The following is a 70,808-nucleotide window of genomic DNA, read 5'->3' as shown; positions in this document are numbered from 1 at the left end:
TGTGTCCAGATTGGCCACAACCTCCAGGGAAGGCAATGAGGGTGTGATAAGGGGCTAGCCAGGTGGCTGTTTCTGCCTGTAAGCCATGCTTGGTGAGCTGAGAGGGACCCAATCCCGTCTATGGCCAAACTGGGGGTGGTCAGCAGTATTTAAGGCTCCTCCTATGGGCTCACTATTTGGCAGCGATGGCCAGAAGATGCTAACAGCTATGTCAGGAAAGCAGCTCTTTGTCAGATCTCAGGGTGGCAGAGACAGGGAGAGAGACTCCATAGTGAGGGAGGAGGGGACAGGTAGGGTGTGTACCATAGCTATGTATCAATGGTGAGGGACAAGAAGGTGACCATGGTAGGGAAAGAAGAAAGCTATGGGAACAGGTAGGGTGAGCTGGGTGGTGTTGGGGACAGGTGCAAGCTTCTGAGCCTTTGGTAGAGGGGCCATGACCACACAAACGTGTCCCCTTGAGACTGGAACCAAGGGCTGACCCTTCCCCCCACTAGCGGTGGGACAACAAGGAAAACCTAGTGGCACACTCATTCATTCCTTCATGTGTGCGTGTGACACACTGCAACCAAGGGAGGCGATAAGTGGCCAGGCAGGGGTGGTGACCATCAAGACTCAAACTCAGGGCTATAGTCTCTTCCTACAGGAGGTTTGGTGTTAGCAGGTGTAGGGTACCTGCCCTTGGTCAGTCATTGCCATTCTGTAGAGTCTTACCTGCTGGGCCCCTCCTGTGTGTCCTGGTTGTCTTGAGGTCCTTCAACTACTGAGGCAGACCTAGCTACGAACCTGGTGTGGGCCACCCGGAGCAGAGTGATTACCCTCCCATCTCAGCCCATGAATGTGGCCAGAGGCTGCACAGACATTACAACTCCCTGGCTGGAAGTCAAGATGATATGTGAGTTGTGCACAGCGGCTCCTACATAGCCAGGGTGTGGTCCCACAGTGTCCATCCTCTAGCCTTGTTTCTGTGGCAGTTTGTTTTGGTGGGAGATTTACGAGGAAGAACAGGCAAAGCAGTACCAAGTCTAATCTGTGTCAGAGAGTGTGCTTAGCTTGAGCTAGTGGTGGTCGCTACCCTAGCAGGGTTGCTCGTGTTCATGGTGGCCCCTGGTTAGACACGGAAGTGCTGAGCGGAAGAAGCAAAGGGCACCAGAAGGATGCGGCCTGAAGCAGCTGCTAGGAGATGTAGCTTTGGGTCCTGGAGAAGAGAACTCGTGGCTACTCAAACCAGGAGCCAGGCTATATGGGGGGGGGTGGTGGAACTGAGGCTGTTCAGGTACACCCCATCTTTGCATGAGCCCCGCTCACCACCCCTGGGCTCTGAGCTCTGATGTCTGTAAATGGGCAGAATGTGTGTATGTGTGTGTGTGTGTGTGTGTGTGTGTGTGTGAGAGAGAGAGAGAGAGAGAGAGAGAGAGAGAGAGAGAGAGAACCATTCCCACACTGAGTCTGCCCATTATCTCTTACTTCTTCATCCACCAAAACAACATGGCTTAGACATCAGGGCAGGTGGGCTCTTCTTCCTTCTGCCCCCTTCTTGCTGTTGTGTGTGTGACAATAGATCATGTGTCCCAGGTTGGCCTTGAACTACATATATACATATATTGGAGGATGCCTTTACCTCTTGAGTGTCAGGCATCTAGCCATGTACTACCACGCCTGGTTTATGTGACTCAGGGGATGGATCTCAGGGCTTTGTGTACACTAGGCAACCCCTTTACCACCTGAGCTACATCCCTGCCATCCTTGCGGCTTTGTGAGTGAGGGTTGTGTCCAGGTGCTTTTCTGGGACCCCAAGCTCTCCTTTCAGGAAAGCTAAGGCTCCTTTTAAAAGACGCTCTTGTCTCAGCTTTGTTTCAGTCTCGGTGGAGGGTGGCCCCCAGGACTGGCCACTTACCGACAGCCTCTGGACTGAGATGGCCACAGTCATGCCTGGTGGGCTCAGTGCAGGGAAATGGGCTGAGCTTGCAGATGGGCTGGGCTGGGAGGCCCAGAGGCTGAGCAAACAAAGCACAAACTGTAAATATGCCTGTTTGTTCTGCTAATGGCTTAGCCTCTCCCACCTAGGATCTGCAGGCCTGGGAACAGCAGGGGCTGCTGGGCCTGGGTTTGGAGTCAACCAACCCAGAGAGGGGTGTATCCAGCACAGAAAGCATGGGGAGCCCCCTGTACTGCAGCTGGGTCGTCCAGGAGCTTTTCTCCTGGGTCCAGTTGAATTCCACAGCGACTGCTCTGATGATTCTAGGGTGAGCTGGGGACTGGGGATTCCTTGACTTGACTCTGCTTTTTCCCCCTGCCTGTCTTCCACAGACTATCTGTCCCTGTCTTCCTGCCCTTGCCCACTAAAAGTTCTGCTTCTCAGAGGTCTCTGGCCTTGCACAAGGAGAGGCTGAGCTGACCTGGCTCAGGAGGAGACCCCTAAGGCTGAGCCTCTGCCAACTTGGACCCAGCAGGCTCATGCCTCCTGTGAGAAAGCCTGGTCCAGTGACCTTCTAGGGTCACATGAACTGACAGCCAGCAATGCCAGCCATCAAGCGGGCTGTGACTGAAGCTCTGAGACATCTGTGAGAGAGCACTGCCTATAGCTCCACCGACTCCCTTCTCTGTCTGCAGGCACCACACCCTCCTAAGCTGCCTGTAAGGCTCGTGGGGATTGGCCATGGACAGGCTTCACCTGCCTGGATTGTGCTCCCTGCACACTCGGGCAGCTCCCGGAGTCTGTGAAGGTCTGCAGGTCCCTCCCTTGGATGATCAGAGAAGCTTACCCAACAAGCTCCTTGGTCTGGCTTCTGGTGTTGGGGGTCTTAGGGATCACTCTTAGTTCTGGGTACTCAGTTTTCCCAGCTAGAGGCCAGAGATTGGCAGAGGTATCTCCAGAGATGAGTTTTTGGAGGGCCCACCTCTCATCCCCCATCTGTATCAGTTCCCTGACCGTCTGGATGCTTGGCCTGGATATCTCCACGAAGCCACTCCTAATGAGGTTGCCTCTGTACGTTTCCAAGCGTGTGGAAATCTCAGGGATGTTTCCTGTGGGAGACATTGCCAGCTTCTGCTGATTAATATCTGTCTTCCCATTTGCTCCCAGCCCAAGCTTCTGTACCCTGACCCTGGAACCACACTTGCAATCTTTCTAGCTTGTCATCCTCCTGCACCAGCACTGGGCTTTGTCCTCCATGACTCCCATCCCAAGTCTACCTGGAACCCCAGTAAGGGAGCTGCTGAGGGCGCGGCTCCATGGGGCCCAGTGCCTGCAGCGCTGAGTGGGGAGGCAGCAGAGCAGACACTGTTCTAGGAGGCGGCTCACGGGTCTTCCAGGTGATACAGTATCATGGGGTGTAGAGAGACCCATAGTGGTGGTTACGGTCAGCGCTGTAACCTGACCTGCAGGAGGAGGCATTTGGCAGTAGCTGCAGGCAGGACGTGGCCTCTGGATGTCAGTGCAAATGAGAAACAGAACGCGCGAGACTGCATGAGAGTGAGAATTGTAGGTGTGCATATGTGAGCAAGTATGTGTGAATATTAGTCCTGGCACACATGTGAGTGTGTGAGAAGGCGGGGTGGTCGTGTGAAAGACCGTCGATGAATGTGAGTAGCCATGAGTGTGCATGTGAGCGAGCAGTGTGTGGACATTCATGTGTGTTGTGAGTGGACCTGGGTGCATCCACAGGGATGCCTACGAGAGTGTTAGGAGATAAGTGTTTATGATGAACACATAAGTGTATGTGATCGCACAACTGCCCGGGCATATGTTGAATGCTTGTGTACATGTATGTGCATGTATCTGAGTGTACATATAAATGTGCAGATATATGAATGCACAGGTGTGTGTGAAGGTGTGTGAATGCGCATGTGTGTGAAGGTATGTGAATGTGCATGTGTGTGAAGGTGTGTGAATGTGCATGTGTGTACAGGTGTGTGAATGTGCATGTGTGTACAGGTGTGTGAATGTGCATGTGTGTAAAGGTGTGTGAATGTGCATGTGTGTGACAGTATGTGAATGTGCATGTGTGTGAAGGTGTGTGAATGTGCATGTGTGTGAAGGTGTGTGAATGTGCATGTGTGTGAAGGTGTGTGAATGTGCATGTGTGTGAAGGTATGTGAATGTGCATGTGTGTGAAGGTGTGTGAATGTACATGTGTGTGCAGGTGTGTGAATGTGCATGTGTGTGACAGTATGTGAATGTGCATGTGTGTACAGGTGTGTGAATGTGCATGTGTGCAAAGGTGTGTGAATGTGCATGTGTGTGAAGGTGTGTGAATGTGCATGTGTGTGTGAAGGTGTGTGAATGTGCATGTGTGTGCAGGTGTGTGAATGTGCATGTGTGTGCAGGTGTGTGAAGGTGTGTGAATCTGCAGGTGTGTGAATGTGCATGTGTGTGCAGGTGTGTGAAGGTGTGTGAATCTGCAGGTGTGTGAATGTGCATGTGTGTGCAGGTGTGTGAATGTGCATGTGTGTGCAGGTGTGTGAATGTGCATGTGTGTGAAGGTGTGTGAATGTGCATGTGTGTGAAGGCATGTAAATGCACACATGTGTGAAGGTGTGTGAATGTGCATGTGTGTGAAGGCATGTAAATGTGTGTAAAGGTATGTGGATTCAGTTCAGAAGCTCTGACATCAGCTCAGTGGCAGCCAAGGTGGAAATGCTTGCTGATGCCAGAACAATTCTTTTTAATTTTTGAAATTATGATATAATTGCATAATTTTCCCCTTCCCTCTCTCCCTTCAACTTCTCCCGTGTACTCCACCTTCTCAAATCCACAGCCTCTTTTTCTTTGCTGTGACATGTATATCCTCTATCCAAGGCAGTCTTAAGGAGGAGCCCCAGCCTGCTCCCACAGCCTGGAAAGCCACCAAGGTCGCTGGACTGGAATCTTGGACATCTGAAAAGGTCATGATAAGCTCAGGAACTCGACCAGAGCTCTGAGGGTAGAGGAGAAGCTCAGCCCTTTCGCCAGCCGTACGGTAGACTACAGCCTCACTGAGGCAACAACCAGGGGGGAAATTTCGTGTCTCTTATGAAATTGGAATGCAGCCCACAGAACTTGCCACCATAAGTCTCCTGCCTCTGCAGCCCCTGACCTCTGCTGGCCAACGTCCACTGTTAGCCACCATATGTGGGCGCTGTGCTGTGTCCTTGCAAACCTGGAGGTGAGAACAGCTCAGAGGGTGCAGGTGTTTCACATGCACAGCACGTGTTCCGCAGAGCTGTTTGCAGTTCCATGAAGATTTTAGAGCTGATGCACTGAGCTGAGGCTGAGCAGTGCCTAGGGAGCCCTGAGCAGGAGGGTCCCAGCCAGGAAAACAGGGCAACTTTGTTTCTAGCTGGGGTGGGCAGTCCTGGACTGGCTTAATTGCTGGGAGGGAGGCGGACTACATATCAAGGTCCCGTGTGCATGTGGTTTGGATGCTCGTTCATGAACCATCTCCTATGGCAGCCTGGAAGAACACAGTGTATGTGGGGGAATGGTAGGGGGCAGGAGAGAGTTGCTGCTTGCCCTAGAGATACATCTTACCCTGCCTGACAGCAGAAGTCTAGACCCACCTTGCCATGCCCCTGGAGCCTTTCCATTGAGGAGAGCTGTTGTCTCTCTCCGATTTAGTTAGCCCCCAGCACTGCACCCCAGTCCCACCCCCCTCACAGCTATTCCAGCATCTCTGGGTGGGAGTGGGAAGCCGGATGCAGCCGGCTCTGTTGCTGTTTTAAGAAAAGAGGGGATCAAGGCAGGGAGGGCCTAGCCCGTGTTCCAGTGGGGTTGTCTGGCTGAGGGACTGCACCTCGCCCCTGCACACCCCCCTACTGAGGTTCTTGGCTCCCTGCCTCGTTCATGAGGTCCTCTTTTCCTGGCAGGCCCAGCACCCCAGCCACCTCCCGCCCTGCTGTGGGTGTGATTTCACAGTGGCGTTCTCCTCGCCAGCTTGTGTCTCACATAGGGGATGTTTCCATTTTTACAGCAGAAAGAAGACGGTTCCAGGCGCCTTAGCTGCAGCCAGAGCACAGTGCTACCCCCCCCCCCCCCCGAGCTGTGCAATGTCAGGTGCTTTGGGGGGCGGGCAGGTTCTGCGTTGCCAGCCATGGCCCTAATTGCTGTCACTCAGAGAGCTGCCTCTAGCCTAGGATGGGCAAGAGCAGGGTCTCAAGGGAAGATATCAGCCCCCAGGGGTACTGGAACCCCTGTCAGCCTCCTGACAACCCCCTCCCAGATCCACGCAGCACCTTTGCGCCCCGGGTGGGTCAATGACTACGGGACAGGGGCTTTGCTGGGGGGACACTGAAAACACGTGCATTGGAGTATCAAGGCCAGGCATTAACCAAGGTAAGTCTTCCTTCTGTGTGCCTCTGGCTACGATGCCTACCTGTGGTGGCCTGTCCCTAGGGCTGGAATGAAGACACGTAATATCTCCACTTCTGGCATGGGGCATGTGCATGATGATTCTGCTGCCAGGCCCCTCACTCTATTCTGTTGCCAAGTGTACTCAAATGACATCCCAAGGGTGTGGGGGAGATGACAGTGTTCATTGTTACCTAATTTTGCTCTCAGGACTGGCCTGCAGAATGTGTAAGTCAGGCTTCCTTGAAAAGTAATATATGCTCTACAGGGTGCAGTGAAGGCCCATGAGTTTGACATCCAAAGTGTTCATAAACCAGCGTGCACTCAGCTCCACTCCCGAATCTCGGGCGAAGGAACAGGAAGGACGGCAAGCAGCACACGCGACAATCTATAAAGAAAGCAATAGCCATGCTCAGGGAAACAAGACAGAGATTCAGTTTCACTTGTCATCAGACTTGTACATCTTGGAGAAACAGGATGCTGTTGACACTGGGGGCACACTGCTCTTGGGGATGATAGTGCAACAGCCACAGCCTTCTGGGCAGGGCAGGTCAAGGGTAAACCTGAAAGGGGTCCTGATTCTTGAGCAAATTCTGGATTGTATCTTGTCCTATGGGTTAACCACACAATTTTTTTCATAGGTTCTAAGAGGTAGAGAGGGTAAACTGAGGCACGTAGTGCCTAGGGTACACACGGACTATGAGCTCAGCCTGAGGAGGATAATTTGACCTGATCCCCGGCAGGCTCCGTGACCCATGCCTGGGGCCCAGACTCCGGGTGGATAGCCTGGCTCTTTTCTGGCTAGGACAGTACAGAGGTGACCACAGCAAGAGCTGTGGACACTGACACACGGCAACTCACAGAGGAGCCTGAAGCTTGGGTGGGCTCTGCCATCCTCCTAAAAACCAGGCTGGTGGGAACTGGGCACAGGTTCCATCTTCTCAGAGCAGCTGTGCACCTGGTACGTGTGCCCTCTCTATTTCCCCCTTGCCCCAACTGTGCTAGGGGAACCACGCTCCTCACTCCTGCAGCCTCCATGACTGCCGAGGCTTCTGCTTCGGTGGACCCCGCCTTACTCACATGACCTGTCTCTACTAGAAGGATATTTTTTCTCCACGGTGAGCCCCAACAGTGCAAGGCGAACAAAAGACAAGGCAGGAGTCAAGGGACTGGCAGCTTTTCCCTTCCCATGTGGGCCTAGGTGACAAGGACCTGTCTCTTCATCACACGAGGCATGTAAAGAGGCAGGGACAGAGATGGAGACAGGCTTCACAGGACCTCCCACACAGACTGACTCTGACCGAAGCTCACATGTCGGAGCAATGATGAGCAATGTATCCTTGAGGACCCTGCCAGAGCCACACCGCACGCCATACTTGGATTTCTTCTCATAAAACCCCTTCAGCCACGCCCCTCCACGCCCTGTCCTCTTCACGGGGAACCAGCACCAAGCTCAAAGCACTGCTGTTGGCCACACTTCTCTCCAGCACCCACTGGAGAGTCTGCCTGGTCTGGCCGAGGCCACACAGTGTATCCTCCAGAGCCAAGCTGAAATTCTTTTTTTTTTTTTTCCAAGCTGAAATTCTTGAAGTCTTGGTCACAGCCTATGTTTCTCCTTGTTAAATGGTGTGTAGCCTCCAGCGGGGGCAAGAGACGCCACCTCTTTCCCAACCCCAGGCTTTTTTTTTTCTTTTTGGTTTTTCAAGACCGTGTTTCTCTGTGTAGTCCTGGCTGTCCTGGAACTCACTCTGTAGACCTGGTTGGTCTCAAACTCACAAAGATCCTCCTGCCTCTGCCTCCTGAGTGTTGGGAGTTGAGGTGTGCACACCACTACCCAGCTTTGCCTACTATCTTAATCCTCAGCAGGTATGGGCTTCTCTGGCTAAGCTTCCATGGTGGGCTGCAGCTCGAAGCTCAGATCCTGTCCTGGAGGCTCTTGGTTCTCACTGTTACTCATAAAACAGTGGCTACTTCCTATGCACTAAACTTGGGCACTGCCTGGCGTAGGCCTTCCTGAAAGCCGCTCTAGGCATAGGTGCGGGGTGTGTGTGGGGGTCAGGTTTGGTCTTACACAATTGGGGATCAGTTATCATGATGTTCCCAGCATAAGATGGGGCAAGAGCTTTGAGCAGCGTCCTTCCTTGGGGAAACCGCCACTTAACGCAGACCTGCATGTATACAAACATGTTTCATACACACACATCAAACAAAGATGTTTAATGCATATACACACATGCATGACAGCGGCACCGAGGGTGGGAAGGACCAGTGGAAAACTAGCCAGCTAGGTCCGAGGCCCTCCAGCACCCACAATTGCTTTCTGGAGGCATGGGACCTAGAATCAGAATTGGGGGGTCTGAATGCCATCTGGTGTCACTACCTGGGCTTCAGGGATCATGGAGAAGGTGTACCAACCTATTGAAACCAGCTTGGAGTCCTGGTCTGGGCTACTGGCCGTACAACTGCAGGGGACTGACCTAGAGTGCATGTGTGTTATTAGGTAAGCTTGTTCTGTGGTGAGGACATCCGTGGCATCTGATGCCCATAATCAGAGCCCCCAAGGTGTGTCTGAACACAGTGATGATGTAAGAGTTCAGGCCTCAGACTCTAGGCCTCTCTAGGGGTTGGTCCTGCTTTGGGATTCTAGGCTAGGACTACTTCCCATCTGTGTCCCCAAGGTACCCTGATTGCCCGAGGATCCCTGTCTCCACCTTCCTGGCTGGGCCCCTCCCACACTGTGGGGCCAGTTCAAATGCACTATCTTCTGGAAACGGTCAGTCTCTTCACCAGGGATTGAACACCCCAAATCCTTTGAGCACCACTGCCCAGCTTGCCCACTCCCAAACTTCAATGGCTCCATCTGCCCCATCCCCACCTTGTCCTTAGTCTAAGTCCCCTTTGGATTTGGAACCACTGGTACAGCACACACCTACCTTGCCCATACTTAGCCCTGTCCTAACCCAGTCCTGTGTATCTCATCTCCCTGGACCACCGTTTGCTGCTCACTGCAACCCATCCTCCTGGCTCTCTGCACATCCAGGCTAAAGGCTGCCCCTCACACCCACAGGCTTATAGCCAGTCTACGGCTTTCTCTGAGGTGACTTTCACATTGGTACATGCTGGCTGTTGCTACCTTTCTGTCTTTTGTCAACTCAGAGACAGATTCTCCCATCTGTTGAGCCCATGTTGGGGTGATCCCTGGGGAAATTGAGGCTGTATCTATTGGTCACTCTTTTTAGCCTATTGACATGCTTGGCCTCGAACACAGCACTGTCACCTGGACTGATGTGCCCAGGAAGGGGTACTAGTGACCTACAGTACTTCTGGGGCTGTAGTTACAGCAGCCCTGGGCCCAGTGTCACAGCACAGCCTAGGAGGCCCTCAGGAGGCCCCAACAGCCTGAAGCAGAAACCTGAGCCCTGACCCTGGTCTGAGGCCTTTCTCTCTATGACCACACCTATAGATGATGAAGGAACTGGGGACCAGGGCGCAAAAGATGGGGGCTTCCATGCCCCTGCCCAGCCCTTGGAGTTGCCTCATGCCATGTCACCCCATTTGCTGCCCTGTGGTGTCATCTAGTCACTTCTTGGAGCTGGTGATGAGGCTGCTTGTTTTAAAATAGATTTTATTGTTACTCAGGTGGTGGGGGCAGGCACAGATCAGAAGACAACTGCCCTTGAAAAAAATCATTTATCCCTCACAGTCACCAAGAGGAACGCGCGTATCACAGGCACACGGACAATGCAAGAGCCAGTCTGGAGGCAGCGGGGACAAGAGGAACACCTGCACAAGAGCCTTTAACATTGCGTGTGCTGCAGCAATGAGGAAGACATCAGGCTTGAGGCCCAGTTGCTAAGTGCCTGGTTCTGACCGGATCAAGCAGAGGCTGGTAGTCTGGGGTGTGAGAACCTGGTAAAGAAAGAGGGTTGCATGTGGGTGCAGGGTCAGGTGATTCGCATATGCAGGAAGAACTGCCAGGTGAGCCCTTCACTGTCAAACCCAAGTGCTTGGCATGGCCCCCAGATGGCAGAGCATCAGAAATAGACAAGGAAAGGCCTGCTCTTTTGCTTGCTGCTCCTTAGAGAAGGGGATGGGGGTACCAGACCCAGCAGTCCTGACTGCCCATGGGATGGGGCACCAGACCCAGCAGTCCCAACTGCCCACGGGATGGGGCATCAGACCCAGCAGTCCCGACTGCCCACGGGATGGGGCACCAGACCCAGCAGACCCAACTGCCCACGGGTTGGGGCACTAGACCCAGCAGTCCCGACTGCCCATAGGAAGGGGTACCACACACAGCAGTCCTGACTGCCCAGCCTCCAGATGGCAGGGCAGCTCTATGGACTGCCCTCAGAGGCCCACTACCAGTTGAAGTCCCTGAGGTACTGAGAATTACCTGGGAGAGGGATGGGCAGATCCCCAGCAGCTCCTGCCCCTACTCTAGACCTGGTCCCTTATGGCTGCTGTCTTCATGTGGCTTCTGATTCTTGTGTCTTTTCTTTACCACGCTTGTCTGGAGAACTTCACAGGAAGAGGCATCCACAGCTCTACCACCACAGATATACGGGCTAGCAATGCCTGATCCCTGAGCCCCAGGACCCCTATCTGCTGTGACCCCTAGCTGAACCTGACTGTGTGCAGCACCCAGCTCTTCAGTGGACCAGGGGCAGACCGTCCCAGGGGAGATGGAATTCCCTTCAGGACGGGCTTCTTGAACACCAGCCTTTTCTTTGTGCCTCTTGCTTTTTGCTGCATGGCTATGGCCTTTGGAGAACATCCAGTCCTTCCCAGTAGCCCCAGAACAAGCCCAGCCTATAGAGCCTCCTCAGGACTGTAAAGAAATGCCCATGCCACTGCCTGCCTCCCTGTGGGCCTCACTTGGTACTGAGGGAAGCCTCTTGGAGGGCATGCCACTGCTTTGACTGGTCCGTGGCATCTACCTCCTAGAGAAGGACTGGAAACCTTTTATCACAACGGGACTGAATCCGAGTCCTGCTTTGGTCTTTTGGTTTTGTGTGTCCCATTTTATGATCATTTCCTTCTTTTTGTGTGTTTCCCCCCTTTTAACTAAAATGATCCATTTACTGCGCTAAAGGCTGTGTATTCGGGACACTCACCCGGCAGGTGAGCCTGCATCATAAGCAATAACGTGAAACAAAGACACCCATTCCTTTATATTCTAGACTATTTAATGGCACACAGACCGTGATGAACTTTGGGGTTATTCACTCTTTAGTCGTGGTAACGTGGCCTTAATGCGAAACTCATCATTTTAACCACTTTACAGTGTGCCGTGCAGTGGCGTCGTGTGTCTTTGCATTATTGTGCAGCCGTCCCTACCACCCATCTGCGGAACTTTTCATCTTCTCTGACCGAAACTCTGTGCCCTTTAAACATCTGCTTCAGCCTCTGGCAACTGCCACTCTGCTTTCTGTCCCCATGAATGCGATGGCTGTGGAAGGGTGAGATCACACAGCCTTTTGTCCTTTTGTGACTGGCCTACTTCACCCCTCTGTTTCCACCTTTCTGCTGCACGACGTTTGGGCTCTCTGTGTTCTGGAGCTGTGGGAAGTACAGTAGATGTCCTGCTTTTGGTTCTCAGGGCTCACTTCTCAGTTTTCAAAAACATGCTTTAATCTCTGGTTCCCCACTTATCAAGCGTTTGGTAGGAAATCACACTGGTGGTCCCCAGTATTGTAGACCCCGTCAGAGTTTAGTCAAATCTGTGGCCCTGAATTCTTTCCATACTCCTGTTACTCAGAACAGTAATACTAGGGCTGGAAAGATGGCTCAGTGGGTAAGAACACTTGCTGCCTGGCACAGGACCTGGTTCAGCTCCCAGAACCCACATGGTAGCTCACAATTACCTATAACTCCAGTCATGACCGTCTCTTCTGATCTCCAAGGCTCTGCACATACACGATGCACGGGCAAAACACCCATACATATAAATTTTTTTTTTTTAAAAAAAGGCTATGCTGAGCTATTAGTATATTTGTATTAATTACATCCCATGAGTTTCCCTGCCCCTGAAAGCACCTATACCCTGCACTAAATGTTCAGATTTGGATGGAGACGTGTTCCAGGGCTGAGTGGTTTTTCAAGACAGGATTTTTCTGTTTAGCAGCTCTGGCTGTCCTGGAACTCACTTTGTAGACCAGGCTGCCCTCAGACTCACAGAGAGACTCACTGGCCTCTGCTTCCCAGTGCTGGGATTACAGGCGTGCACCACCACCGCCCAACTGAAGATCACAGGTTCCTGTATGCTCTGCTAGGGTTGTGAGCAGGGGCTGTGCCTCCAGGACTCCTCCTGCCTTGGTTTAAAAAATTCAAAAGAAGCGTTTTCATTGGTTTACTTTGGATCATGTGACTCCTCCCGTCTAATCAATGTGGGCAGGAATTAAGGCATCGTGACTGGCTAAGTGTAGCCTATAAGGCTGACCCTGGTTGTCTACTGCAGGGCCAGGCTCCTGAGTTTAGCCATCCTAGTAGCATTGCCACCCTGCAGAGCTGGCAGGCCTACTTTGTGGAGGAAACTGGTGTCCCCCGTGAAGTGGCCTAGGAGACACCTTCATGGTGACTCTCTCTTACTTTTATGTAGCTGTGACCTAAATCCTTGAGAGAGCAAAAGTTCTTATTGGCTTACTTCTAGAGGCTTCAACTCGGTTCATGGCCCCATGGGCTTGGGCAGAGCACTACAGGAGTGGGAGAGCAGGACATTTCATGAGCAGTTAGGAAGAAGAGAAAGGGTGGAGACCAGGCCAGGACATGGCCTCAAGGACACACCTCCTCTACTACTTTCTCTGAGTAGACATCTACCCTTCCACTCATACCATCATCGAACCCCTCAAGGCTTCTACCCATGCCCTCTCAGAGATACCCAGAGCTGGGCTTCACGTCCATAGATGGTCCTTAGCTCAATCAAAACCAATTATCACACACGGTGATTCCAGAGTAGGTGCAGATTCACTGGATCCTACTGTGAGTCATCATGAATGGGCGCTAACATGGCGGTACTGGTCCACTTAGCGTCAACTCTTTCAGGAAGCCTTCCTGGCTTTGCCAAACCAGGCCCAGGTTTGGTAGTGACTTCTCCACATCACATGGGAGAGTGAGACGATGTCCTTGTCTCTGGCCTCAGTCAGGTGCTTGGTAAATAGGTACTGGATTCAGCTGGTAGGCTATGCTGCCAGGACCAGACTGGCCCCTTCACCTGTCACCCTCATGTGGACGCTTCTGGCCAAGTCTTTGCCTTATGTTCTAGTCTTCTAGACCCTTCGCCCACAGGACAAGGCTGGGACTACCCCTCTTGCCTGAGGAAGGGCTGGGTTGGCGCTGCCTCGTCAAAGTCAACACAGCACCAGTGTAAATCACCAAGTTTAGTTGTTTATGGAGCCCTGGAGTGACTGTGGTGTGCGTGGCTGTGAATCAGGGCCGTGTGAGGAAAAGACAGGCTTATGTGTGAGAACTCACCGAAATGCCCATTACAGAGATTTATGCCCATCCTTAAATATTGGAGATTAATTTTTTGAAAACATCTATAAAATAAGAGATTTATACCTAAAACGATACCATACATGGTGACAGAAAGGGATTAGAGTCAATTTATTCATGTATTAGTCAAAAACTCAATTTCATATATTGTGTAGAAAAATTAAAATCCTTTCTGCATTTTATTACAAATTATGTATTCTCCATATATGGAGATAAATAATTGATAGCATTACAAATACTTAATCTAGAAAATATTTATTAGGAACAGACAACTCATTTTTTAATGTGTTTTGTTGAGGACGATATTGCACACTTTAAAAAATTAATGACAATTTTTTTTTGCAAGAAAAATAATAGACACCCTAATTCTTTTGTTTAGCCTCTTGTCCGGGCCCAGGCAATACGCCGGGTAGAAGGACATGCACACTGTTGGCCTCAGATGAGCTGAAGCGCTCTGGGACCTGGCTCTCTGCCAGCCCCTTGGCTGCAGCCTGGGAGAGGCCTTGGAGAGCACCAACATATTGTGTTCTCCAAACTCTCTGTGGCTTGCAATTTTCGAATAAGTGTTTCCGACTTAATCTTTGAGAAAGCACCAAGCAACCTGATTTGTGACTGTGCTAGAAGGGCCAAGAAATCAGCGTCCGACAGCTCCCAGACTGGAGTGACACGCAGCCACGGATGGTCGGGCTGGGCTCAATCTGCACCTTCTGAGGCAGGTAGCCCCGCCACTATTTGCCTTTCGTGGCCTTGGGAGGGGGCTCTCAGCCTCCTCCTAAAACTTGTCCATGTCCCAGAGTCACCCACGCCTCCCACCGCAGGCCTGGCATGAAGGAGAGAGGCTCTCTGCACCTGTCCCTTTACCATGCCAGGCTCTGGAGTGGGCCTTTGCCTGCTCCATGCGCTCTGTGCTTGCTGCATGTCTTGACGCCAGGGCCGGCAGTTAGCAGGGCCCAGTGGCAGTGCCTCATTGCCCCATACCAGCCCATCCAGGGACACACCTGGGATTGAAGAAATAATTGTCATGTTTATTAAAATATAAATTTTGTGCCTAACGGAAGTGTTGCTTCTATACATAGAAAAATGTTTAAAACAAAAACCAAAACAGTTTTCAAAGGCACCATAGCATTAATTATTCATCTTTCCCTAATGAAAACATGCCTTTGCAGGCGACAGGCTCCCCCGTCTCCACATGGGGGCCTCCGGGCTCCTAGGAAGGCTGCCTCAGGGAAGGGTAGATTTGGAGCTTGGGTGAGGGGGTCTCTGTATATCAGGATCCAGGACATAGGTGACTTTGAGTTCCAGTGTCCCTTGAATGAGGTGGGAGCAGCCACATTCCCCTCCTTGTGTCTACTCAAGGAGTGTGGGTGTTGGGCCTGTGGCGTGTGCATCCAGAACCCTGGATCCAGAGAGGTGAAGGAGATAGCCTGACCTGCAAGAGTACCAATGGACACTGGTCACCAGATAGGCCAGGGAGGAAGGATTATGAAAGGATGGGTCAGGGAAGGGACAAAGGCCTTTTTTCTGACCAGACCTTTCAGTACAGGGGGCAGCTCAACGGTCCATGTCTGGGAAGGCCATTCCCTCACAAGCATATGGCCCACAGTTCTTCCCTGTCCTGAGGGCTTGCTGACCTGTACCAAGTGGTTACTTCTCAGGCTCAGATTTATGAGGTTTCAGTCTGCAGACACTGATTGCCCCGGCTCAGACAGGCTTTCTGCCTAGCATCCCCGGGGCAGCTCAGTTCCTTCCTCTGGCTCCATTTGTGTGTTCAGTGACATCACTTGTGTTAGTCGGGACGAGACACCTCCAAATCAGGGCTTTCAAGGAGTAGAGAAAGATCCCAGACTAACTCAGGCTTGTCTGCTCTAAGTCACTGGATCCCTAGACATCCTAGAATCTACTAGGTTCTGAGTGGAAGAAGCAGGACTTGAAAGTTCGTTCATGGCGTGTACCACACCTACCCAACCCTATGACCCAAACCACACACATAGGATGCTGGCCTTTAGGGGTTGATGGGGCCGGTCTTAAAGTGGAGAGCAGCAGCAGGTGCTTCTGTGATCCTCTGTGTCTCCTCCCCTCAGACCTTACAGTGCCCCTGGCACACCATAAGCAGATGTAGTGCTGTCTTTGGCGTCTGGCTACAGACATCCTGGCCTGGTGCTCTATCGTCCAGTCTATGAAGCCAGGGTTAGGGCTGCATAGCTCCTATCTACAAGATGCTAGACCTCGGCCTCCCATGCTTGGGGCAGTTCCAGGTTGTGGGCAGGCTTGGGGTATTTGTTCTCATTCATTCATTCATTCATTCATTTCCTCACTCACTCATTCCTACAGCCATTCATTCACAAACACTCCCAACACCTCAGACATGCTCTGGCAAGCAGGTCTTCTGGGGAGGAAAGATGCTGAGCCCATCAGTCATCCTCAGCTCAGGAACCTGGGGAGCCAGAGGGAGCCTCTCTGATCTGCACTGACAGCCAAGGGTGGGGGTGCAGGTGGTATCCAGGGCAACGGATCCCCTGGGAAGAAGATGAGCTGTGCCCTTAGGCAGCAGCAACAAGAAGGGCCCTAGTGAGGGTCTTTGAAGCCCTGTCTGCCTGTGGGGTGAGAGGCAGAGAAGGACCACTTTGGGTAGGGGCCAAAGGGGGAGGCTCTCCTGGGTTAGCAAAGTGTCCCCTGTCATGGCCTCCTGGGCTAGTGCCTGCCAGGATGTGGATAGAGCCTGAATCTCTACCAGCTCCTGTCAGGGCCTGAACTCATGGCCCTGTGCCAGGTGTATCCTGGGAGTGAAAGGAGCCAGGAGGGGCCTGGTCATGTGATGGCCCAGTGTAGCTCATTCAGAAGACATGTGGGGTGAGGCTCGACAAGACACGGCTGTTCCAGCTCCCCTTGTTTCCCCCGCCCACTGGCCAGTAGGTCTGACCTCGCTGGAAGCATCCCTCAACCTGCTATGGATTTCCTGTCTTGCTGAGGCTGCTGCACCAGCCAGGCGAAGGAGCTGAGACACTGGTGAGGCCCAGGTGAGAGTGGAGGCTGCATGGACCCACCCTCCTGACTTCTGTCGATGGTGTGCTGTATGTGGTCTGCTCTACTGCATGGGCATCTGTCTAGGCCAGACCCCACCCTTCACCACAGGCTAGGGTCCTCTACTCATCTGCAGGACAGGAGATCAGAGGGCCAGCATCACCTCAGAGCCTTTTTCAAGGCTAGAATGACAAGGATGTAATCTCTGAGCTGAACTGGTGTGTTAGGCCTGAGTGTCCTCTTTTGGCAGACAGTAGGACATTGAACGCTGGTCATACAGCCAAGTGAGAGGTACACACATTGCTGCTATGTCTTCTCCCGGTATTAAATCAGATGAAGACAGCTGTGTGACTCTCTGGGCGGGAAAGGGGAAGATGCTGGACAGAGAGGGAACATTGGGACCAGAGACCAATATGGAGACGAAGGTGCTTATGTGAGCTCAGAAGGGTGGACACACGTCATGGCAGGCAGTTATGTACACACGTGCTCACATGCACACACACTTACACATTTGCATACAAGGGCAGCATGCTCGTGGACACATAAGCAACAAAGCGGTATACATAGCTACGTGTATGCATACACATACATAAAAGCACTTGTTCACAGATACCGTGTATATATGTAAAGTCAAAGCACATTCACGCATGCTATAGTCAGTACACTCACAGACACATACATGCTTAGAACATGCTGTGGCGCCCACAGCAAGGATGGCAGAGCTTTTAGGTGGGTAGCGCTGGCTGTGGAATACTAACGAACTGGTCCCTGGTAGATGGCCTGACTCACCTTGTCTAGAGTCTAAGGGTGGCTGTTAGTTCCTGGCTCTGGGAAGGGGTCTGTGAGGTGCCGTACCCACGGTGTAGTGGCAGGACCTGTAAGACACAGTGAGGCTCTGTAGCCTGGACCTCAAGGCAGAGCTTGGCAGGATGAACCCAGATTCTGAAAGCACCCCCACATCCTATAGTGCTGAGACATGGGGCCAGATCCTTGAACCACAAATAGAAGATAGGCTTAAGCGCCCCAGGCCTGGCTGGGGTTCCAGTAAGGGATTGGGTGGGACCTGTCATGTCCTGGAGGAAATGTGACTCTCTATTTTAAGACTATTACTTCTATAGTCTGGGATGTCTGCAGCTGTCCAGGCTGGCACAGCTTAGGGCCTTCCAGCATGGTGTGGGATCTCCTGGGGTGCAGCCTCTAGCTGTACTGAGAAGGAAACTGCTCTGCTGTTAAAACAATTTATTTTACTCTTCACGAAACTACTAGCTGTTTACAGTCAGCATGGGGGAGCTGCCTCTTGGGTGATGAATGCATCCAGCCCTCGGTTGCCAATGAGAAAGGGTTGTATTGGGCCAGTGTAGGGCAGGCAGAGCAGGCTACCGAGGCAGGGCCACAACCCTCCTAAGCCCCCTCCGTGTCCCATCAGCCTCTATGGCTTGCACTCTGGGAGAGAGCAGTAGTCTTTAGCAGCATTTGCAATAGGTGAGGTTGTGGCAGAGTGAGAGGGGTGGCAAGGGAGGAACTGGGTGTGGAGAAGGAGGCGGTGGAGGAGGCCTTGTGGGGATGGACTCAGGGAGCAGGTAGGAAGGTCAGGGAGGAACTAGCCAGACAGAGACCCAGAGGGGTGCTGGGGATGCCAAGGGAGGCAGTATTTGGATGCCCTGACCCACCCTGGCTCATCTCTGTCCTGAGAAGGCAGTACAACGTCTCCCTCAACTGAATGCATATGCTGTAAGGGCTAAACACTTGCTCCATTTGAAAAAAATGGCACTGGGGCTTGCAAGATGGATCTGCTGCTAACAGCACTGTTGCAAAGCCTGCCGACCTGGGTTTGATCCCCAGGGACCACAGGGTGGCAAAAGAGAACCAATTACTGCAAGTTGTCCCCTGACCACACACACGCCGTGGCACTTGAGAGACCTGTGAGATTCTCTCTGAGCTCCCACCACTGAGAACCCTCCAGCCACTGTGCCGCCTAGAACAGTGGTTCTCAACCAGGGATCGAATGATCCCTTTACAGGGGTTGCCTAAAACCATCTGAAAACATAGACACTTATACTACAATCCGTAACAGTAGCAAAACTACAGTTATGAACTAGCAATAAACATGATTTCATGGTCGGGGTCACTACAACATGAGGAACTGTGTTAAAGGGTCGCAGCATTAGGAAGGTTGAGAACCACTGCCCTAGAAGTCCTGACCAGGCCATCAGGATGACTTACAAAGGTCCCAGGGCCTGAACCTGGAGGTTGGAATGACTGAATCAGGGCCTTCAGCTACTCACTGCCTCAGGACCCAACTTTCTGGTAAAAAGAATTCAGGTCCCTGCTTTGATGGGAGAAGTCAAGACTGTGCCAGGCAGGCTGCTGTGGCTCCCTGGCCTGACATCCTCCCTTGTGCATGCGTGTCTTATCCCCAGGACGCCCACGGGGTGAGACAGAGGATGGCTAGACTTCTGCAAGACCATGCTGTCCCCTCTCCAAGCACCTTGTTGATGTTTCTGATGACCACAGCTGGCCCCTTCTGGCCACATCACAAGGTGCCTGTCACCAGGATGACTGTTTCTGGATGATTTGTGCCCTAATCCTAGCAGGAGTCTTAGCTCTGGGACAGGAGCCCTGCATCCGAACTTTCTCACTGTGTTGTGGGCCGGCATGGGGTCACTGCCCACTTCCAGAATCTGACTTGATGAGGATACTTCTCCAGGCCTGCACTCCTCTAACGTCCACAGCTTGAGGAAGGTCCTGTTCTGTGGGCTGGGATTTGCCAGTTTCAGCAACAGCTTTTAATTCTAATGTTAGCAGTGACAATCGTCATGCATTAGGAAAGCTCTCTGAGGTGGGGGGTGCAGAGATTCCACCGCCAGAGTCTGGTAACAGGGACTCCAGCCAGGAGCTGTGCCTGAGTGAGGGTCCTGGGTTGATGGAGTCTAAGCTGGGTTTAGGACAGGCTGCTTAGTAACAGAAGGAAGTCGTATATTAAGAGGCCTAGGTAATAATCAGGTCTGGCCAGGGTACACATACCAGGGGAAGCCCAAAATATATCAAGTGTGTTGAAATCAAGCTGGTTAGATGGCTTAGTGATTGTGTGTACTGCTCTCCCAGGGAAGATGGGTTAATCTCCCAGCATCCACATCACATGGCTTAGGACTACCTGTAACTTCTGGCATTCTTGGCCACCTATATTTATGTGGAGAGAGAGAGAGAGAGATACACGTACACCGACACCACAGATACACACATAGACACAGATACACACACAGACACAGATACACACACAGACACAGATACACACACAGACACAGATACACACACAGACACAGATACACACACAGACACAGATACACACACAGACACAGATACACACACAGACACAGATACACACACAGACACAGATACACACACAGACACAGATACACACACAGACACAGATACACACACAGACACAGATACACACACAGACACAGATACACACACAGACACAGATACACACACAGACACAGATACACACATAGACACAGATATACACATATGCACACAGATACACAAATAAAGAAATCTTTAAAACTGTTGAAATCTCAGCCCCAAGAGATGGGAAACTTGGCAACAGGAGGCTGGTGCTAGAACTGCCCAAACATGGCATATGCCTGGCCCTGGCCCAGTCTCCTGGCACTGTGGACACAGGGCCTTAGCGCCCAAGCAAGTATATGAGTTTCTCAACCCTGGTGCTTCTATCCTTGTTGATTTCATTGAGACTGTCACTATTACCTCATGTTAAAAGGTAAGAACCAAGTCTCAAGGAGGGGACATGACCATCCAGAGAGCCAGCAGCAGATGGTCAGCCAGATGTACCTGTCTATCTGGGCTGCACCTCTCCTCTTGGCCTTGACAGTTTCTCTGAGTACTGCTGACTTTGTCTGAAGTCTGTGTTCCAATTGTACCCAGCATAGGAGCCACCCAGGGCTTAGCTCCAGCCTGCTAGCAAAGTTGACTGGACTCACGTTAACAGGGGACCGACTGTGTGGACCGGGTAGGCAAAGTTGGGAGGAGGCAGTTCTGGAGCAGGAAACCCCCTGGAGTCCTGCAGCTCCCAAAGATAGGTTATCTGTGCTCTTCTGATCCAGCCACCCAGGCTGACCCCGTCTGTGTCTACAATACACATGGCTTAGTCTCATGTTGACTTACTAGGGCTAGACTCTGAGTCTGGGGAACTAGAGGGCCTGGCTAAGCCTTGGCCTGAGCTAGTGATGCCGTATCCATCTGTCACCCATCTGCCCAGGAGCAATCCTTACTGTACCTACTGGAGGGCCCCCAGGGGCTGGGAGCTATTTCAGCTGCTCCAGCCTCTCTATAACCGCTAGGATTCAAAGAGTAGATTGTGCCAACGTCAACAGAATGAGAATGAGAACAAGAGAGCCGTGTGGCACTCTGTCAGGGAGAATGCCCAATTAGGAGGGTAGCTGTGGGGGCAGGGCACGCTGGGCCTATGACACAGGGAATTCTTGAGTCTAGGAAGGTTGCACACAGCTTGGGTTTCACAGTACTGCACAGCAGTGACAATGAGGGGTGGCCCAGGAGGTTCACCCGCAGGCATGCTGGATACGGAACTCAGCACATAGAAAGCCTGCCACCATCCAGCAACCTCACCCAGCAACCTCAGAGTCACCGGAAGTACACGCTGGAATCCAGGCCTTACCTTAGGTTCCAAGGAGAAGTACGCGGGAGAGTGTAAGTGAAGACCCACGCAGTGCAGATCATGAAGGGTCTGCCATAGTCCAGGTGACCATGGGGTTCTAACGCACAATTTTACCACCTCAAGATTTAGGGTTGGATGCTGTATATAAAGTCCTAGGCAAGACCTGGGAGTTCCTCAACTCATGAACCCCAATTCCAGGTGCATTTCATTCTCTTTTCAGGCTGAGTGTGCAGAGGAGGGACATATATAGCCTGCAGCTTGGGACCTAGAAGGGAGACTTCAAGGCATCTCTCTCAGTGACTAATCGTCCCTTCTGCCAATTCAGGTCTCTAGAACTATCTGGAGATAGACAGTAGCGAGCTGCTCAGTCACTGCTTGATCCCAGACTCCGCCTTTCCCTGACAGAGCTGGTCCCTAGGGTCTGAGAATCTGGCAAGGGTCCCAGGAAGCAGGCTGTGGGGTCTCAACAAACAGGCCAGACCATAGGACCTTGTGGACTTCCTCTTCCCAGTGGATTAACATTTGGCCTGGGCCCAGTGTCCCCACAGCGCTAGCACATAGCCAGCTGCTGGGGAGCAGGTTCCTGCAGGACATGGCAGATCCCACAGGTGGCTTCTGAGGGCCCATGTAAAGATCTAACTGTTGAATGCATGCCTGGGTCTGTCTAGATTGCAGCCACCTGCAGCGGTGGCGAGCAGGGACAAGGGTCAAAGTTAGGAGCATTTATGGACAGTAGGGTCTGTGGGGCAGAGGTTTCTGCTGTTCTCGGTCATAGGTCAGGTCTGCGAGAAAGAGCCTGGTGCACACCAGCCTCCTGGGCACTGGGAAGCACCTCCTCGGGTTATCATCTGCCAGACATACGACAGAGTCAGAGAGCTGGGGCTTCCTGCCTCAGAGTAAATGGTAACAGCCTCCAGTCTGGGCTCAGGAGGACACTCTGCTAGGTGACACCGAGACACAGATGAGCAGAACCAGAAGGAAGAGGGCGGATGAGATCTGAGGCCAACAAATGTAGACCTCATGGGTTGCGGGGGGCTGGCTATTCACACAGGTAGCCCTATACAGAGGAGACCCCCTCCCAGGAGGGGTCACCTCTACAGGCTTCAGAAGGGTTAGTCCTCATTGTCATCTGTCTGCCCAATGAACTGCGCCTACTCCACTCCTAATGTAACATCCCTTCCATACAATGCCACCCTTGGGCCACCTTACTCCAGAAGTAAGTTCAGCTCCTCCTAGTCCTAGAGTCCTTAGCTGTGTCTGAGCTTGGGCTACCCTAAGGAGGTGAGGGACTAAAGACCAGCAATACTTGGAGTCCCTGTAGCTGGGGATTGCCAAGGCAGGAGGGTATGGAAGACAAGGTGGCATTGGTGAGGGTCCAGGTGCCATGAAGGCACACAGGAGGATAGGTGGAACTTTCGGGATTGTCCTAAGCACCCCCACAGTTCTGTGCACTCTCAAGGTAAGTGGGGAGGTGCCAGGGACCATGGTGACAGGATCGGGGTCTCTGAGCCCTTTCTCCTTCACTCCTCTTCATACCGGCCAGCCCAGGTTGTTCTCCTTCCCCAGTGCTGACACAGCCCTAACCCCAGCCCTTAGGAGCTGTCCTCAATAGTACCACCATTTCCCATTGGTTTTATAAGGCAAACGCTGCATCTCTGAGCTGTTCCTAATTTGTATGTGGTGAGCCAGGGCCAGTGGGAGGTAGAGATGGTGCTATGATGTTTGGCACAGCTGCTGAGCAGGGACACTCGGGACCCCAGACCCTGAGCGATGAGCATGCAGTATCCTGCCTTTTGACCCTGCCTAGTACCTGCTTTATGCATAGGTCTTGATATGTTCTGCTCTCACCAAGGGCCCACTGGGCTGAGAGTGAATGGTGTCACCATTTGCTCTCCCAGCATGCACAAGGTGCTCTGCCTGATCTACCTCTTGGATCCTCTCCAGTGCTGGCCTAGATGCGAAGATTCCCGGTCCCAGCACCTTGGCCTGGCAAGCCTTGCCTTGAAAGCTCAGCTCTCGCAGTACTGAGCAGAGCGATCTAGGACAGCCTCACTCTACCAGCCCTGGGGTGCGGGTGAGTGATCAGCTAAGTACAGCACTTCCCTCACAGTTGTCTGTCCCTGTAGCCTCTGAGCCAGCTGTGTTTCTGTCCTTCCGCTGGCCCAGGAGGGCCTGTGCCTATGGGTAGGCAAAGGGGTTAGTGAAGGACCCCTTAAGTCCCTAGGTGGAGATGGTAGTGGGGTGGGGATGATGACTTCTGGGTGGTGTCTGCACTGACTCTTCCGAGTTGGCCAAGGTGCCAGGCTGCCTCAGTGGTAGGTGGGCAGGCACACTAGGTGTGGCCTACCTCTGCTGTGTAGTGCTGGAGTCCAGGGTTTTGTCCCCAAGACTAGCCAGGACAGAGTGAACCAGCTGCAGTGGTGACAGCTGTGGAGTCAGTCGCTGACCTGAGGTCCGGGAGTGGGCTGGGGGTAACTTTCTCCTCTCTTCCAATCCCCAAGTGCAGCTGCCCTGACTCACCTAGGCCTCTGAACAGTCCAGACCCAGTGTTGGGGTCAAGAGGGACCCAAGGAGCAACTCTCAGGCTTTCTGGAGGGTGGCAGTAGGGAGCACAGGACATTTTCCCAGGCTGGAGTCTCTACTCCAAGGCCTTAAGGCCAACTGTCCCGCTGCAGGTCTGAAGGGCGTCTTATAAGGAACTGGGAAAGACAGGGTCCTGGAAGGTACTCGCTGGGGATGAGATGGTACGAAGGCCATGGTCACCCCGAGAGTGGAACAGGGAAGGGCTGGTGAGTGCAATAGGTGACAGATGGACAGACAGACTGGCCACAATTTACACACACTAGTTAGAGGGCGAGCGAGCGCAGCTGTAGGCAAGGCTGACCGGTGACAGCAGCGAGATGGATCCCGGGTGGAGAGGATGGGACAGGAGCTGGAAGGGGGCTGTCCAGAGAACCTCAAGATGAGGCCACACCAGGGAGAACGCCTAAGCAGGTCCCTGTGCACCTGCTGCCCAAACCTTACACCCCCTGCCTCGCAGCAACCGACTGCTACCCAGAAGCCCACAACTTGGCCAGATGCACAAGGTCTGCCCTCCTAGCCCTCCCCTCTTCCCTCCCTCTCTTTCTCCTCCATCATTTTTCAAGAATAATTATGAGGCCACGGTATTGGACAGTGGCTGGGCCCTGCCCCGGAACCTGGGCCCCCGATCACGGGCTCAATTCGGTGTCCCCAGCTCCTCCCAGGGTGGCCTGGCTGGCAGCTGGGTGTACAGAGTTTGCCCTGCGAGGTCTTCACCCTTCTCTAATTGTCCACGTTTACGGCTTTCCTTTGTCAGCGGTGCTGCAAAGCCTTGGCGGCATCATTAATGCAACTCCGGCACTCTGGTGTGAAGAGGGGGCTGCCTGTCTGCCGCTCCTCTTCCTGCCCTGAGATGGATGTTCCTTTATTGCCCATAAATCTCTGCACAGTTCTCTGTGAAGACAAATCGGAGGCCTCCTAGTCCCTCGTGTTTGTTGGGCCGGTCGGTGGTGGGTTTAATTAGGCCTCAGCGCTCACAGGAGCAGCTCTGGAGACTTGAGGGGCAGACCACGCCATGCTGTGTCTGCAAAGGAGCAGTCCTCTGCCCTTTTGCTTTGTCTAGAGGAATCGAGGCTGGACCACATGAGAAAATAATATGCTACTCCGCTACTCCTCCTTCACACACCTGTCTGTGTGGGTACTACATGCTAGACCCTGTAATGTGGCCTGCTCTTGTCCAGATATCCCCCCCCCCACCGCCACAGCCCAGATCCATGCTTGCCTGGGCCACCTCAAGCACTGCCTGTCAGCCCTCAAAAGGCCTTGGTTTCTGTGCTTCTGTTGGAACGTAGTAGGTACCCAATAGATGCATGAACCAGCTAGGTGCCTGGATGAACAGGGCCCGGCCTTCCCTGCCTGTTCCGAAGCATGGAGGGCATTGCTCCAGGCCCAGCCTCAGTACTGGCCAAGAGGACAGGGTCCAAATGGGAGTTGGGTGTCTCCTGATGCTGTGTGGCCTGCCAACCCTCATGCGCAATGCCCTATGTGATCCAGGGAGGTAGGTGGGTAGGTGTAGGGGAGTGTGTGTGTGTGTGTGTGTGTGTGTGTGTGTGTGTGACTCAGGATGTCAAGTGGATTGCCCTGCTGGTGTGCCCACAGAAGCCAGCTGGGCCCAGTCTGATTCCCTTCTACCATTCGCTACATGACCTTGGGGGCCTTTTGCCCCACCCAGACGTAGAGTGTAAGGGCCAAGAAGACAGGCCATGGGTGACTGTGTGGAGAGGGCGCAGGCAGCAGGGAGATGCTGATTTTAAGGTTAAAGCCACAGTGGCTTGAGATGACTTTGGGGCCATATGACCAGACAAGTAATTGCAGGGGTCACATAGTCACCATGGCCTAGAGTGTTGTCTTCCCTCCAAAATGACATCCCAGGCTGTCCGGCACAAAGAGAGAGGCTGATACCTAGAATTTTGTGACATTTCTGTATTCCAAAGTGTCCTGGGGCAAGCTTTAATTCATAGCCAGCTATGCAGATAAGTGTGATCTCAGGCACATCCCTTTGCAGGCATGTCTCTCCATTCCTCCGTTCTTCACACCAGGGAGAGCACCAGCGTTCCTGTGGGGCCTTGAGAGGAAGGTTCCCACCCCACACTGAGGAGGCAGAGACCTGGGGCATGGCCTCTGGCTAAGGCACACATCCCACCCCACCCCCCACTGTGAGGAGGGGCTCCCCACCTTGCTGCAGCTCTCCTCTGTGCTTAGACGACCTGACACAGTCTCTCTTCTCTGCATACATGTTTCTGGCATGTTCTCAGCCTCACTCGACACTGAGTGGACATCGACCGCTGCATATTCTGCTGCTTCTATTATTTCAGAACTAATTTCAGGATTACAAAATAATTCTGCCAATTACTGCGCAAATTTCCACCACTGAGATAAACGGGGCAGATGCCTCTCTCAGTCTGGCTGTGCAGCCCTGGAGCAGCTTCTGGGACACCTCAGTCTCCTGAGGACCTGTGAGCATGCCTCACCCCCTCCGAGGGTCCTGAGCGACCTTAGGAGATCCCAGCTCTGAGCCCAGCGCCTCAAGGATGACATGCTATAGATCCATTTCCCAGGGTAGCTCTAGCCCCTGTGAGCCAGGCTCCAGACAGCAGTCTCCAGAAATGATGCTCAGTGGTATGGCCTTGGCTGGGATAGAACAGGGAAGGATTCTATCACAGGGAGCCCTGTGGTTGGCCTAGAAACCTTGGAAGGGGGCCAGGTGTGTCCATGGTAAAGCAGTGGGCACCCAAGGGGGGGCTGACACTCTCCATAGTGCTTCGCATGACTTTAATTAGCTTCCTGCATCAACCTCAGGGATCCAGAGACCCAGGCTGGACACTAGCCAGTGGCCCAATTGCTGCCCAGAACCTTACCTAAGGGAGCCAGCTGAGCCAAGACTGGGTCGGTAGGGATAAAGAGGAGTTAGGGTGGGCCAGAGTGGAGTCCTGGGGCTTTGGCCCAACCCCCTCCCTTTGTAGGTCCCTCCCCATCACCGGCTGGTGATCTCATCCATTCCTGGGCTGTAAATATCACCCAAATGCTCACGACTCCCAAATGTGTCCTCCAGCCGGGCCCCTCTCCTGAGCTCAGCCTGCACAGCCCACGCGACACCCCCGCCCAGATGTCTCCTGGGCCTCAGCAAGCCGCTCCTCCTGGAACCCCCTCCTCGGGGACAGGCGCCCCTTGCCGGCTGCTTAGGGCAGACGCCTGGGAGCCCTGCCCACCGCCTCCAACCATCCTGTCAAGTCCAACTTAAAACACATCCCCTGCCTTCTGGATCACCCTCCCCTTAGGTCTGGCCCCTTCCTGTGTGCAGGCACCACAGTGTATACCACGGCCAGAAGAGCTGTCTCGGAAAATTAGACCCTGCCCACTCCCCCTTGAGACAGTGGAGGATGCATGCTCTCACAGATGCACACCTCTGACCATTGCCTTGCACCCCGTCCCCTGCCTCACCCTCAGCTTCCATACCACTGTCACTGACAGCCTGCATAGACCATTGTCCCCACTCCACAATGTGTCCCAGATTCCTTCCTCTGGGGGAGGGGAGTGTACAGAACCTCCAGGGACAGCAGGGTCTGTAGAGGCAGGACCCAAGTGATGCATCTTAGGCTGTTGGCCTGGTTACAATATAGCATGTGGCCCCATACCCTTCTTTGCCATCACTGGGGGCTGGTTTCCAATGCCCACCTGTGGGCCAGCTGTTGGTAACAGAAACAAAAATAAATGGCTTCAGGCCAGATAGCGCCTGTCAGTGCGGAGTGAGCTCAGCATAGGTAGTGAACTGAGCTGGGACCCTCTGTCCTGTAAGCCACTGACAGTGCCAATATCTGCTGCAGGAGGCCAGCTCAGGACCCTAAGGTTCTTTGCCAATGGGAGCTTTTTGGTCCTGGCTTACATTTCAGAAAGCATAGCCTTACCTCTCAGTTCTGCCCCTCCCCTGGACTCAGCAGGCTGGGTTGGTCTTCTCAAATAGGCAGGAGCTCCTTTGGGGTGGAGAAAGTCAATGAAGACCCCTGCCCACCAGGTGCAGGCCAGCAGCCTCCCAGGGTGCTGGGGAGTGCTGATGGTAGCTGACTTCTTCATAGGCTGTACATGGTGCCGCTTCTGCCAGGGCTGTGATGGCAACGAGGTGTTGGAGGATGTCGGCTAAGGGGGAGGGGCCAGAAGACCCTAGGCAAACAGTGATCTCACCTGCGAACCTGCTCCCGTTGCAGCATCCCCAGCCTTGGGGTAAGGAGAGATGCCCGGGCCTGGAGGTCAGGCCAGAGTGCACTGTGCAGAAGGACAAACTGCAGGTGTAAATGTGGACAGCCTTGTGGGTATGTGTGGTAGCACCAGCAGGCCCAGGCTCCCTGCTGAGGAAGGGCAAAGCCAGACAGGGTCTCAGCACCCCACCTTTGCCCCAAGTCCCTCCTCAGATGGTGACTGCTGAGCACATTTCCCCTTCCTCAGCCTCCTCCCCGAGTTTCTGGATGCTTGGCCGCCCCCATGGCCATCTGGTTCCCCCAGTTCCTGCATTTTTCTCCTCCCTTTCTCCCAGCTCTTGCCCTGTGGGGGAGGCAGACCCCCTTCCTGTCCCCCCCCCACTACTTCGACCCACACTTTTCTGGCCAGTGCTTCCTTCCCTTTTGTCTCTGAGGCCTTTCCGGTCCAGGTCTCAGGGAATCACACATGCATCTCCTTGTCTGCGCTGTTTCTAAGCACATGCAGACACACGTGTGTCTGCGTGGCTCTGCTCTGCCATGTGTGTCTCTTATGTGCTCACGTGTATTCACAGGCACGTGGATCCTCACAGGCTGTGGGGTGATGTGAGGCCCCCAGGCGTGAGGGCTGGGACCTGGGGCAGTGACATGAAGGTGCACAGAGCCCTCATGTGATCTGGAGCTCCCCTTTGGGGCCACTCCATTTCTGGTCATTCTCCAGCAATGGCAGTATGGTCTTTTCATGCCACTCCCAGCCTCCTCCTGGGCTGGACAGTCCCAGAGTAGATGTCCCCACAAAGATAGCTTGTTCAGAACCAGGAAGCAGCAAGCAGTAGTCAGCCCAGCCTCAGAGAAGTTAGCGGAGCCCAGGGATGTCAGCTATGGGACAAACTCACTGGGACAGCTGGAGGATGGCAAGAATCTCACTTCACTCCTGTAAGTGAGCCTCCCCGCCCCACTTCAGCCCAAACTGCCCCAGCAGTGAGGGTGGGCAGTTCTATCTCCTCTCAGGCCTTCTGTGCCAGTGTCTGAAGGAGATGCTATGCTGGGACCCACCCTCGTTTCTCACCGCCCACAGTACCGCAGCCCAAGAGGCCACAGCTTAAGAAAAAGCTCTTTATTCCACGTCATCCAATATTTTACACAAGTAAAATAAAATTCATATCTCTATATACCGCGATCCGGGTGGGAGGCGGCGTTCTGGAACAAACGCCACCCCCGGAACCCTGTAAACATGATGGGGTGGAGATGGGGGTGGGTTGGTGGGGAGGCATCTGTCAGGGAGGGCCTGGCCTGCCCCACGGAACCTGTCCCTGGCTCTGGCTGGCGGCATGGAGGGAGACCCCATATGTACACACACCTGATGGCCGGTGGCTGGTCAGCAGGGTCCGAGCACTGTCCAAAGTACCAATGCAAGGCCCAGAGGAGCAAGGCTGCAGGCCAGAGCAGGCAGGGCACCTGAACCCTCTGCTTCCCCAGCTCCGCTGCTTCCACTTCCGGCCTGGCCCAGACGGCAGTGGCTGCGGGTGCGATTCTTTCGGGAACAACCTGGCCTCCTGCGAGGACCGGTGGTGGGCAGTCCGGGTGGCTCAGAACCCCCAGGCCGCAGAGCCGTCAGTGGAGGCTCTGCGGAGCTGGGCAAAGTCCCAAACGGAGAGTCATTGATGTGCCGTGGGCCAGAACCATTGCCTGGTGGAGTGTCACCAGGAGGTACTCGTCCCTTGAGGGCATTACCAGCAGAAGCTGGCCGCCCGGGTTCCAGCACTGAGGCTTTGTCTGCACCATCTGGCTGGCAGCACTTGGGGAGGCCCAGCAGCTCGTCGTCAGTGAGTTGGGTGGTCTGGAAGGGATGGAAGGGCCCTGAAGCCACAACACAGCCCTCTAGGTCATTGGCAGCCAGGCGCTTAAGATCACGACCGGCCAGGCGTGCCGGCAGGCTGCAGGGCACCTCTGATGAGGACCCTCGGAACTTCTGCAGCCAGGCCCAGAGCGGACGGGCTCGGCAGTCACACACCCAGGGGTTGTCATTGAGTCGCAGGTACTGCAGAGACCTCAGGGGCATTAGGACCTCTGCGGGTAACATGGAGAGGTTATTGGCAAACAGGTAGAGGGTCATGAGGCGGCCAAGGTCCTGGAAGGCGTGTGGATGCACACGAGTCACATGATTCTGGTGTAAGAGGAGGCGGTCAAGACTATGCAGGCCACGGAAAGCGTGCTCAGGCACGCTGGGGATACGGTTGCCGTGCAGAAAGAGGTGTGTGAGGTTGCCCAGGTCACGGAAGGCATTGTCGGGCAGCGCCTGGAGACTGTTGTCTTGTAGGTAGAGATACTGCAAAGCCGTCAGTCCACGGAACAGGCCGGAACCCAGCTCCTGCAGGCCACATCGGTCTAGGTGCAGCGTGTGCAGGTGGCCCAGGCCGTGGAAGGTGGTGGGGTCCACGACGCGGAGCTGTGCATTGTCACTGAGGTCTAGCTGCTCCAAGAGGGTCAGGCCAGCAAAGGCAGTGGCATCAATGCGGGCCAGTGTGTTAGAGTGCAGCCACAGGATAGTGAGATTTCGGCATGAGTGGAAGCTGGCAGCCGGCACGTGAGAGATACGGTTGCCGTGCAGGAAGATTCTCTGACTGGAGGCTGGGATGCCTGTGGGCACAGCCTGCAGGCCCTGTTGGGGGCAACTTGTTGTCACCTTGGGCTCATTGTAGCACACACAAGCGCCAGGACATGGTGCTGCTACCCGCCAGGCCTGTAGCCATAACACCCATGCCAGCAGCCGGCTTCCTGTAGACAGAGGAAAAGGTGATCAGAGAGGGGCCCTAAGAAGTGGAGGTTGACGCTGAAATCAGTTCTTCTTGGGTAGACCTCAGGGAACTGGGCAGGGCCCAAAGGCTGCCAACCCTGGGAATGGGGCTATAGAACCTCTCAGCCTTCCATGGCATAGAGACAATATTGGGCTGTAAGTTGTCCTTGGAGGTACATATTCCACACCGGTAGCCATGTCTGCACCCCTAACTCACACATCTGCAGGCATGACTGGTGCACTGTAGCTCACCCCCATAGTGGTAGCCCAGCTGGTCATTAAGTCACATGTCTGAAGGCCTTCTGGGGTGGCTGCACATACCATCTCTGCACTCCAGAGCATACAGCCCCTGGGACCCGGCTGTTGTTTGTCTTCATCGGTCTTAGCTTTATCCTTGGTCTGCTCAAATCAGTCCCACCAGGCTACAGGCTAAGGAAGAAGGGGAATCTAAGAAACCCCGTAGGAGCAGTCTGAGACTCATCCCTAGGCCTACCAGGTCCCTTGGCCCAGGAGCAGAGGAGGGGCTGAGGCTCACAATCCAGGCCTACCCAGGCCTCTATAGCTTTTGATAACCTCTGGCAGCTGGAATTACAAGGAACCTCCTCGTGCCAAAATGGGAGCTATGCTTGAGCCCCTGAAGGGCTCTGTCTGTAGGGGTCTCCTGAGGCCTGGGGTAGGTCTCCTCACTAGCACCCCTGCTGACTGAGGAAGAGGAGCCTGGGTGTGGGGCAGGTGGGGAGAGAGGGCCTCTTCCAGGCCCCCAGGGCAGGCTGCTCCCTCCTCCACACCACCTCCCTTTTAAGCACTTCCTGACTTGGCTCTGAACACCTTCTGCAGCCTCCTCCACCGGCCTCATTCTCCGCTCCATCCCTTCCCAGCCTGCCTGCCCATCCCTGTTGGTTGCCACCCTACTTCTCTCAGTGGCCCCAAGGCATTAGGCCCCATCCTAGGTCCCTGGGCCAGATATACCTGGGTGTGACCAAGGACCTATATACTCGGCAGTGGCTGCTAGGGCTGGGGTGCCATATTCCTAGGAAAAGGCTCCTTGGATTGTCACCGGAGCCCCATCCCTCTTGAATGCCGAAGGCTCTTTCAGGAGTGAGTCTATTAAAATGTGAATCCCCTTGGGAGGGTTATGGCTTATCAGCTAACACCGTCATTGACAGCTAACACCTGTGTTGACAGCTAACACCTTTCTTGGCAGCTAGCTAAGAGCAGGATTCTGCAGCCAGGAGGCCGAGGCTGGCAAACTGCTCGGAGTTGGGAAAAGACCAGGATCCAGCCTTCCCTACCCAGCCTTGACCTCTGGGGACATCTACTTCACACTGGGCCCTACCACTGGGTCCTCTTCTGCATGGTGCTGTCTGTTGCTCAACTCTAGACCCCCTCAGGCCAGGCATGCCTAATAGCTGGGCAAGCTTCCCGGCTCTGGGGCCCTCTTCTCAGCGATTTCATTCAGTGAGCTGGTTTGCTGGACCTGGAGTCATTTGTTGACAGCTATGGTAGCAAGCCAGGCCCAGGAGCCCCCAATCCATGGATGCCTGTCCCTGCCTCGCCCCAGGCTGGACATATGTGGGCTGTACTTGGGCCTGAGGTTTTGTCTAAGCAGCTTCTCACATTCTCTTCTTACATCCTCTCCCCGAGACAGTGGGGTGCAGCTGCATTAGCAGCCCTGATGCCTTAACTGCTATCACAAAAGCTGGATAAGTGGGGGGCCTTCACACACCCAGGGCCAGGCTGGAGATTTTACTGTCATGGATGACTGGGGGGCACGTTATCAGCACTGGCATACCACAGACCACCTATTACCCACAGTGCCATGCTGCCAACTGGACCTCACATACACTGAAGGCACCACCAATCTCTGTGCCATCCACCACACCAGCGGTAGACTGTAGCTCCCAGTACTGAGGTGACCCATTGACAGTTCAGCTGGGGTCCCTGGGGGTCCAGGGCTGAGGTCGGGAATGGGAGGCGCAGCTATGTGCTCAGTCTTGTCAGGTAGAAGGTAGAAAACACAGCTGTGCTCCTGTTGGAAATCAACTTCTGAGAGACGGCCCTTCTCACCCACCCTGTCAGCACATGGGCTGGGGTAGGCTCTTCTGCCGTAGCCACAGTAATTGGCTCCAGCCTGGCCCCCCTTGGGGTCTGCCCGCGGTCTCCATGGCAACCCCTGCGCTGAGCAAGCATGAGGGGGCATCTTTTTATGAGATAATCAAACCCAACTTTGCAACATGGCTTGTGTTCACAGCAGGGGTTTGGGGAAACACCGGACACCTGACCAGGCGGCGAGGATGTTCCCTGACCCCACCCCAGGGCTGCCATATTTAGTGTCTCTCCGTCTGCCACCTTACATGGCCTGCATTGGCTCGTTCTTCTGGCTTCCGCAGTGCTTTTGAGCCACAAGATCTCTGAACTTCAGGTCTGGACCCCTCCGTGCTCACTTTGTTCCATTGCAAACGTGCCCACAGATTTTCATCTGAGACGGCCTTCCTTCTGGGGAGCAGCCTGGCCCTCTTGCCTCCCTGTAGCCTCCACCTGCCACCCAGCCAGGCTCTTCCATGTTCCCATCCTCAGAAGGCACCCAGCATGCACACAGGAGCAGAAAGTGGTCCTGGGGAGGGGGTCCTGGGGATCCATCTCACATGGAATCCACATCAAGACCCCTTAGGACTCTGCAGCCACTGAGTCAGCCTTACAAGCTATGCACGAAGTGATGTGTCTCCAGCTACACTGATGTCAATTTTCATCGGACTTGTGTGTGGATCTCCTCCAGGGCTTTTCCAAGGGGAACACACAGGCTGTTGGAACTGGGTCACAGCTAGTGGCTTCTGGCTTAGCTAAGGTCATCTGGGAGGCCACAGGGATATGAAGGAAAGGGCACATGGCTCGGAGATTCCTCAGGGAGGGCAATAACTGAGTACAGACCCTGGGGTCCTCCTCCACTTGGGGCAGCCTGATCAGGCAGGGCACAACCACTGGGTTACGCCGGGCACTTGACGTCTGTGCCAGGAGCTCTTTGGAGTCAAGTGCGCAGAATCACATTCACTGAAGAGGGAGTAGGGGAGAGAGATGGGAGAGATGGAAGGAAAGAGGAGCGGGGAGAAAGAGGGGGCAGAAAGAGGCAGGGGCAGAGGGAAAGAAGCCAGGGAACCAGAGGGTGTGAAGAGGGAAAAAAGGAAAAGGAGGAGCCAGGTGGGTGGAGGCTTCTGGGGCCTTGCCCAGCAGCCACTTGAGCCAGCAGGCAGGCACTGCTGAGGTCAGCAGCTCACCTCAGCAGCCCAGTGAGCTGCTGAGCTGAGATTGCCTTCTTTAGCATCTTCCCAGCCCGCTGCGTTCTTGCATTCTCTCCACCAACCTAGCCTAGCCTGACATCCCGTGGGCACGTCCTCTTGTCCTCAACTGATGAGGCCGAGCACAGTGCAGGCTGACAGCCTCACACACCCAGGGCACCGACTTTCGTCCTTCTACCAGCCGGGTGCCCTTGGGTCCCTGTGTCTCTCTCAAAGACTACCCCCCACAGACTTTGGAGAAAGCCTCCCCGCCGGTACCAGTCAGTGCCACGGAGAATCACATTCTCTTTCCATCACCAGCATCTATTTTCAGATGAGGAAACTGAGGCAGCGAGTAGCAAAGCCCCGCTCCTACACTGCAGCAATTTAAAAGTAAGGGGAGGTAAGCATGGGGGTACGTGCTACCTGAGGGTTGTCAAGGAAAGTATAGCCAGCTCATGAGGGGGCAGCCAGTGGGGGCTGCATAGTCCCTGGGGCACAGGAATCTCCCATGCTATCTGTGGCTGGGAAGACATCTCCATGGGTATACTGAGCTGGGGTGAAGGCTATAGAGGGGCTGGCCTGCTGAGGCAGCCCAGAAGAGACCACAGTTACAAGGCAGAACAGTTCAGCATACAAGACCAGAAATAGCTCTGGGAGAGGGTGGTGGGACCGATGTCATCCCCACACTGCAGAAAGTCAAGGCACTTTTCCCTGGGCCCCCTCCCGACTCCTGCCAACCTATCACTACTGACCCCTACCCCATCCGTACCCTCATCTTCACTCACTTCTCACACACACACTGCCCACCTTCTGCCCATCCTTGGGCCCACAGACACGTGCCATGACAGCTTACATTCACACTGTCCCTCCTGGATCCTCCAGGAAGACGGGAAGACGACAGTGACTTCCACAGAGGACAGACCACCCTGAGTCCCTGAGTCCCTGAGGTGCGGCCCTGTCCTGGTCCCTTGAGGCCTTGTTCCTTATTGATTTTGACTATAGAGCAAACAGGCAGGCCAGGTCGATAATGGGTAAGGTCACTTACCACGGTCGGCAGAGACAAGACCGAAGCTGATATGCCTCAGGCCCAGCCATAAGCCATGGGGAAACTGAGGCCTTGCGAGTGTCCTGGCTGCTTGGCATCACATTGCAACTAGAGCAGAGCTGTTAGAAACGGCTTTCGGTTGAGTCAGGTCATCCTCTTGTCCTCAGAGAACTCAGCGAAATCCGCCTGCCTCTGCCTTCCAAGTGCTGCAGTTAAAGGTGCACACCACCATGCCCTGTTCTTTCATTTTTATTGAGACACAGGGACATGAAGGCCCATGCCATCTTTTAACTTGTGATACTTTTATCTCAGTCTCCCAAGTAGCTGGGATTACAAGCGTGTGCTGTCAGTCTCTCCTAGAAATTCAGTTTTGGTCACAGTCCCATTACCTAAAGGGCTTCAGAGTCTCCCCAGGTCTAGCAATATATTCTACTTGTATACTTACCTCCCGGACCCCGCCCTGTGAAGTCTGCTCTGTAGGTCTATGGTGCCCAGCACCTCAAGAGTTTGTCTGGCTGAAGCCTATCCCACCTGGGGACTCAGTTTCCCTTCCCTGACAAGAGGCTAGTGGCTCCCATCAGGTGGGAGCCTAATTACCTGCCTCCCACCCCCGGGCCTTTGTGGTCCTGCTGCTAATTTAATCCATCTTTCGGTCTAGGCCTCAGTCCCCAGGGACACTAATGAGGAACCAACCAATGACTACATATCCCTATCATAGGTGTCCTATGAAGGAGACCTCCTTAGGCCATAGTCTAATCCCCAGAACTGTCACACAAATGCCACCACCCCCTCCCGCCCATGCTGGTGCTGCCCTGGATGGAGTGCTCAGCCTGGTGAGTCTATAGTTCTGCCTTCTGCCTTCTGTGCCTCATGTCTATTTCTGGGACAAGCATCCCAAACTGAGCCCTGGGTCTCCCACCCTACCTCCGAATACGCTGCTGACCTGTGAGGCCCGGAATGTCAGCACATGTGGTAAACATGAGACTATGGTTGCATGCGGTGGTTATTTATACTTGGCCTCAACTGGGAGATAAGAACATATGCTAGGGGACAAGCGGTAGGGGTGGGCAGGGCAGACACAGAAATGTGTTGTGAGCACACGTGGCATGCAAAGCATGATGGATGGCTTATAGAAGCCAGGATCCCTTGGGTGTGGGGCAAAACCGGGTTGGTATGAGGGGGCTGTGTAGACCTCAGCACCTAGACAGGGGTCTGCTACCCTGCCATGGAGGAGGTAGGTGACACCTCCCGCATGTTCTTGCACTTGTAAAACATAATCAACCAAGCAGGGAGGTGGCCCCTGCCCAGGCTGAACATATATATATATATATATATATATATATATATATATATATATATATATAATGTGCAGGTCTTGAGATCACCATCAGCCTGCACCCTCTGGGACCCACCTATTGTGCCTCTCGGCCACTCATCAGGAGGGAAGCAGGCAGACAGGATCCACTGGAGAAGGTCAGTGAATAGAGCACACCCTCCTAAGCTGGGCTGCCCCAGAGACCTCTGTCACAGAGTCGATGGCAGCAGCAAGAGAGGCAGGGAGTGCCAGAGGGAACAAGGGATCCAAGAGGGAGCATCTTCAGCTAGATGTTCCCACTGGAATTACCCTCCACAGCCAGAGCACTGAGTCCATGGAGTTAGAAGAAAGGCTGAGGGGCCCCAGGCAACCCGGCCCAAGAGCTGGCTGCTACATTAGCTGGTTGTTGGCACGCAGCCACATCTATGTGTTCATCCATGCTTCGTGGCTGCCTTCTGTCCAGTGACGCCGGCACAGTGCATGGGTGGTCCACAGTGCTGGGCCCTCTTACAGGACGTGCTCTGTGACTGAATGCCTGCTGTGTGCAGAGGTGCTATCGTCATGGGGGCCCAGTCAAGGCCACTCAACCTCCTGACTAAAAGGAACCTCAGGGTCAGAGGACCATTCACTGGTCCTGCCAAGAGCACGCGCCTGGGTGCGCTGAGCGTAGTGTTCTCTCACCTTAGTGCAGGATAGCATAGAGGAACTCTGGGCAAGATCAGCGTTTGAGGGGACCGGAGGCAGAGTGTGAAAGGGAAGCAGTGAATACTGAAATCCTGCTCAGGACATGGAAATCAAGTATCTTGCTGAGGACACTGTCAGGAGGCGAGAAATTAAGCATGTATAATAGAACACAACTTGGAAATCAAATAGGAAAGCAGAGGTGGCGGGGGTGGGGGGTGGGGAGGGGGATCAGGAGTTCAAGGTCAATCTGGGCTATAAAGCAAGAATCCCCAAACAAGAGGGAAGTAGTAGGGAACAACTTAATCTTGCAATTGGGAGTTGGAATCAGGAAAATCAGGAGTTCAAGGCCAGCTTCAGCTACATAGTGAGTTCAAGGCTATCCTATCTTTTCTTTCTTCTTTTTTTTTTCAGAGACATTGGTTTTCCTGTGTAGCTTGGAGCCTTTCCTAGAACTTACTCTGTAGACCAGGCTGGCCTCGAACTCACAGAGACCCACCTGCCTCTGCTGGGATTAAAGGCGTGCCAGTTACCACCACTGGAAGGCCATCCTGCCTTAAAAGAAACAAACAAACAGGGGCTGGAGAGGTGGCTCAGCAGTTCCCAGCACTTGCTGCTCTTTAGAGGAGACACTTTGGTTCCCAGCACTCACAGAGCAGACCACAATCATTTTTAAGTCTAGTTCCCAGGGACCTCATGCCCTCTTCTGACCTCTGAGAGCATGAGGCATGCATATGGTTCACACACACACATGCAGGCAAAACACTCATACACTTCAATTTTCAAAAACTTTTAAAAAAGAACAAGACAAAGGGCCAAAACTGTTCATAAGAAAGATGGGCAGCTGTCTCAGGTATCAAGAGGAAGCAGCAACGGTCAGTCCCCATTTGCAAGGGAAGGAAATGGGGAACAAATCTAGGAGAGGTGAGTTTGGGATTGGCAGTGGCTTAGTTTAGGCGGGGGTCTGCTGGGGGGGTTGGTCCTGCTATGCCAATATAACCACCTCCAGGACTTTACAAGGCTCTGATGACCTCTTTGCTGCAACCTACCTCAAAAGTTCTGGCCATGTCCAACTGAGGCTTCCCCAACCCACTAACATTAGTCCTTGGACTGGACAGGACCTGGGAGCTTGTGCTTCCAAGATATGAGCACGTTAGCACTGATATTAAGAGTCTAGCCTTGGCTAACAGACATTCACAGTTAAGAACAAAGGTTTTATTATGGGTGAGAATACTTAGCCCAGGAAAGGTGAAAGCAGTACTTTTTGATAAGCAGGAAGATGTGGACCACTTCTGAAGACCTAAGAACCAGCTACTTATGCAGACCCATGGGTCACAAACTGAAAGTGGGCGGGTGTCTTCTGTCATCACCAATGTTAGCTTCTCCATCATCATCACGGTCACCACCACCATTACCTCTATGATCGTCACCACCACCATCACCTCTATGATCGTCACCACCACCACCACCTCTATGATCGTCACCACCACCACCACCTCTATGATCATCACCACCACCACCACCTCTATGATCTTCACCACCACCATCATCTCTATGATCATCACCACCACCTCTATGATCGTCACCACTACCACCACCACCTCTATGATCGTCACCACCACCACCACCACCTCTATGATCGTCACCACCACCACCACCACCTCTATGATCGTCACCACCACCATCACCTCTATGATCGTCACCACCACCATCACCTCTATGATCGTCACCACCACCATCACCTCTATGATCGTCACCACCACCACCAGTATTGTCACGAGCATCACTGCCATCGTAATCGCCATCATCACCGTGCCACAATCATCGCTGTCGATACCACACATCATTATCATCACCGTGGTGTTAGTCAGCTCTCTGTCACTGCCACAAAGTCTGAGTCAACTTTTTAGGGGGCTAAGGCCTATTTTGGTTCACAGTTTTAGAAGCTGGGCCCATGGCGAGGAAGAACATGGCAGAAGTGCATCGCAGAAGAAGTTGATCACTTCATAGCATCCAGGAAACAGAAAGAACAAGAAGGGGATGGGGTCTTATATGCCTTCAAGGGCACACATTCAATAACTTAACTTCTTCCTCTAGGGCCAACCTTCTAACTATTTTACCACTTCCCACCATGGAATAGGGCTAGGTGGTCAGTACAAGAACCTCTGGGGGACATTTAGGATCTAGACTGGAAATTACCACCATCACCACCATCAGCACCACCATCACCACCAGCAGCAGCACTGTCATCATCACCGCCATCACCACCATCAGTACCACCATCACCACCACTATCAGCACCACCATCACCACCATCACCATCAGTACCACCATCACCGCCATCACTACCATCAGCACCACTATCACCACCTTCAGCACCACCATCAGAACCACTATCATCAGCACCATCAGCATCACCATCAACACCACCATCACCACCACTATCAGCACCACCATCACCACCATCACCATCAGTACCACCATCACCATCAGTACTGCCATCACTACCATCAGCACCACTATCAGCATCATCATTATCACTATAAGCACTATACCAGCTACAAACAGAGAACTTGTGTAGAAAACAGCCTGAGACAAGCATGGAGTACACATGGAGAGCAGCCAGCTTTACACAAAGGCAGAGAATTACAGGCCAGTAAACAGTGGCTTTGTCCCAAGGAGGTTCCATTCCAGCATCAGAGGTTTGTAATCACTCAGGAGTGTCTTTGTTGAACAACTGTTTCCTAGAAAGGCACTGTCTCTGCCACCATAACTCCAACCTGACTGGAGGCTCAGGACAGAGGAAGAATGAAGGGAAGAAGGGAACATTCTTGAACAGCTCTCTCCTGAGGGTTTCCTGTCCTCTCTATGGTACGACCCCCATGTGGTGGTTTGAAGAATAATCCCCATAGGCTCATATATTTGAATGCTTGGTAACCAGGGAGAGGCACTATTTGAAAAGATTAGAAGGATTAGGAAGTGTGACCTTGTTGGAGGAAGTGTGTCACTGGGGGTTGACTTTGAGGTTTCAAAAGCCCAACCCAGACTCAGTCTCTCTCTCTCCCTCCCTCCCTGGGAATCAGAATGTAGGTCTCAGATACTTCTCGAGCACCTTCCTGCCTGATGCCATGTTCCCTGCCATGATGATAATGTAATGAAACTGTAATCAAGCCCCCAATTAATTTTTTATACAAGTTGTTTTGTTCATAGTGTCTCTTCATAGTGAGAGAACAGTGACCAAGACACTCACTGTACAGTGAGTAGGTGGTCATTACTTCTACTCCATACATAAAGGCCCTGAGGCATAACAAAACCCAATAGGGTACCAGTGAAGCCAGGGGACAAGGCACATAATTTGGGCTTCAGGATCCCTGCAACCTTACCCAAACCCCCAGGGATCACAGGGTAGAAATGGAGAGCGACTATGGCTTCCTTGATCCCCTGCAGCACATCACTCTTGGTCCAAGCCTTTTTCCTTGGGCTGGATGAGGGTTGAGGCTCAGATGTAGGCTCCACCCATCTTCAGACTAGCTGGAAAAGAGACCAGGTCCCCTGAGCCTGTCACCACACCAGCAATATGAAGATCATGCTGGGCCAGCACTACCTCTCCAGAACCCAATGCCGCCTCTAGCCTGGAATCCCCACTGAGGTGTCCCTAGCCAGGTCTAGACTGAGGCTAGTGTCCAGCCTCCCCAGAGGCTAGCCTAGGGTCTGACACCCAAGGGCGTAGCCAGCCTGCATGTCCAGCCTGGGTCACTGTGAGTCAGGTTAGGAACTGGAAAAGGTGAGGCATGGTTCAGCACAGAGTCTTGGAGCCACAGAACCACTTCGGCTTGGCTGAACTGTTGTCCCTGCTGTGTGCAGAGAATGCTGGGTCTGTACCGAAGGACAGCCCAGCAGCAAAGCTATATCTAACACACACCTGGAGTTGCGTTCTGCCCTCTCTACAACCATCTTAGCAGGCATGTGTCCTCTATAGCCTGCCCACACCTTCCAAGAGACCTGCGCTCAGGTAGCGTCAGCTGCTGCTGCTTCATCTCCGGGGACCACCGTCCTCCCTGCTCTGCCCACATAGCGGACTCAGAGCCATATACAGACATGTGTTCACTCCCCTCCAGAATGCTAGTGAGTGAGGAGCACATCCTACGGAGAGCAGGGCGTAGAGAAACATCCAGAGAAAGGGTTCTACGCTTGCCATATGGGGAGACCCAGGGCAGCTCCTGCTTGTTTCGGAACCTGCCAGTTGGCATGTGCCATCTCAGCAGAACCCTGGACCTGCTTCTCTCGAAAAGGTGACCAGCAGCCACCACACGGGTGAAGATGGCGTCAGTGCAGACAACAAAGAAGGTTAATTCAAGAAGCAGCAGATGGAGGGTCACGAATAGCCAGAAAAATATGGGGAAATTCTAATCAGTGCACCCAGGGATAGAAGAGATTTCAAACAAGAGCAGGGTGCTGTGACCAAGGAGTCACCAGAGAACAAGAAAGAGTGTCTAGAAATTAAAAATAGAATTGCTAAAATTAAAAGAATCAATAGAAGGGTTGGAAAACAAGGTCAAGGAAATCTTCCAGAAAGAAAAACAAAAAGAAAAACTGAATGAGAGTCAATGGGCAAATATAGGTCGAATGTATTTTATGGCAATTCTGTGAAGAGAAAACAGAAAATGGAGGATAAAAAATTTACCCAAGGAATAACACCAGAAAATTTCCTAGAGCCAAGGACCTGGACCTTCGCTGGGTATTCACAGCAAACCTCGGGCTCCCAGGGGCCAAAGACAGCTCCGTTCCCGGAGGAAAAAGCTGGACATAAGCAATGCAAGGTAGCACTAGAGCTCCCCAGAGCACGCTGCTCCCAGGTAACCGCAATGCTGAGAGACTCAGAAGAAACACTTTGAAAACAGGGAACTCTGGTCCCAGACAGTCCAGCTTGAACACATCTGCACACATAGGAGGGCTTGGGTGGCCTTCACAACACCTTCCTTACAGGGGCATCAGCCAAAACAAAAACACACTCTCACAGAAGCTAATGTGCACCCCATGAAAAGAAGAAAGTCATGGGGCGGCAGGACAAGGACCTAGGATGGGAATCTGGAGAAAAAGCAAAGACTTTCAACCTTGACCTGATGAAGACCTTGCTCTCCTAGAAGATGGAGCAAGAGGAGAAACAAAGAACGAAATCAACTGCAACCCGAGGAACAAAGGAAGACACGTGAGAGAGGAGAGACAGTGCCTCTTCCTGAGTAGAGTCAAACACGGGTTAGAAAGTAGAGCTGGAGGGGCACAGAGCGCTGGCTTCCTGAGGGGCCACGCTGTCCACTGGTGCAGGCTCCTGCTTAGCCGAGGGTGGCTGAGAATGTGCCTGGGTCTCTGACTCTACACTCTTTATTATGGGGGCTTGAAGGGGTCCTCAGAGGTCCAGCTCTGTAGCCACTCCCCCCCAAGACCCAGATGTTCCCCCACAGCCACTGTACTCCGGTTCCACCCGGACACTGCACACGTGACAGTTTCTTCTCACTGTCACGGTGCTACAGTGCAGGCTGCGGTCCCCATCTCAGGCTGTCGTGGGGAGTGGGGAGGCAGCCGAAAGTCCGCAAGGGCCACCTTGTGTTGAAAGCAGGACTGTAGCCGCTAGGTCTCATCCCAAACCTGAGCTTCTCTAGTTTTCAGATCCTAAACTTGCAACGAAGCCCACAGCACACAGACAGGGGCAATGTGAATAAGTAATTGCTCTTTTATTAACGAGTGATAAATTATTCCTATATGATTGTGTGTGTGATAACGCTTGCTTATTTGAAATCAATTTGGGATGGAAATTGTTGGCGGCTTCTCACCTGCGCGGGTGGAAGCCAGGCACTCTTGCCTCCCACAGAAAAGGAGGTCACTGTATTTTGGCTACATCCTGATGCCGCTGAATTTAGGGTGCTGTGCCAGGCATCGGGGGGAGGGTAGTGGCCCTGGGGGTGTGACGTCAGGGAGACCAGGTACCTCTAACCTCACTTCTGGGCAGCATCTCTGTCCGGGGTGCAACATAGGTCAGCTCAGACTCTCGCTTGGGGTGGTTTTCCTGCAGCCTCTATCTGCACCTCAGGGTGGCTATCCTGCGGCCTCCATCTGCACCTAGGGGTGGTTTTCCTGCAGCCTCTATCTGCAGCTCGGGGTGGCTATCCTGCGGCCTCTATCTGCACCTAAGGGTGGCTATCCTGCGGCCTCTATCTGCACCTAGGGGTGGTTTTCCTGCAGCCTCTATCTGCACCTCAGGGTGGCTATCCTGCGGCCTCTATCTGCACCTAGGGGTGGTTTTCCTGCAGCCTCTATCTGCACCTCAGGGTGGCTATCCTGCGGCCTCTATCTGCACCTAAGGGTGGCTTTCCTGCGGCCTCTATCTGCACCTAGGGGTGGTTTTCCTGCAGCCTCTATCTGCAGTTCATGGTGGCTTTCCTGCAGCCTCTATCTGCAGCTCGGGGTGGTTTTCCTGCAGCCTCTATCTGCAGCTCGGGGTGGCTTTCCTGCAGCCTCTATCTGCACCTAGGGGTGGCTATCCTGCAGCCTCTATCTGCAGCTCTAAAAAGCACAAAGCTCTGTTTGTAAAGTTATTGCTGGACAATTGTGAGGACCCAAGTTAGGATGCCCAGCACCCACAGAATAGCCAGACATGTAGTACGAACCTGTAAGTCCAGTGCTGGGAAGACAGGGACTGGAGGTCCCTAGAGCTCATTGGCCAGCCTGTCTAGACAAATTAGCAAGTTGTAGGTTTGTTGAGAGACCCTGTCTAAAAAGTAAGGTGAAAAGACCCCCGTACTAGTCCAGGACCCAGTCTCCCTTTGGGTTGAGAAAGGCCCTAGGCCCTGCTGGGGACCCCTCTAGTGACCATAGCATGACCAGCAGAGTCAGTGGTCATCCTCAGACTGGCTGCATCCATCTCTCCCATGTAATCCTTGGGATCTGGGAGCCCTGTCTGTCACCTCACACAGGTCACACCCAGAGCCCAGTGCCCAGCTATAGCATTGCTCAGACCACTCATGGCTGTCACTATCAAGCCTCAAAAACCACTTAACTTACCCTTTTCCTGGTCGTCTCCTAATGATCCCACAAAACATTCCTTTATTCCATCCCCTCCCTGAAGCCCAAGGCAAGAGCATCCGAGATCCTTCCGACATGGAGGCCTATCACCAGGTCCTCCTTCAGCACATCTCCTTGCGAATGCATATTTACAACTCAGCATTCACAAGCCAACCACATCCTCCCTCCACGGAGGCCCCACCCACTCCTCAGCTGTTTGGGGTGGTTGCAGCAGGCACCGGTGATCTTGACTTGGCCAGTAGGTGTCAGGGGTTAGTCCAGGTCTGACTACACTCATCTCTCCCATGTGACTGGTAAGGATTTGGAAGGTAGCAGTGAGACCAGGTCACCCTTAAGTCTAGTTCGGTCATCACTGATGCCTCATGAGCTGGGTTTCTTACCTGAGAGGCAGGAGAGCTGGACCCAGGGTGACACACCCGTAAACCACACTCCAGGGTCCCTACCATCCACCAAGTGCCAAGGTTCCCACTTTGCCCCACAGGCTGACACAGGGGCTGGACAGACCTAGCTAGTCTCTGTGCACCCTGTTTTTGTCACTGGACCCTGGGCACCAAGGAGGTAGAACCACGGCTTGTGACAAGCATGCAGTAGGAACTCTATGTATGTTTGCCCGATGCAGCCACCTGCTCACTACGGGCAAGTGGCAGACTTTGTGTAGTTGTAGAGACAGTATTCCCCGAGGATGGCCTGGGCTGGAGGGGTACTGATCCTCTCCTGACTGGGGGAGGCTAATGCGACCAAGTACTGAGGTTCTGAGTGGCCCTCAAGGGTCGCTACACTTCTGCTATGGAGAGATGTTTCCACTGTCCCTCCCCACCATCAATTTTATTGATTTATTTATTTTTGAGATATTGTATTGCACTGTAGGACATATTAGTTAAGAATTTATGTGACCCAGGCTGGCCTTAAACTCGTGGTAACTCCCTGCCTCAGCCTTCCAAGCAGTGGAATTATAGCATGAGTTACTATGCTCAGCTTCCCCCAAACATATGCTGAAGTCCCAATCCCAATGTGACTTTGCTTGCTTGCTTGCTTGCTTGCTTATTTTGAGAGCACCAGAAGCCTAGGTTCTCAGATGCTCTTGCATTGGGCTTCAGGGAGGGAACAGAAAGGGGCCATGTTTTGTGGAATCATTAGCACTACGATCAGGAAAAAGGTAAGTGTTTTTTGAGGCTTCACAGTGACAGCCATGAGAGGTCCAAGCCGGGCACTGGGTGTGACCTGTATGAGGTGACAGCCTATAATAGCCTGGGACTCTATTTTATTTTCCTTTTTGAAATGTTTGTGTTTGTGGGTATTTTGCCTATATGTACGTCTGCGTACCACATGGGTACAGTGCCCCTAGAGGCCAGAAGGGGACGTCAGATCTCCTGGGACCACAGTTACAGATGGTTATAAGATGTTATGTGGGTGGGGACCCAGATGTGGGTCCTCTGGAAGGGCAGCCCATGCCCTTAACTACTGAACACCTCTCCTGCCCCAGCCTCGAACTCTCAATCTTTCTGCCTTGCTTAAAATGTCGGCGCTTTAAGACTGTAATCAGTATTCCCTCCCTGTGATGTGATGGTGTTTGAAGAGGTTAGTGGGAGGTGCTTAGGGCTGACACCTCAGGATAAGGTCTGAAGGGCAAGGCTTTGAGAAGGACTAGTGGCCTAGAAGAGAGCCCAAAGAGGCCATTGGCTGCGTAAGAAAACCATCTGCCAGTCAGGAACAAGCAGCTCACTAGAATCTGACAGTGTTGACACTCTGATCTTGGAGTCGTAGCCTCTAGAACTGAGAGAAAATTAATTTCTGCCATTTGTGACGCCCAGTTCATGGTATTTAGTTACGGCAGTGTGAGCTAATACAGCCTCCTTCTCAAAACTTTGGAGTATCTTTTCAGATTTTCAGCCATGAGTGTGATCTGGCAAATCCAAAATGTTCCTGGCATGTTCTGTTTGGTCTCGTACCGATGCCACAGCAAGCAGAAAGAGAAACTGCCCAGCAGCCGTGTGTCCTGGGGTCTCTGCGGACCACAGTCTTGGAGGGCAGCCCTGAGTCTACCAGGGCTAGCTCCATTGTAGGGGCGAGAAGGTGCCTCAGGTGGGATCCCCAACCTCTGAGTTTATTCTTTCATCTAGAAATAGAGGTCAGGAAACCTACCTGGCTCTTGCAGGACCCGTGCCCCGTGGTTGCACAAGAGATGTGCAGCCCACCAGCTCCGAACTGCCAGAGGCACTTGGACTCTCCCTGAGGAACTGTTCTCACCCTGTGGAGGAGAAAGCCCAGTCCCACCCTTCCTTTACCTCCTGCAGGCTTTGTTCAAGCGACTCCCTCTTGGGCAAGCCTACCTTGTTCCCAGGCCCATGGCCTCAGGGAGGCTCTTCTCGCCAGAGCTTTACCCAGCACTTCAAGGAGGCTGGATCCCGCCCATTCCTTCACCACTCCTGGCCTTGTGCATGCTCATCTTCAGACCTACAGGGGCTTCTGTGGAGCCCTCTGGAGTCAGAGCCCACAAGCTCTGTCCCTGGGGCACTAGGGTCCTGGGCATCAGCTAGGCCAGAGAAGGTCTCCACCACAGGTGTTCCCAGGCAAGGCAAGGACAATGAACCCCCACAACCTGGCCAGAAATGAGGTACTGGGCTGAGTCTCACCCTCCCTATCTGCCACCTCAGAACCACAGATAGCAAACCCTGCCCTCCCAAGGACTGTTACCAGCTGAATAAGACAGTCTATGACCTGAGGGGAAGTCATCTCCTAGACTTTAAATCTTGGTAGCTGTCTTGGGGTAGGGAGTGCCTTAGCCAGAGGGGTGGGGGTGAGCTAAGCTGGTGGTGGAGATGCTGGGACCAACAGGGACTCGAGTGTCTATGCCACTGCCCCTGGAGTTGCTGGATGGACTGAGACCCTATGGGAGGTGGGAGTGGAGCAGGCTTCAGGGTTAAGAGAGCTCTGAAGAGGTCTGATGCCCCACCGCCACCCACCCACCTTGAGCCACATCGTCGTCAGGCCATGGCTCTGGTAGCGGGTGAAAATGGACTGCATTAGAGCCACCATCTGTCTCGGCCGTGATGGGCTCTTGCTCCTGACATCCAGGAGGTATGTAGATGGAATATCTTTATGGGAAGAGTTTTTCTTTGGTCAATTTCGACCAGGAAGCCAGATACTTGTCACACCTGTCCCCGTGTCAGCCTCTGCCTGACATAAATTGGGGCCGAGGCAGGGAGATGAAAGACAGCCTGGACACGGCCCAGTGTGCAGGGACCACGTGTCAGGCCGCAGAGCACACAGAGCCACGAGGATGTCCTGCTGGGGTCGGGAGCACTGAGTTCCTCCTCTGCCCCCTCCCTTCCCTGCCCAAAGGCCAGCCTGCCCTGGCACCCTCTGCTTCTGCTCCCACACAGTCAGGCCCCTGCCCTGGCTGCAGCTCCAGTCCTACTGGAAGGGGAGGACCCCACACAGAGGGCAGGCCTCAGGGTCCCCATTGGCTCTGCTGGCTCCCACATTACACCTTTCTCTCCTTGGAACCCGGGACAGCTCGGGGAAAAAAGATGTTACAAAGATGTCGAGGTCTCCACTGCCCAGCACAGGGCTGGCCTGTACCTGGGGATGCCAGGAAGACTGGTGAGAGAAAGGAGAGGCCAATGCCACCCAAGGCCTTCCTGCAATGGGAACCTGTCCACAGCCAAACCTCACCATGTGGGCAGCCCAGGGCTTTACCAAGGGCAGGGCTAGGGCCGTCCCAGAGGTGTACCCAGGACCACAGCCCTCATGGCCATGCAGGTAGGCAAGGGACAGTCTCAGTGGGCAACACCATCATGCTACTTCCTCAGACAATGTTGAGTTGATGTCTATGGCCCTCAAGGGAATCTGAGAGGAAAGCCCTGCCAGGCTCCCATGCCACCTCATGGGGGTGGGGGCACCAGCCCGCTCTGCAGTGTCTAAGAATGGGGGTGCAGGACACATCTCAGCCAGGCCAGGTGAAGAGTGAGAGATTTGCAGGGGAACGTGACAGAGATCCATGAAAGGGAGCTAGCTGCTCATCAGGGCAGTGTGGAGGCGGAAGTAGCCATGAGCACTGCAAGTGGCACATTCCAGGTGACCTTGGGCTGGACAACCTTTCTGGAGGCTGGCCAGGCTCAGGACATCAGCTACCCTGTCTTTTATAGAACTCTGTTTGCAGTCATTGTTTTGGGGTCCACTGCCTGGCCTTCTTCCAAGGACCAAGTAGGAATGCAAGCAGGCCCTCTCACAGCCGGCCAAAGTGGAGGTAAGAAAGCCTCCAAGCAAAGGAGGTGCTACTCTCCGGTCAGCCACGTTCCTGGGGCCCGGCTCCTGCCCAGGGCCAAGCTGTGCCTCACTTGTCTCAAAGGTATGAAGACGTCCCCACCCTGAGCCCCAGCGGAGAGCCTAGCTTCTCTCTGCATTCCCCAGCTGCTGGGCCTGCCTGGGGCCAGTGTACCCCATCATGCCCTCTCATCCCAGTGACCATGTTCCCCTCAAGCCAACTGGCAAGGACTCTCTTGGCATACAGGCTAGAGGGGGCAGGGCTGCAGATATGGGTTCTCCCTGTACCCTCAGTGCTACACACGGGCTTCTAATCAGGAGCTCACAAGGCCCACACACCTATTCCCACTTTCGTCTAGGGGTGGGGCAAGGGTATGTGGGACCAATCCAGAGTCAGAAGAAATTCAGGAACTGGGGACTTGGTCTCCCACCAAGGGCTCCAACCTGTTTCCCCAGCCAGTTCCCTCGGTCTATGCTGGAGGCACAGGAGTGTCGAAGCCCGCTGGGCATTTCCCAACAGATACAGGGGCAAGTAAGTGGCCAGGAAGAATGTGCCTCTTTGCTGATAGCTGGCAGCCTACTGGACCCCCTCTACAGCTATTTGCTGGTGTGGCTGCCCATTGCTTATGCTCCCTAAACCCTCATGCCAGGGTGGGGCTGCTTGGAGCATGTGGAGATGGGGAGGCAGGCACCCGAAACCCAGCTGACAGAGGGTTTCCCATCAAGGGTGGAAGATTTTCCAGCCCACCCTGAGAACAAATCAGCAAGACTCTGGGGGCAGCCAGGGGAGACTTTAGGTAGGCTCAGGGGCTACATGGCGAACAGAGAGCCTGGGTGGAAGGGAGGGCATCTGTGCCTATGGGCCAGGGAGGGGTGGCTCTAAAATGGGCTTGCAGTGAGGCCTTGAGGGAATGGGCAGGGGTCAGGCTGGACACTGAGAAGGAAGAGGCACAAACTCTGGGCTTGGATGTTGGGTGTGGAGGATGTGACACCATCTGGCTGAATCCGGGGAACCTGGGATGCTCAGTGGAACACAGCTGGGGAACTGAGGTATCACTTGGGAGGCAGCTGGGTATTAGCAAAACTGAACGGCCTCGCTGGTGTGAGCAAGTGCCCAGGTGCCTGTCCACCTCTGCATCACCTAGGAGATGCTCAAGCTGGCAGCCCTAAGGGGCAGTCCAGTTGCCTAAGATGGGTGCAGGCTGAGCGGTCTTGGGCACTAAGGACTTCAATAGGCTGGTACTTGGCAAGGAGACAGTTACTGTGTATTAACTACTGCCAGGCTGAGGGGGACCCAACACGGTGGATTTCCAGACGCTGTCACCTCTTTCTCCTGCTTTCCATCCATGTTTCCCTCTTTCTTGTGCACCTATGGTGTACAGGGCCTGCTCCTGGCCCAGCTGCCGAGTGATGCCACAAGCCAGCTCCACTGTTACCACTCATGGTACCTATGCCAACCACCATCTTCCCCAGAGAACAGCACCCCTAATTGAGGAGGACTCTGTGTTTTCCCGGTCCGTGGGGCACTAGGCTGGAAGCACCACCTCTGGTAAACAACCACAGATTACAGATGACACCTCAGTGACCAGCAAAGAGCAGCGAGGGCCAAGGTCACACAGCAAGCCAGCACCACAGGCGCTGATCCTATAGCTGCCTGGACTCGGGGGTGGGGATGGGACACACTCCTGGCAGGTTCCCAAGCTGGCCCCAGCTGGGCCCTGGCAGGAGGGTGAATAAAGTCAACATCTTAGCAAGGTCACAATAGCTGGGACAGTGTATCGCAGGCAGGTCAGGGACAATCTGAGAGGGCTCCCAGGAGGCAGCGAGCACCCTAGAGCCTAACTCTGGTCTGAGACCCTGGGTGCTCTAACATGCTCAGCCCCACCCTCTACCTCAGTGGGCCCCTCACCCAGCTTCAGCCTTTGCCTGACATTTCCCGTGACATTTGCTGCAAAGAAATAGAGTCATAAATCCAAAGGTTAAATTTGCACATTGCCTTACAATGCCAGGAGAAACCTGTCCTTCCATCCACCAGGTGCCCCATGGGTGGAGCTTGGTGTGGGACGGCCTACGCATCCCCCTGACCCCTCCATCCCCTGCAACGAACCCCATCACTTTTTCCCAAAATGGCATGGAGTTTATCGCACGGTTTGCCCACTGGAGATGCCTGCCCCATCTGAAACCAAGGCCCTGAGATGCCCTGTGGGAAAGGTGCTGCACAGGTGGCTTCACCCAGCCTACCCCAGATTCAACCCTAGCACCTTTGTTTGAAGTCCTACAACATTCCATGAAACTTTAATTCCCAGGAGGGCCAAAGAGCACTCTCGGGCAAGTTGTTCTCAGCGAGGCTGTGTCAGCTCGCAACACTGGTGCATCCCACTCCGCCACCTCCACGTGCCAGCGTGCTGAATGGGGCGTTAACATAGGGAGGCCCACTTCTGCCTGCTCAGCACCTCCCCCAAAGACACTTGGGAAGGTGTGCCAACAACCCCCACTTCTTGACTCCACTTGCTGGGGTCTGGCTGCCCTGGGGGAAGATTGTGGGGATGCACGGGGACACAATCAACTGCCTCAAAAGCAGACAAGATACTAGGAGCTGTGTGAACAGGGCTAGAGAGAGGTGGCCCCAAAGGGCCAGCTGAAGAGATAGCCACCCTTACCGCTGGAATCCTGGTTCGCTTACCATGTCACCCACCTGACTCAGATGGTTGGGGGTGGGGTGGGGCAGAATTAGGCCCTGGCTGGAAGTTGGCCCAAGGGTGTAGGAAGGGGCACACATCCTGGCCCTGACGAGGGCTTGTCAGGATGTTTAAGGCGAGTTGCATGGCTGAAGGCAATGCAAAAGACCAAGGCAGGTTTAAATGAGTACATTTTGGTGCATTCTCAGGAAGGGATTCCACACTCACCATTTCAGCATGATTCACAAGAATAGTTCTCGATGTGCAAAGTGTTTAAAATACAGTGACAAAAGAAGAAACTGCAGTACCAAACACCGGGTGTGATGGGACCTAGCTAGGCCCACGCACTCCGGGGACAGGCAGGGATATGGAGGTACATGTCCCCCTACACCAGCTATTTGGCTTCCACTGATGGCTGTGTGGTCACCTGGCCTTCAATACATTTAATCCTGGAATCAGTGAGGTAAGGATTCGCCCCCTTCATCGTCTGATCGGAGTAGGATCTGCAGGCCACAAATGAGCGAGTGATGGAGGATGGTGAGCAATGCAGCATCTGGGATTTGGCCACGTGGATGGCACAGGTGACCTTGGCTGCATGTAGCCAGGCCACAGGGCAGGCATACTGAAGGGTGCAGAGGGTGCCAGGCTCTAAAGAGACAGGCAGAACAGCCACACTGGCTCTTATGGATCTGAGGGTCCAGGCCCTGGCTGGTGCTGAGAGTCAGGCAGCTCTGCCTGGGGTTGAAAGTCGGGGCTCACAGAATGGGGGGAGACTAGCATGAATGTCACTGACCAGGCACAAGGCAGTGCCAGAGCTTTAGTAACTTAGGACAGGGTCAGGTCCTTCTCATAGACTTCTTCCATCGCGCGCACGCACAGCAACGTTTTCCTTTTCCTGACCCCTTTCACGGATGCACAGCCTGAGGCTCCTGGGAAACTTTCTAGCCAAAGCCCTCAGAAGGGCTTCCTCTGCCTCCTTTCCCAGCCGAACCCCTCCTCTCCCAAGGAGGGCATGGTACCAGAGGGCTGGCAGGCAAAGATGCTAGAAGCCAGAGCTATATGCAAGAGGGAGGCATGATCCCACAAACCCTGCCCCTCCCAGACAACTTACCACTTGTTACAAACAGCAGCAAGCCTGGGCTTCTTCACAGCCAATGAGCCAGGCTGAGCCCTCCAGGAGAGCAGACTAAGACCGCCTTCCAGGGCCCTGGGCCAATCTCGGGGTTCTCCTCCTCTTGCTGTCCCCTTGCTAGATGACCCCTACTAGCAAGTCTCTAACCCTGTCACAACATGTCAGCTCGGTAGGGCTACCAGGGCCTGTTGGTACAGGGCAGAGTCCCAGGCTTACCACCATCACGCTGTCTGCTCACAACCTCCCTCAATATCCCAACATATCTTCCAGGAGGAAGGAGGGGCTTAAATTGGCAGGAGTCCCAGGAAAACCCCCGACTAGGAGTTGAAAAAACGTATTTGGGGAATTTTAAAGCAGAGATGCTGGGGGCCCAAAACTCCTAGAAAAGCAAGGTTTGGTGGCCAAGACCCAGGCTCTGTGGTTACACCTGCCTCAGACAAAACAATAAAAACTCCTTGGAGCAGGACATGGTGGCACATGCTGTTAATCCCAGAGATCGGGTGGATCTCTGAGATCAACGCCATCCTGTTCTACATAGAGTCCAGGCCAACCAGGGCCACAATGAGACCCTGTCTCAAACCAGGACAGGTCCCACGCCCAGGAGTAACTAACCAACGCAAAATGGAACCTTTTTGAGCTCTTTTTTTCCCATCACACTGATTTTTCTCTTTCTTTTGTTCATTTTGATTTTCATTTTTTGGTTTTCATTGTTTTCCTGAGTTTTGTTTTATTTTACTTGAAAAAGAGAGAACATGAAGGTGGTTTGGTGCGGAGGGCCTGGGAGGACTGGGGAAGGGGAAATAATATTATAAAATATATGGCATGAAAAACTAAAACAAACAAAGCCACCTCCTTGGGAAATATGGGTAGACCTCACTGGGCATCAGCTTGGAAATGCATGCCCCCCAACAACCTCAGATTACCAGTAGCTGAGACAGGGAGAAAGCTCTTTAAGAAAATGCATTGGCAGGCCCAGTGAGTTCCTCTTTGCCAGAAGGGACTTTGTGCAGACCACACCTGGTTGAGGTCCTTCCATGGAAGGACACCTTCCTCCCTTAGGCTGGAGTAGGACAAGAGATGGGAAGGCAGGTCTGGGCTTAACAAAGGCAGTGGCCGGTTGTTACCCACACACCTGAGCTAGGTGAGCACTACAGAGCAGAGCACAGGAAGGTCACCAGGCTGGACCAACAATATGCTAAAGGCAGAGCCTCCCGGAGGCCATGCTGGGTCAGATTGCCCCAGTTGGCGGAGCTGCAGAGGCAGTCAACTGTGCCCTGGCTCACACCCCTCTATTGTGGTGTTGACCTCGAGCTAGGAAAAGGATCTTTTCTACCCAGGTAGATTCCAGCTCACCATATGCCACCACTGCCCTGGCCCTGGGTGGTGGGAGAGCGGCTGGAAGACCCAGAACCTCACAGCCTGGGCTGGGGCCACTGAATAAAACCCTTAAACACATTCCAGAGGTCCAGATTTGGGCAGGGTAGAGCCACAGCCCTCCTAGGTACACAGGGGGCTCCCACACCCAGAGGCAAACTGAAACATGAAGATGCGCTTACAGGCATACATGTGGTCATGCACACAATCACATATGTGCAGATACATATCATTTTACATACACGTTATTGCACAAACAGACCCACGCTCTGTTAAGGAGACTCCAGGACTTGCCCTTCCGTCTGTGGGTCCAGCTGCCCAGAGCCTCCCTACTCCAAACCTCAGCAATATCTGCATGTGAGTGGGTCCTGCTAAGGGGGCCCAGCATGTGCTAAGCATGAAGATCACAGCAGGCAGACTGCTTAAATGCATCTGTGGTCATAGGTATGGAGGTAGGAATGAGGACCCTTAGAATCCCCTCCCCATGTGTACCCATAGTGTTTACGCATGTGCACACTAGGGCAGATTTAGTATGAGTGTGCACTGGAGGTGTGCAAGACTATATGTAGCCCACACAGACACGTGCAAAGAAACGTGTGTGCAGCCTGCGGCACCACGGACATAGCAGGGTAGATAGGGTGGGCACCTGGGGAAGGAAATGTGTTCACTCTACTCCAGATTCTCCAGGTAAGGCATGCCCAACCTACACGAAGCCCATACTCCCTTGCCCCTACTGAGGGGACTTCGCACCCAGATGGGAGGAGGGATCCCACAGGGCTACCAGGGAGGGGGTGCTTTAAGCACCAACGCCCCTCAATGGAGCCTCTTACTCAGGAGCCCTCCCGATTTCAGAGGAGGAGGCATTGCTCTCTCTGTGTGTGTGTGTGTGTGTGTGTCCTCCTAGCTACCTGCCCCAAGAACAGAGCTGGGATTGCCCTGTCCCCCACGCCCTCTGCTGCCGGCGACACCTCTATTCATCCCTATTCCGTTTGACCCTAAAGAAACAGCTTCTGAGCGGAGTCCGCCGGGCAGGCGAGACACCCCATCTTGGTCCGGTGCCCACGTTTCTGTAAACCCCTCTTATTAACCCATTCACCGCCTGCGCGCTCGCAGGTGGGACCCCGCCCTTCCAACCCGCAGCTTCCACCCGGCCCTGGTCCAACATCTGGAACCTCCGACTCGCCATCCTTGGCCCCGCCGTCGCCGTCAACTTTCCCGCAAAGCCGCAACTTTTGCGGCTGCCGCGGGCTCCGCCCTCTCGGGGCCCAGTAGCTAGCGGCCAGCGAGCGGCGTGGCACTGCGGTGGCCCTCAGGAGCGCCCAGCGACCTGTCTCCGACTCCGGCAGCGCGGGCCGTGCCCTTGCCCCCGCTGCCCCGCTGCAGCCCGGCTCTGGAGCCGCGCGGACACTCACCTCCGGAGGACGCCCTCTTCATCTTCGGGGTCGAGCGGGGCGCGTCGGGCACTGGAAGCGGCTTTGGGGCGGGCGCCCGTCTGCGCGCGGCCGGGTCCGCATCCAGGCGCCGCCGCTCCGGCCAGGTCCCGGCCCGGCCGCGGGACGAGGCACGGGCGCTCCGCTCTACCGGGCCGGGCTGGGTTCGCGGGTTGCGGGCGCGCAGGGCGAGGGCGGCGGCGTGGACTGGCGGGGCGCTCGCAGCGCGGGCCGGGAGAGGATGAATGTTTTATGGGATCATGTGGTTTGACGCGCGGAATCCGCCCGGTCTCCCCGCCGGTCCGGGTGGGGCGGGGCTGGGGCGGGGCCTGGCGCCGGGCGGGGCGCTCACCTGGGCGCGCGGCGCGGGCGCGAACCGGTGGGTACCGGTGCAGGCCCAGCCCGCGGGCGGCGGGAGGGGAGGCGAGGGTGCCTGGCGCGCGGTCCAGGTGGCAGGAGGCGCTCAGCCACCCGGTGCACGGGCCACGCGCGGCCCCAGACAAAGACGGCGCATTCCTGAAGAGGCGGCGGCCCCTGCAGGCGACCGCAGGCACCGCGTCCCGGAACGGGCCGTGGGCGCGGGCTTGAGGGCGTGGCGGTCCAGCCTGGCAGAGTCCCGAAGGGAGTCCTGAGCATCGGAGGGGCGCAGCAGGCCTTTGCATGACCCGTCTTCTGCTTGCCCCTTAAATCCCTTTGCTTGAGGACTGTCCTCGGCGACTCGGTAAGAAAAACTGAGAGGCGAGGCTAACAGTACAGCAGTGTTCCCCTCCCCAGCGCTCTAGGCCTCTCTACCCCCATGTCCCAGGGAGGGCATTTGGGCCATGTCTTACCTTGCCTCTGTACGGCTCCCAACTCTTTCCTTTTTGCGATGGAGATTACAGAGTCTGAAGACTCCTCTGGACCCACCCTCTACCAAGCCAGACCAATATAAGGCCAATAATCCTAATGGTCCCCCTCCCCCAACACACCACACACACACACACACACACACACACACACACACACACACGCCCCGTCTCCCATTGCTGTGTGGGTGCTCTACCTGGAGTTCTTAAGTGCATTCTGGGGGACTTCCGCTGGCTGCCAGGCCATTGTCTGTGTCTCTCCTGCACATGATCCAGCCTGGGAGCTGGGTAGGGCTCATGGTCTGCCGACCTCACTAGAGAAAGCAAAACACCAAATGTGCATGACATAGCCTTCAGGGCGGAGAGCGCTGAAGTTGCTGCAATAGACTGGCCTTGTGGTACATGCGGAGGCTACACTGCTCAGTCCTGCCTGGCTGCTGCCCTGTGTCCCCAACTACACCTTTGCCTGCCTTGTCCCAGTTGCCTTTGTCCCCGTCTTGGCATTTCAGGTCACTGAAAAGTGGGTTCAATTTCCAGCCACCTGGGAGGTGGGGTGGAGCCAGAGCGGGCATCCTCTGCCACTTCTTCATTTCATTGGATACTGGTCACTGAGTGCCACCAGGTTGGCCCCTGAAGTGGCACTGTGAATTCTCGTCCCCCTCCCCATCACATGGGACGTTTGTCACCCAAGGACAGAGGGATAACACAAGGCCAACCTCCGAAAGCCAGCAGAAATCCATGGCCTGTCATCCCGGCCAACACCTTTCTTCCAGCCTCCTTGCTTACAGCAGTGCCCAAAACAGGAGGTGAACTCTCCTTAAAGATCACCTCATACCCTGTGACATGGCAGAGAATCCTGGGTTACAATCTGTGTACTGAGGCCTGGAGAAGGCAGGTCCCACTGAGTGTTATTATTGGTGGCCAGGCTGCCCGCTGGAGAGGTAAGGATTGTGACCCCCCTCCTTCCATTGCTGCAGCATGGGATAGGCGTGGGAGGGGAAGGAGAGTCATCGCTACTGTAGAGGCTTCTAGTGCCACACGCCTCTCTAGCTCAGAGCTGGCCGTCCCTGAGTGCTCTGGGCTGAGTTCTGGACACTTGCTCACAGGTCGTGTGTGGTGTGAACTGGGCATCCGTAGTCTGTAGGCAGTGTTTCTGTGGTCTGCATACCCATCCTGCCAATCAGCACTTTGGTGCTGCTCTCTAGAAGCCGAGTCTCTGGGATACCTAGATGCCAGCTAAGGTGTCTGCCAGCTCTGAAAGGGATCTGATAGGGACCAAGGTGAAGGATGCTGACCATTGTGCCTCTGGGAGGATGTGGCTCGCTTCTTAGGCATGGGGATGTGGGGGGTTTGGAGAGGCATATTTATCAGGGTGTGGGCCGATACTGGGTAATTCAGGGAACAGAGCCCTTCCCCAGTGGGCAGGTACTGCTCCGTCACCACCCAGGGCCCCAAGAATCAGGGAGGGCAGCTGACAGTTAGTGATGGGTTGGTGGGGGGCTTACTAGACACTGAAGTCCGGTTTAGACACAAAAACAGCCTTAGCTGACCCCTGTGGGAAGAGTCAGAGGTCCAGTTGGGGAAGCTGGGCCACTTAGTGTCCTGCTGATGAGGTCTACAAGGATTGATTTCCAGGAAGTTCCAGCAGTTGTGCTGAGATGATGGGCCCATTTGGACTGGAAGATGTGAATTCTTCCAGCCTTGTGCACATGTGACCCTGGGAATCAGAAGAGGATGTAGAGTCTGCAGACAGTTCTCCCTAAAGCTTTGAATGTATTAGTCATTCCCTCTCTGGACTGGACTTGCAGGGCCAGACTGGAGGTTTGTCTGAATTGCCCCCACCCCCAGGGCTAGCTTGCCCAGGCACTCCCTCCTGGAGTGCCCCAATACTGCTCACCTTCCTCCCCTGGTCCCTGACTCTGCTCAGTGCTCTGTGTGTGGCATGAAAGTGCCCTGTCTGACTGTGTGACCTCAGCCTAGCCCTCTGCACATCGATAAAGCAGATGTTAATGCTTTGGGGTGTGGTCAGATCGCTGTCCATCCTCTCTTTGTCTGCTTCTCCTGTCCCCTGAGGGAAGTATGTGGGATCCTAGCAGAGATTACTGAGATGCCTCAAACCTCCAGGTCCACTCAGAGTCGAGCATAGAGGCAGGTAGGGCTGGCAGGGATGTGGTGCAGCCTTGGTAGCCACTGCTGTAACAGCTTCAGGAGCTCGTGGGCATAGGCTAGGTGTGGGGCACCCTTCTAGGACACACCCACACAGCCTCAGACGGTTGGTGTTCTCTAGGAAAGGAGGAAGAAATAAGGGACTTGGTTCTTGCTTGACCTGCTCTGGGCACTCTGGGATGGTGCAAGGAGGAACCAGGAACGCACCGAGAAGGTCAAGCTATACGGCTGCACCTGCTGCCTAAGCATGCCAAGGCCACCAACCTGAGTGGGTGGCTGGGGATGAGATCTCAGTGCCAGGGAGCTGGGGGCCATCTGCTCTCACCACAGAAGGTGGCTTTATGCCCAAGGCCTGAGAGGAGTCTGTGCCAGGCCTGCAAAATGCATGGTACTATTGGTCTTGTGGTCGGAACACCACTACCTATTTTTCCAGACAGGAAATAGGGCTGGAGAGTTTAGGAAGACAAACACTGTGTCAGCCCCTCTTGGATCACCCGTACCTCTGCTCCCTCAGGGGTTTCTTGCCATCACACACCTTGGGTTCCTGACCTTCTGCCATCATCTGCTCTGAACCTCTGAGGAATCCCTGAGTCCCTCTGCCCAACTTTGGTGCATATCAAGCCATAATTAATCAGCTTCCTCATCACTTATTCATCAAAGGCACACACAGCAGCAACCGGGGCTGGTGCAGGGAAGGGGCCTGGCATGTCCCAGAATCCCACTGGGCCTGCCCATCTCCCAGCACTTCTGGACTCGGCTCTGAGCCAGGGCCTCCTATAGGGCACCGTCCTGGATTCTCCTATGCTGAGTACACCTTCTGAAACATGTGTGCGTCCCACCTCTGAGAGGTTGCTGGGGATATCAGGTAGGATGTGAGCACTGCAGGGTCAGCTCTCAGTGGTCACTGCGGGCCGTATTTAGGAAGAGAGCCTGAGAAGGAAGAGAGGTGGAGCATCAGGCTAGGCAAGATACCAGTGCTGACTCTCAGGCTCAAAGATTGGGGCTGTCCCTTTTTCCAGCTCCCATAGGGATGCTTGTCCCCTGGGGAATGCTGCTGAGCTGGTGACCTTGGAGTGGTCACAGCTAGCCCACTGGAGTGCTTCCCCAGAGGGCCCAAAGTCTGGCATAGTGATAGGGCTTGGGGAAGCACAGTCCCAGGGCTATCCCAAGTCACCACTGTGACTCCTTGCCCCTCCTCGGCCCCCCAGGGGAATGTGGATTTTTCTAGAAGCACTCGTCTAGCCGTGATAGTTAGACTGGGAGCTGCTGTTCAGTTAGGAGCCCAGAGGGCAGTCAGAACCGGGTGGGAGGCACTGAGTGGACTCGTGCTCTCAGGGTGAGGATGGCACAGCTCCCTCATCCAGAATAGCCACAGCTTGCAGTTGCATGAGCTGTGGGTGGAGGGCGTCTCAGAGCCCTTCCTGTGCCCTCAGTGGTTTCTGGTGGGCTCAGTACAGCTCTCCCCAGCACTCCCAGGGCCCAAAGCACATGCTTGGGCAACTGCCACCCACAGAACATGCAAATTTGCTTTATTTTCCAGATGGGGACTCCAATGGTTAGCCTCAGAGAGCCCCACTGAGGACACATCTGGACTACCTCCACTCATCCTAGTGGTCCCATCCAAAGGGCACTAAGGAGGGTCCTTCATCGCCTCTTCCCTATTGCCTGCAACATTTAGTCATCTGGTCCTTTGTAGGAGGAAGCCGCTTGCAGCATTCAGAGGGAAATCCCACATCAGTCCTTCAGGAGGTTCGTTCACACTTCTGCTGGATTTTGACTCTTCTCATCTCTTCAGGGTACAAATGAAGACCCTGAGCCCGAGGGAAAGGGTCTCACTCTGGATTGGTCAGGTAATACAGGACAAAGAATCTATTCATGGTGTGCTCAGCAGGAAGTTCAAAGGGACGGGACAGGGATCGCCTGGCCCTGCCTAGCTGCACCCCGTATTCTGTCCCACTTTCCACAAGCAGTTCAGCGTCCTGAGAGCCATGGGACAGCCCTACTGCCAAGATTGTCCTAGACCAAGCTTTCCCTGTAATTCCTGACCTGGGTCACCAGGCCTGGCTTTCAGATGACACAGAGGCCCCAAAAGCTGGTTCTGGAGGTTAGGACACAGTGAGTATAGAGAATGCATTTTTTTCACATTCCCAGTGAGGGAGGTCAGGGACTCCTATGGCTCTTATGTGGAGATTGTTCAGAGAGGTGGAGGCAACAGACAGGCCTCAGAGTCTGGGGTGTTTTTAGCCAGGATTTGCTAACAGTTCAAGATGGCCGAGGTTTGCTATCAGTCTCATATGTAAGTCTCCCAGCTTGTGGTGGACATCCAGGGTCTGCCCATCCCCCTCGTTCTCAGCCCCACTTCCTGCCTTTCAGTCTTGGCTTATCCCATTCATGGGCTGGCTTTACCCTGACAAGTCTACCGCCATGGGACTGTGCTTGATGAGTCTGTGTGGCTGAAGCCGGGTTAGTCAAGGCCTAGGCACAGAGCCTTGAGCTGTTGGTGTCCTGGATCCCAGGGTCCCGGCCACCACTCTCAGGTAGTAGTGTTAGGTTTCTGGAAGACTTCGTTCCCTAGGCTCCCTAGACAGCACCTGCTAGAGTCATCCCTCTGAGGGCCAAGGGGAAAGGCTAATGTGATGAACCAGCTGACGGACCCAGTGCTGGAGCCGACCCCCTGAAGTCCTGACTGATTGTCCCTGGAATGCATGAGCATCCGTCCAGAGCAGTTCTGAAGGTCACAAGGCAAGAAGAAACAGAGGAGATAGCGCGAGAAAGGCTGGATGAAGGTACTGAACATGAGCTGTGAAAGAACATTTTTATAAAGTTAATTGGTTTTTAAGTTCTAACTCTGTCATGGAATTTTATTTTTGGTGGTGAAGAAGTGAATAAAAATATATTTGATAGTGAAAGTACAAGATCCAGTGTGAAGCTTCAGCTTTGCTCCAAATGGCTACTCCTAACGGCATAGGACTTCATTCAGTTCTGGAGCCTTTGTGCTTGATTACTGTGGTGTATGATGTTTTGTTTATTTGAGACAGGGTTTATCTACATATCACTAGCTGTCCTGAAACTCATGATATAGACCAGGCTGGTCTCCAACTCACAGAGATCCACCTGCCTCTGCCCCCCTAGTGCTGAGATTAAAGGTGTGCACCACCACACCCAGTGCAACATTTTATAATAAAGTTTTGCTTGTTTGTTTTAAGAAAGAGCTAGAAAAAGCGATTAAAAGCACTGACTGCTCTTTCAGAGGACCCAAGTTCAGTTTCCAGCACCCACATGACAGTTCACAACCATCTGTATCTCCAGTCTCAGGGGATCTGACACCTTTTTCTGGCATCTGAGGTCACCAGGCACGTATGTGGTGCACAGACATACATGCAGGCAAAATGCTATACACATAAAAATAATTTGTTAAAAGAGAAAGAAAAATTAAGAAGAAGAAGGGGGAGAGGGAACGGGGAGAAGACGAGTGACCGGCTCCTGGAACACATTACATGAGTGACCAGCTCTGGAACACACACATTACATGAGTGACCAGCTCTGGAACACACACATTACATGAGGGATCGGCTCCTGGGACACATTACATTCTAAGACCACGGCGACTAACACATCATTAACATCAGATGGTAGGGAAGAAGATTCCAGAAAAGACTATGAGTATGAGAAGGAGATAGATAAAATCCAGGAAGGAAGGTGAGTTACTTGATCAAAGACTAACTCTAGATACACAGTCATAGAGGGTTTTAGGACAACTCAGTTAACAAGCCAATTGGGAAGTGTGAGTCCCTACCTCAGTAATTTGAAACCTTGTTTAAAAAAAACAAAACAAAACAAAAAGGCACAAAGTCTGGCATAGTGGTGTAGAGGCAGAGGCAAGTGATTCTCTGTGAATTTGGGGCCAGCCTGGTCCCAGCCAGTGAGTTCCAGGACAGCCAGAGCTACATAGTGAGTCCCTGTCTCAAACAAACAAAAATCCACAAATAAATAACTATAATCTCAAATCACTCTTAAGAATTATAAAATCCTAGAAGCTGTACAATGAGAGATGGGTATATTCAACTTCATAAAAATAAAAAGTAGCTTCATGGGAGAAAGAAAATCAACAGATAAACGATAAAACGTGAAAGTATCAGCAATTCATTTCACAAAGGACTGTTCTGGATTATATAGAGAAAAATGGGTATAGACATAAAAGAAACCCATCAATATACGTCAAACCTCACCCAAACTAAGCAAGAAGCATGCATGCTCATGGTACAATAGGATGCAGCATCCACCTCTCTAAGCTCCAACTCTTCCCCGCACACGCAGGGGAGTAAGGGCGAGGCTCACCCAGCTGGGCTGTGCCTGGGTTGCGCCCTCTAGTGGTTGGCTAGGTTCACCTGGAGGTTTGCCGGAGAGATGTGGGAGGGGCTGTCTACAAAAGGAGAAGCACCTGCTGATCCATTGGCAGGATAGAAAGGTTTCCACCAGTGGGCTGGGGCTGTGAGGTGACTGGAGCAGGCTGTGGGAGAGAGTCCATTCACGACAAGAAACATTTAAACAGGAGACGTGGATATTTGGCCCTCGATGCTGCCACCAGTGAAGCTGCAGTGGCAGGGGACCCCTTGGCTGTCCCATCTGCTCAGAGGTCCATGCTAAGCTCTCACAGCTGCCTGCTCAGCCTCTTTGTCTTCATTAGCACCCGGTTAGCAATGGCCTATGTTAATTAATTAGCTCTTGCCCTGCTGTTCAGGAGCAGTGCCAGATTCAGCTGGGGCCTCGCCTGGTCCCAGCCCTGAATGTGAGTACCTCTGTCCTTCCTGACATAGCCCACGTGTGTCATCTGGGACCAGGAAATCCGAAGGCTACCAAAGACATGTCTGGTTAGTGTCTCTGTATTCCCAGCCTCCGTTTCTCTGATAGTGAAATGAGGTGTATTATTTTTACAGGCTGTGACAAAGATACCTACCAACATGTGTGCGTGTGTTCATGTGCATGTGTGTGCGAGTGTGTGTGTGTGAGTGTGTGTGTGTGTGTGTGTGTGTGTGTGTGTTGAGACAAGATCTCACTTGGTAGCCCAGGCTGGTTTTGAACTCCCAGCAATCCTCCTGCCTCAGCATCCCATGTGCCAAGATACAGCACGCACCATCACATCTGACTCTGGCACTCCAGCTTTAGTAACAACAAGGATCTTGAGGCCTGGTGTGTGGACTGTGTAGGGCCTCTACAAATGGCCTTTATTTCTGTTTTCGAGGTGCTGGGGTTTGAACCCGGATCCTCTTGTGTGATAAGCAAATGCTCTATCACTGAGCCACACCCCCAGCCCTACCAGAAGTTAAAAAGAGTGAAGATTCAAGTTGGCTCAGGGTTTCAGAAGGTTCACCTTTCCTGGAAGGAGGGAATAGCGATGCAGAACAGGTCATTTTATGAAGGACAGGAGATGGAGAAAGGAGATACAGGAAGCAGGCAGGGTAAGATCATGCTCCCAGCCTCTACTTCCTCCCTTCATGCCCCACCTCATACCTTTCACCGCCTCCCAGTAATCGTGAATCCATCCCACAGGCGTGTCTACTTTGTGAATATCACAGCATGATGTCATCTACAAAGTTCACACAAAAATAGCAAAAACAGAACAACAAAATAAAACCTCATAATGTTTTAACTAACTTTACAGATTTTGTTGGCCACATTCCTAGCTGTCCTAGGGTGTGTGCTGGCCCATCAGCCACAGGTTAAACACACGAGATAGGCTAGAGTCTTGCGGTTGGATTCCCCCTGGAGATACTCACAGATACACCCACACACCTCCACAAGTGTCACAGGTGACTAGGAAATCTTCCATTGATCCCTTAGGTGGTTTTCAATCCAAGGTGACAAGACCGATCGCCATAGAGAGAGACCTACTCCCTGTGAGGGAGACTCTTGAAAATGGAGTGGGCCGGAGAGGGGTTCAAGGGGGGGCGCGTTTCAGAGAAGGCAGGGGTTCTTAGCACTTAGAGCAGAGGGATGGCTGACACCTGTGGGGGACTAGAGCTGCTTATAGCTCAATCCATGTGCTGTCCTGCTGGCTTCCACACGGCTCCTGTGTGTCTGGAGCCTGGCTGAGGTCAGCCCTGACCCTATGGCTGACCTTCTGCACAGACAGACTTTACCATGTAAAGACAAGATGCCTGACAGTCCTGAATGCTGGGTAGCTGCTGGCCTGAGTCCAAGACACTGAGCAGTAGGAAGCCACTCTTCCAGAACCATCATCAGTCCATGGCTCTGCCCATTCTGTGCCTTGATTTTCTGGGTAAAGGTCACCTTTTCAACTGGGGTTGATCTGGAGGCAGGAGGATGACTGTGTGCGTAGGAGGTGACAGCTAGGCATGATAACTTATGGTTCTTACTTGCAGAAGTCACCATCCTTGAGGGAGCAGGCCCTGCACCCCAACCCCGTCCCATCTGAATGTAGGAAAAAGAGACACCATGGTGGGTGCCTCAGGTTTCTGAGAAAGGGTGTCTGCCCCAGGATCACGCACAAGTAAGCCCCTCAGGGTGCCAAGGGTGGTGGTGCAACAGTAGCGATCCAGACTCATGTCATAGATGAAGAAACAAGCCTGGAAGGATGTCTCCAGTACCTCCGGAGAAAGGAAAGCACCCTCAGCAGGCCTGACTCCCAGAGATGCCCCTGGAAAACCCAGAGAAAGGGTCACAGAGTGTCTGTGGGAGGCCCAGCTAGTCAAATATGTATCTGTCTCTGTTCTTGGGGAGTTTGGGACCAACAGTCAGAGAACAGAAAAAGAGAGAGAGTTTGGGTCAGAACTAAGCGAATCTGGAGAAGGGATGATTTTGTTGCTAGGATTCTCAGTGTTGGCTCATCAGAGATGGCAGGAGTGTGGTATTAACAGCAGGAGACTGGCTATGTGGCATATGGGAGCTCTCTGTACTGTCTTTGCTGCAAATCTAGAACTAGTCTCAAAAAAAGCTTATTTTAAAATGATGACTTTATTACCAATACCAAGCACAGCCTACCCAAGTCTGCCTGGGGCAGCTCTTGCCCCCAGCTCAGGCAGTTGGTGACCATTGTCCCTGAGTCCTGCCTGTACTCCTCCTGTGGGAGCCGCCAACCCTAGCCTGAAGTACTCTGAAGTACTCTCCTTGGTGGTTAGAGACCTGGTGGGTTTAATCCATGTGTCTGTTCTGCTGGGTTCCATGTCAGGTGCTTCCATGCTGCCACCAGTACCTGTGTGTCTGGAACCTGGCTGAGGTCAGCCCCATTATGCACAGACAGCAAATGCATGGTATTGGCCTCATCTGAGCTCTTGGGAGGGCAAGGACTTGAGGATGGGCAGCCTCACATCCAGCCACGTAGGTGAGGCTACGGTGTAGACTCCCGCCTTCATTCTGTTTCTTCAGCACAAAACAGAGTATGGTGGGAGATGTCTGAAGACCACAAAGGCCAGGGTCAGACTCCCTCCCCTAACTGAACCCCTGCCTGGTCTTGGCACTCTTGGTTGGAGTGTCTTAGATAGACTAGTCACCCTCACAGGTGTGGGCAGCCATGTGGACAATGGGGGCATATCTAGGCTGACCCAAGGAGAGGCCAGTTAGGGCCCCATCTATGACAGGATGTTAACATCTGGCAGCTTGTTTGTGGAAGTGCAGGAAGGGAGGGCAGGCATGCAGCTCTGCTTCTGAATGGCTGTGGGTGGAACCTCCGGGATTGGCCTATTAGGGCTTAGGGATAAGTTCCAGTCTCTGGACTTCCAGACATGGCCATGTAGGCCTGCTGGAATCTCACACAAGAGACAACTTGGCCCATAGTTTGGGGCTCCAAGGATGCTGCAGAGGCTGGGGAGTGGGTGGCCAAAACACTCTACTCCTGGGGAAGCCGGAGTCTGAGCTAGTCCAAAGGCCACACATCCACTCAGATCTAAAGTCTGTAGCTCCTTGCCGACTTTCCACGTCTGCTTCTGTGCAGCTGGTCAGAGCACAGCCCGCCCTGGGTCTGGCTGCTCAGGTGTCTAGGATAGGTAAGGACTGGGATAGAGCTCAGAGGCTGCAGGACCACTCCCTCTGAGTGAACTTACAGGAAGTCTTTGACTCAGTGGGATGGCAGGCCTGCCTTGGGACTGGGGAACTCCTGGCTGGGAGCAAGACTCAAGATGTCCCTAAAGAAACTTAATGTTCCTGGGAGCAGCGCAGAGCTCAGTTCCCAAAGACAGCCAAGGGCATTGGCGGGAGGACAGATACTCCCTTTCATCACCCCAGGGATAAAACTGAGACTGGGTGGTCCCAGACCAGGCCTGAGGGCCACTGGGAAAAGGTGACACATCTCTCTTCCTACCTTAGAACATGAGGGAGGGGGCCAGCTGCAATCATAAATTCTACTGTAGATTTTTCTAGTTCCAAGAGTTGAGATGATTAAAGGGTGGATCGTGGGGAGATAAAACCCATGAGAGACGCACAGGATGGAGAGGAAGTAGAGGAGCCACAAAGACCCTGCTAGGCTCTCGATGGGTGACTCAGAGACAGTGTCCACATGCGTGACGCGTGGAGGGGGCTAGAAACAGCTCTGTTGCCAGGTTAGGTGTCCCTAGGCAGTGAGGCTGACCCCAACCCCCCACATGTCAGCTATGTGGTTCTGGGGCCTGGAAGAAGGATGACAAGAGCCCTGGGGCCACGTCCTGGAACTCAGAGTCCCGGAAGGAAGCTGTTTGGGATAGGGATGGCACTTTGGACCCAGGGAAGGAAGGGTATCTCCGTCCGGCTGGCTGCCTGTCAGTGTCCTGTGAGTCAAGTACTTTCACAGGCTGCAGGGTGACCAAAAAGCTAGGCCCCTCACGGACTACATGTTTCTGTTTTCCTCGTTCTGTTCACTTTGGATGTCTCTGGAAAAGCACACCTGTTCCTAAGGTAGGACTCAGAGTCAGCCACCCACGCCAGAGTGAGAATTCCTGGGTGTGATACACTTGCCCTGGTGAGGTGTGGCATTCAACTGGACAGAGAGAGGAGGCAGCTTCCACTGGGATCTCAGGCCATCATCCCAGCTACTCACTCCCTAGCCCACCAGGAGAGGTGGGAAGCCTTGAAGTACTAGGCTTGTGAATGGCCCATCTCCATGGCAACACATAGGCACAAAGGGCTGGGCTGGTGAGCAGGCAGTGTCTGCGCCAGGCTGGGAAGAGGAAGGAAATCTTGTCTATGGGAAGGAGCATAAGAAAACTGGGTTGTACTCCAGCACTGTTCTTCAGGTTGTAGCCCTATGCTATAGCACAGAGTTCAGAGCCAGGCCCAGCAGGCCCAGCACTGACCCATGGACATAGACAGGTATCCCAAGTGAAAGAACCTTCACCAGTCACCACACCAGTGTCTCTGCACATGGACCAGGACAGAGGCCATGATGGTTACCTGTGTGACCAGCGGTGAGGAGACGAGACTCCCACACAACAGAATGGTGCAGAAGCGGAACCTAGCAAAGACATAAGCTTGGTTCCTAGCACACACTGGGAAGATGATAAGGAATCTGACACCTTCTTCTGGTCTCTGCTAGCATCTATGCACATGTGGTATACATACATACATTCAGGGACACACACATGCAAACACACACACACAAATGCACACACTTTAAAAAAGAGAATTCTAGAAAAATCTCAAACAAGAGACCACCGTGGAGGAGAGGGTTGGATCCAGGAGTTAGAGGTATGAGTGGGGCTGGGTATAATTAAACAAACATTGTATGCATACATGAAGTTCTCAAATATTGATAAAAATTTTTTAAACGAGAGACTGAAAAGAGCCAGGCACAGACAGACAGAACCACCTGTGCAAAGGCACAGAGGCAGACATGGCTGGGAATACCTGAGGATGGCTGAACTGTGAGAGGCCAAGGGCAAGGCTGGTCCACCATAGGCATCCCCGCCTCCTATTGCCACCCTAGCTATGCACAGAGAGGACCTTGAGCATTGGTGGCAAGGTTCCTCCTGTTGCAGGTGAGGCTACAACCCATCGATTTGGGTTCACCTTTGGCCTCATCTACCCCCCATGCCCTTCCCCCATACCCTATTCTCTGAGAATACACCTTCCCCCATGCCCTATTCTCTGAGAATACACCTGCCCCCATACCCTATTATCTGAGAATACACCTGCTCCCATACCCTATTATCTGAGAATACACCTGCCCCCATACCCTATTCTCTGAGAATACACCTGCCCCCATACCCTATTCTCTGAGAATACACCTGTCCCCATACCCTATTTTCTGAGAATACACCTTCCCGTATGCCCCATTCTCTGAGAATACAGCTTCCCCCCTGCCCTTCCCCCCATACCCTATTCTCTGAGAATACACCTTTCCCCCGCCCTTCCCCCCATACCCTATTCTCTGAGAATACACCTTCCCCCCATACCCTATTCTCTGAGAATACACCTTTCCCCCGCCCTTCCCCTCATACCCTATTCTCTGAGAATACACCTTCCCCCCATACCCTATTCTCTGAGAATACACCTTCCCCCTGCCCTTCCCCCCATACCCTATTCTCTGAGAATACACCTGCCCCCCTGCCCTTCCCCCCATACCCTATTCTCTGAGAATACACCTTCCCCCCATACCCTATTCTCTGAGAATACACCTGCCCCTCTGCCCTTCCCCCCATACCCTATTCTCTGAGAATACACCTTCCCCCCATACCCTATTCTCTGAGAATACACCTGCCCCCCTGCCCTTCCCCCCATACCCTATTCTCTGAGAATACACCTTCCCCCCTGCACTTCCCCCCATACCCTATTCTCTGAGAATACACCTTCCCCTCCATACCCTATTCTCCAAGACTCCACAATGTGGAAACTAACATTCCTGGTATCACATATGAGGGCAGTTCTGACCCCAGATACAGGAGGCAATGAGAACGGCCACCCTGAAGTGGAAACTGCGTTTCAGGTTTGTTTGTTTGATTGGCTGTTTGGTTGGGTTTTTTTGTGGGGTCATTGTTGTTGTTATTTTGTTTTGTTTTGTTTTTGAGATAGGGCTTCTCTCTGTGACAAATTCCTGGCTGTCCTGGAACTCGCAGTATAGATAAGTTGGCCTTGAACTCACGGAGATTCCTCTGCCTCTGCTTCCCAGGTGCTGGAGTTAAAGGCATGTGCCACCACTGCCCAGACCTACATTTCAGCTTTTTAAAGGGTCTAATCCAGGTTGAAAGGAGGGAGGGAGGAATAGAGAGGAAAAGAGAGGGAGGGAGGGAGGGAGGGAGAAGATGAAGGATGGAAGGGAGGGAGAGAGGAAGAGAAAAAGCCCTTTATCTTCCTGCTGTCCACATCCTCATTCCTATCTCTTCTTCTCAAGCATGATACTTTGTGAGACAGATGCACCAGCCGCACTGGCAATTCAAAAGCCAGTGCTGCCCTGAGCCGCCGGTTCATTCTGTGTTCTCTGCCACTAGCTGAGGTGTGTGTGTGGGGCGGGTGTTGGAGGTTACCCACTCTCAAAGTTCTCCGACTTGTGAAAAACCCAGTCATGGGGCTGAAGGAGCTAATAAAATATGTCATCTTTTACACCTTAGGCCAGAGCTCTGGAGCCTCAGAAGTCCTCAAGCTTTTGGGGGGCCTGGAGCCTGAGTGCCCAGCTCTCTCGGTGTGCTCACCAGACTGCACCCTGCGTTGTCCCTCATGCCTGGTGCCTCACTGAAGTACAGGCCTCTGACTCCAGGACTATGGCTGGGATCACTTTAATCTTTGACATGATAATATTGGGATCTGAGGGAAGGCTCAGGGGACCAGGGACTGCTGGGAGGAGGGGGCTGGGAACACAGCAGGTAGGGGCTACCTACACAGAGGGGGCTGGCCAGGCATTCAGAGTTCCTTCTGTTGGTCACGGTTCAGGAATGGCCGTGGTCTCTCCATTCCCTGAGAACCTTCCCCAGCATCACACGTATTTTGAGTGGACTCTGGCCACGGCCCACAACTTTGAGCTGCAAGCTCAACAAGGCCCTGGCTCCTTGAACACATGCTTCCTGTTGCTCACTGTCGAAGGCTTTGCCTGCCCTTCTCCCACCCCACCCAAGGCTCCCTCTTGCAAGGGATGTCATTTTCCTTTCATCTCACTTCAACTCACTCCCAAAATGAGGACGCCATGAAGCTTGGGGGCCAGGAGGGAGAGGCAGTCCAGCTAGCCTTCAGCTTATCACTGTGGAAGCCCAGACCCTGCTTGCCCAAGAAATTATCAGGAGCAGATTGTCCCAGCCCTCAGACCCCGGTGCTCCATCTACAGGAGCCTATGGGGCTCTCTTTCCATGAGCTGCAGTGGTGCCCAGTGGGCCGAGAGCTCTGAGCTTCCTTCCCACCTTCCTGTGGCCTCCTTGCTTCAAGCTGTTCTCGTTGCTGTAGGTAATGGCTCTATGGAAAGGCCAGGTAGGAAGTGGACAGAGGTGCCTGGAGAGTGCCT

At 53.6% G+C, this 70,808-nt stretch overlaps 1 protein-coding gene and 1 long non-coding RNA gene across 3 annotated transcripts; one reads left to right on the top strand and one right to left on the bottom strand.

Moving 5' to 3' along the window:
* The first annotated feature begins 6,138 nt into the window (after positions 1-6,138).
* On the top strand, positions 6,139-11,308 carry LOC121464715. Of its 2 annotated transcripts, none has more exons than XR_005976547.1 (3): positions 6,139-6,313; positions 10,032-10,217; positions 10,858-11,308. It is a non-coding gene; the product is annotated as an uncharacterized LOC121464715 (long non-coding RNA). The 2 variants fall into 2 exon arrangements; XR_005976546.1 differs by having other exon boundaries at positions 10,032-10,240; positions 10,848-11,308.
* Positions 11,309-29,411: 18,103 nt separating this feature from the next.
* Rtn4r (reticulon 4 receptor) lies at positions 29,412-56,049 on the bottom strand. The gene is made up of 2 exons (XM_041677762.1): positions 55,365-56,049; positions 29,412-31,087 (listed from the first exon to the last, which is right to left on the bottom strand). Exons 1-2 carry the CDS (start codon positions 55,384-55,386, stop codon positions 29,688-29,690), a joined length of 1,422 nt encoding a protein of 473 aa, XP_041533696.1. The 5' UTR covers positions 55,387-56,049; the 3' UTR covers positions 29,412-29,687.
* Between the last annotated feature and the right edge of the window lie 14,759 nt (positions 56,050-70,808).

The sequence above is a fragment of the Microtus oregoni genome, unplaced genomic scaffold (genome assembly GCF_018167655.1).
Source record: "Microtus oregoni isolate MIOR12 unplaced genomic scaffold, Mior012 000029F_ref0000214, whole genome shotgun sequence".
NCBI lineage: Eukaryota > Metazoa > Chordata > Mammalia > Rodentia > Cricetidae > Microtus > Microtus oregoni.
This window is presented reverse-complemented; position numbering and strand designations above follow the sequence as displayed.

What these genes read in the sequence shown, in the direction of transcription:
- Rtn4r (XM_041677762.1), bottom strand. Translation starts at nt 55,386, where the DNA reads ATGAAGAGGGCGTCCTCCGGAG. An exon ending in GAAGAGGGCGTCCTCCGGAG is followed by an intron (nt 31,088 to 55,364) that starts GTGAGTGTCCGC and finishes CTCTGTCTACAG; the next exon opens with GAAGCCGGCTGCTGGCATGG.